At 49.6% G+C, this 72,089-nt stretch overlaps 2 protein-coding genes across 2 annotated transcripts; one reads left to right on the top strand and one right to left on the bottom strand.

Moving 5' to 3' along the window:
- The first annotated feature begins 84 nt into the window (after positions 1-84).
- LOC133362864 (gap junction gamma-1 protein-like) lies at positions 85-2,626 on the top strand. The gene is made up of 3 exons (XM_061581807.1): positions 85-386; positions 872-1,297; positions 2,197-2,626. Exons 1-3 carry the CDS (start codon positions 85-87, stop codon positions 2,624-2,626), a joined length of 1,158 nt encoding a protein of 385 aa, XP_061437791.1.
- Positions 2,627-33,027: 30,401 nt separating this feature from the next.
- On the bottom strand, positions 33,028-60,962 carry LOC133362863 (zinc finger E-box-binding homeobox 2-like). The gene is made up of 9 exons (XM_061581805.1): positions 60,905-60,962; positions 59,762-60,034; positions 54,664-54,845; positions 52,369-52,468; positions 50,339-51,681; positions 47,746-47,938; positions 46,114-46,412; positions 35,380-36,184; positions 33,028-33,041 (listed from the first exon to the last, which is right to left on the bottom strand). The coding sequence occupies exons 1-9, from the start codon at positions 60,960-60,962 to the stop codon at positions 33,028-33,030; spliced, it is 3,267 nt and encodes a 1,088-aa protein (XP_061437789.1).
- Positions 60,963-72,089: the final 11,127 nt, after the last annotated feature.

The raw sequence follows: 72,089 nt of genomic DNA, 5'->3' as shown, positions 1-72,089 counted from the left end.
GCGGCCAGCCGATGTGCCGTCTAAATCCGTGTCTCTCTTCTTGAATTCTCAGGTGGGCACGCTTCTGGCGAGCCGGTGGTCACAATGAGCTGGAACTTCCTGACGAGTTTGTTGGAGGAGATATCTCTGCACTCGACGTACCTGGGCAAGCTGTGGCTCACCACGTTCCTGATCTTGCGCATCATGCTGACGATCGTGGCGGGCGAGTCAATCTACCACGACGAGCAGAGCTCGTTCATGTGCAACTCCCAACAGCCGGGCTGCACGAACATGTGCTACGACACCTTTGCTCCCCTGTCCTACGTGCGCTTCTGGATCTTTCAGATTATCACCGTGGCGACGCCAAGCATTCTCTACCTCGCCTTCGCCATACACAGGATACAGAGGTCTAGTGAAGTTACACTATGGGACATCTCCTTTACCAGTGGCAAAATATAGTAGTAGGTTTTTACCCTTTCAACTGGTACAAAAACTGACGCAATTTTATACAAGGTATAATTTTGAGTTGTGCGCCTTTTTGGTGTCATCTGGTCCAACACCAATGGGGACTAGGCTCTAAAGAAAGCCGTCTCGGGTGTGGACCAATCAACTTCAAGGACAGTGCATATTATTATCATTATCAAAGTTGTTTATTTTTGTTTGCATTTTGACTGCTTGTGTTGTGGTTATTGCAAACATGATGCCTTGTATAAAGGTGTCAGTTTTTGTACCAGTTGAAAGGGTAAAAACCTACTACTAGGCCTAGTAAAGTTACTACGACGACGATAACCGTGATAATAACGGCGAAGTCCCCCAAAAAAAACCTTCATTCTACTCTTTGTTCTTGCGAGAAGGAGATTTTTAACTTTTACTCCCGCGTCGTTATCCGCAGGTCAGAAAGCTCGCGGGGCGACCAAGGAGGGGAGTTTGCCGACGAGGCCGGCGCCGGCAGCGGCGAGGTCAAGAAGAACGACTACAGACGGCACGACGGGCGTCGCGCTATCAGGGCCGACGGCCTCATGTGGGCCTACGCGCTGCAGCTCGTCCTGCGCACGGTGGCCGAAGCGGGCTTCCTTCTGGGCCAGTACGTGATGTACGGCTTGGAGGTGATCCCCCGCTTTGTGTGCCCCCGCCGCTACCCCTGCGTCCACTTCGTCGACTGCTTCGTGTCGAGGCCCACGGAGAAGACCGTCTTCCTGCACGTCATGTACGCCGTGGGCTGCCTCAGCCTGGCTCTCGATCTGGCCGAGATGTGGCACCTGGGGATGGGCGCTCTCAGGGACGTGCTGCCGGGCAGCCGAGCCAAGCGCCGGCAACGGTATTTACAGCGCTATGAGACGTCTCCTTTAGCAGTGGCAAAATATAGTAGTAGGTTTTTACCCTTTAAACTGGTACAAAAACTGACACCTTTATACAAGGCATCATGTTTGCAATAACCACAACACATGTAGTCAAAATGCAAACAAAAATAAACAACTCTGATGATAATAATATGCACTGTCCTTGAAGTTGTTTGGTCCACACCCGACATCTTTGATTTTGGGGGACAATTGTTCAGTTTCCGACACAGCGGGAACTTTGGGTTACGGCTCGCTCTCGGGAACCTAACCCTTCCATAACCCAGGAGACCGTCTGCATCAGAGGTCGCAACCGGGTACCCGATACTACCCGTACCCTACCCGATACCCGGCTACCCGTACCCGGCCGGGTACGGGTACGGGTACCCAGTTTGCGACCCTGGTGCGGCCGGGTACGGGTACGGGTAGGCCGTGAGTCACTGGTGAGTCACCGTTTGTCACTCATTTCGGGTAGGGTACGGGTACGGGTAGGCCGTGAGTCACTGGTGAGTCGCCGTTTGTCACTCATTTCGGGTAGGGTACGGGTACGGGTAGGCCGTGAGTCACTGGTGAGTCACCGTTTGTCACTCATTTCGGGTAGGGTACGGGTACGGGTAGGCCGTGAGTCACCGGTGAGTCGCCGTTTGTCACTCATTTCGGGTAGGGTACGGGTACGCTGTGAGTTCCTATGACCACGGGTAGGGAACGGCTACCCATACCCGGCTGGGTACGGGTACGGGTACCCATTTGCGACCCTGGTTTGGCCGGGTACGGGTACGGGTAAGGAATCAAAACCCGTTTGCGACCTCTGGCCTGCATACACTTTGCCAAGACTAACGGTGAGCATTTAAAAACGCGCTGTTGTTGTTGTCATCAACAGGATTGCGAAGGTCAATCCTCCTCCCCCTCCTCCTCCTCCCGACGCGGCCGAGACGGAGGAGGCCGCCCCCCGGCGGATGGCGATAGCGGCGGCGGATGCGTTGCAGCTGCAAGGCTACCTGCGCGCGATAGAGCGGCGGCTGGACCTGACGATTTCCCAATCGCCCCGACGGGCCAGGGCAGCCTGGGGACACGGGGAGAGCGGAACAGGGAGAGGTGGGGCAGGCGGAGAGGGAGCACGGCGGGGGTCTCCGGCCTCGCACTCGGCCGCGGTGGCCGTGAGCAGAAGCCCCCAAGTGCAGCCGGGAAAGAAACACGAAGCAGCAGCAGCAGAAGTGGAAGATTCCGGAGAAAAACAAGAAGAGGTCAAGGCCGCCTCTAGGAAGGGAAGGGCTGTCCGATCGGAGAAATATCTACCCATCTCAGTTTAAGTTTCATTACTCTTTGGTTCTTTCGGTAAAGTCCCGTAGGTGTGAATAACATTTTTATTTTTCTTGGTTCTTTCGGTAAAGTCACGTAGAAGGGAAGTAATAAAATAATAAAAATAAAACACAATAAAACACAATACAATATTGTGTTTTATTTTTATTATTTTATTACTTCCCTTCTACGTGACTTTACCGAAGGAACCAAGAAGATGAATCCCTGCAGTCACGAAAGCTTTAAATCGAATTTTTTATTTTTGTTTTATTTTATTTCTACCCACGTGACTTTACCAAAGGAACCAAAGAGGATGGATTCCTGCAGCCACGAAAGCTTCAAATCGCCTTTTAAGTTTCCTGTTGCGAGTTTGACGCCGAGTTATTCACAAATGAAGGTCTTCTCTTTGGGGGGTCAGATCTCGCGTGAGCTGTGGATGTGTCGTTGAGCCCCCCACCACCTGGCATCAGCCTCCCACCACTACACTACTATACACTACAATATTATACACTACACTATTATACACTACACTACTATACACTATACACTACACTATTATACACTACACTACTATACACTACACTATACACTACACTACTATACAGTACACTACTATACACTACACTATACTACACATGACACTATACACTACACTACACAACTATACACTACAGTACTAAACAATACATTACTATACACTACACTACTATACACTACACTATACACTACAGTAATATAGACTACACAGCTATACACTAATACTACCACACGTACCACTACTACCGCACGTACCACTACTACCGCACGTACCACTACTACCGCACGTACCACTACTACCGCACGTACCACTACTACCACACGTACCACTACCACTACTACACTACTACTACACTACTACTACTACCGCACATACCACTACTACCACACGTACCACTACTACCGCACGTACTACTACTACCGCACATACCACTACTACCACACGTACCACTACTACCGCACGTACCACTACTACCACACGTACCACTAGTACCACACGTACTACTAGTACCGCACGTACCACTACTACCACACGTACCACACGTACCACTAGTAGTACAACTACTACCACTACTACCATACGTACCGGCGACGGCCGCTGGAAAAGCCGGCGCCGCTGACAGGCGCAGAGCCCCCGGGCACAGCGATCGCCGGCGGCGGTGGTGGTGGTTCCGTTGAAGGCTCCGCGGTCGAGCTGACGGCAGCGCCGAACCCAGAGAGAGAGAGACGGCGAAGGGTCCCCCTCAGGGAGTGATGTAGGATCACCCTCAGCGGGGGCCGATACCGTTGGCTGCCATCGGAGCAGAAACCGCGCAAGAATCCCCTATCTTCTTGGTTCTTTCGGTAAAGTCACGTAGAAGGGAAGTAATAAAATAATAAAACAATTCTCACGACGTTTCGGCCACAACGCAAGCAGCTGTCCTCAGGTGAAAACCAGGTCTGTCGGGGAGACAGCGTCTGAATGAAACAGCACACGTGACGCTGTCGCCTCGACAGACCTGGTTTTCACCTGAGGACGGCTGCTTGCGTTGTGGCCGAAACGTCGTGAGAATTGTTTTAATGTTTTATTTTTATTATTTTATTATTTCCCTTCTACGTGGTGACTTTACCGAAAGAACCAAGATGAATCCCTGCAGTCACGAAAGCTTTAAATCGAAAAAAATCCCCTAGGCCCAGCGGTAAAATCCCCGAGGCTCTAAAATGGCTGTGCCTTTCAGACAATGGCCTGACTCCCGTGAGCTCTGAAATCTTATTTTCAGCCCTAAGGCTGTGACTCCCACATTTAAGCACGAGTGTGGAGATGATTGTGTTCTGTACGTAATAATTCTAAAGCAATTTTACTCAATTCCTAGTAATGTGTGTGCGTGGATTCCGTCGCGATATTAGAATGTTTCCTCTGAGACAAATTCGAACTGTAAAAACATGATTGAGTATTGAAATTACGTTTTCATTTTAAACAACTGTATCGTCTGTTAGCATGTGCATTGCAGTGTCACCTTGAAAGTATGCTTGAATTCCAACCCCTACACGTCACAAAGTTTTGAACATGTACTTGTTATCGCATATAAATGTACAATTTAATAATTCTGACAAGATTGTTGGCTTGTGTTGCCACTGCTCCTCTGACTGTCACCGTGTTTTTTCGCAGTAATTTGTACACTGACATCGCTGTGCGTGACAATAAATGTGCGGTCTCTGTTCAGGGCTTGGTGTTGCAATGCCACATTCCCCAAATTAGAAGTGGATAAACTCAACAATCCCCAAATGAAACGCGGGCAACCAGAGTTGACCCGTATTTAGTAGCCTAACACATGGCGATTAGCGTGGTTGACTACGTACGCTGTGAAAGACGTTCAGCATACAGAGAGACACGAAGCTATTGTGAAACCCAATGGTGTTATTCCTTTTCACTCACATCACGATGTGATGCATCAATGTTGTCAGACTTAAATCAAATTTCATTATTTGTAGAGGAGTAAAATGGGGACGTGACGTCAGGTGTGCCGTTCAGTGCGATGACGTCACGTCTCCTAGGAGCACACTCTTAAAGTGAGTGCTCCTAATCTCAGCTTGTTACCTGTATAAAAGACACCTGTTCACAGAAGCAATCAATCAGATTCCAAACTCTCCACCATGTCCAAGACCAAAGACGCTCAGCATACAGAGAGACACGAAGCTATTGTGAAACCCAATGGTGTTATTCCTTTTCACTCACATCACGATGTGATGCATCAATGTTGTCAGACTTAAATCAAATTTCATTATTTGTGTAGAGGAGTAAAATGGGGACGTGACGTCAGGTGTGCCGTTCAGTGCGATGACGTCACGTCTCCTAGGAGCACACTCTTAAAGGGAGTGCTCCTAATCTCAGCTTGTTACCTGTATAAAAGACACCTGTTCACAGAAGCAATCAATCAGATTCCAAACTCTCCACCATGTCCAAGACCAAAGACGCTCAGCATACAGAGAGACACGAAGCTATTGTGAAACCCAATGGTGTTATTCCTTTTCACTCACATCACGATGTGATGCATCAATGTTGTCAGACTTAAATCAAATTTCATTATATGTGTAGAGGAGTAAAATGGGGACGTGACGTCAGGTGTGCCGTTCAGTGCGATGACGTCACGTCTCCTAGGAGCACACTCTTAAAGGGAGTGCTCCTAATCTCAGCTTGTTACCTGTATAAAAGACACCTGTTCACAGAAGCAATCAATCAGATTCCAAACTCTCCACCATGTCCAAGACCAAAGACGCTCAGCATACAGAAAGACACAAAGCTATTGTGAAACCCAATGGTGTTATTTTCACTCACATCACGATGTGATACATCAATGTTGTCAGACTTAAATCAAATTTCATTATTGTGTAGAGGAGTAAAATGGGGACGTGACGTCAGGTGTGCCGTTCAGTGCGATGACGTCACGTCTCCTAGGAGCACACTCTTAAAGTGAGTGCTCCTAATCTCAGCTTGTTACCTGTATAAAAGACACCTGTTCACAGAAGCAATCAATCAGATTCCAAACTCTCCACCATGGCCAAGACCAAAGAGCTCTCCAAGGATGTCAGCGACAAGATTGTAGACCTACGTTTGAATGTTGAAGCGAGATTCATCGATGTCGTCACGATTAACAATACAAACCCCTAGACAACTAGAGAGCCAGTAACAAGTCGCGATACACTTTGTGCATAATCGCAAATAATCATAAACACAACAATACTCTTTGGTTCTTTCGGTAGTCACGTAGGTATGAAATAAAATGTGTTGCGCCCCAAACGTCGCGATTTATTTTATTTTATACCCCACGTGACTTTACCGAAAGAACCAAAGAGTATGGATTCTTGCAGTCACGAAAACTTCAAATCACAATAATAACACACAACACACATGAATGTGCTGTATCTCAATGGGGGCCTCATTGTTAAAGGTCATAAAGCAAGAAATAAATCGCAAAGATCCGTGATACATTCTAGATTTGAAGCTTTCGTGGCTGCAAGGATTCATATTCTTTTGTTTTTTCGGTAAAGTCACGTAGGTTAAGAATTAAAATTAATAAAAGTAAAATAAAAAATAAAATAAAAATCACAATGTTTCGGAGGCAACACAAGCTTCCGTCTTCAGGTGGAACCGTCGTGATTTTTATTTTATTTTTTATTTTTTTATTAATTTAAATTTTTTACCTACGTGACTTTACCGAAAAAACCCAAAGATTATGACTATCCGTGATACAGTTCAAATCAATTCCATTAACACTTATAATGAAACCCAGCGACCTCAGATGGTTGAACAAAAGGCAGAAATTATATTAAAGCTCGTTAATAAATAATGCAATGAAATGGGTGGGTGGGTGTGATGATTACATTAAACTCGCCAAACGCATTGCACAAACACCGCCCCGTGCGATGTAAAAGCACACACAGACTGGGGAGTGACATCCTCTTTTTATTACACGTTTTTATTTAACTCACTCAGTCTGTTGTATCCTCCAAAAAACATCTTCTCGAAACAGGTCCCTGCGGGGTGGGCTGGTAGGAACGAACAAATGAATGGCTATAATAAAATGAAATGGCGGGGGTACGATACGAAGGGAGAGTTTGAGGACCTAGTTCTAGGCTTTAGGCCTAGCTGTAAGGCTTTAGGCCGCTGTGAGTTAATTGTTAATTTAAATGTTTTAATTAAAAACTATCTCAGGGAATTATAATGGAATGTTACACTTGTTGAGCCAGGAAAGCCTCACTGAGTCTAAAGGTTTTTGTAGGGTCCTGCCAAGTGTTTGCAGTAGGGGGCGATGTTGCTACACCTAATCAGACATCGGACGGACGGACGATATAATCTATTGTAGGCTGGTTCACTTTGTTCCGACCAGTATAACTCAAATTTTACCCACTTCCCAAAGTGCTATCAACTGCAAACTTGAAATACCTACGTCATACTGATGACAACACGATATTCTATCATGAAACATCCAAAACATATTTTTAAACATTTTACACGCTTTTATGTAACTCACTCCCGTCTGTTGTTGTATCCTCAAATCTTGAAACTCACTTTTAACCGTCTTCACAATGTCGTATCGACTGCAAACTTGGCGTAGGTACGTCATACCGATGACAATACTATATTCTATCATTAAACATAACTTCAACATCTTGATTTAAAGCTTTCGTGACTGCAGCAGGAATTCATCTTCTTGGTTCTTTCGGTAAAGTCACCAAGTAGAAGGGAAGTAATAAAATAATAACAATAAAACATGTGTTATATAATAAAAATAAAACATGTTTTATATAATAACAATAAAACATGTTTTATATAATAAAAATAAAACATGTTTTATTTTTTATTATTTCATCTTCTTGGTTCTTTCGGTAAAGTCACGTAGAAGGAAAGTAATAAAATAATAACAATAAAACATAATAAAATATAAAATAATAAAATAAAACATGTTTTATATAATCAAAATAAAACATGTTTTATTTTTATTATTTTATTACTTCCCTTCTACGTGACTTTACCGAAAGAACCAAGATGATGAACTTCAACATCCGCGAAGCTCCATCTCAAGATGTGAAATATTCGGTGCCCTTGGCAGCTTTGCATCCCTGGTGAGCGCGCAATCTCCGTTTCGCCCGCCCCATCAGGCGAAGTTCCAGTTGATTTTGTCGAGTCGAGAAGTCGAGAGCCCACGAGGGAGTTGCGTTTGTCGGAGCGAGCGGCGGCCCCGATGTTCCCCAAAAATACGACAGCTTTATTGAGATACCCGATAAGCTCGTCCCTAGCTACCGACAGGCCATGTGACCATTCAGAAGAACTCGCAGAGCATTACAGGACTCTTCATTATCCACGAGATTATTACCACAGCCTCTGACCATCGAAGGGGAACCACAGTGGATAGATGTTGATTACCTCGCCTGGTGTACAGGAGGTCGTGGTTTGATCTCGACCCTGACGCATGCTGCTGTATGTTTGGAGTTTGAGTGTCTCTCATCAATCATCATGGTGGCTAGCAGATGTTGATTACCTCGCCTGGTGTACAGGAGGTCGAGGGTTTGATCTCGACCCTGACGCCTGTTGCTGTATGTTTGGAGTTTGAGTGTCTCTCATCATCATGGTGGCTAGCAGATTTGACTACCTCGCCTGGTCTACAGGAGGTCGTGGGTTCAATCCCAGACACTGAGAGATGTTGACTACCTCGCCTGGTCTACAGGAGGTCGTGGGTTCAATCCCAGACACTGAGAGATGTTGACTACCTCGCCTGGTCTACAGGAGGTCGTGGGTTCAATCCCAGACACTGAGAGATGTTGACTACCTCGCCTGGTCTACAGGAGGTCGTGGGTTCTATCCCAGACACCGAGAGATGTTGACTACCTCGCCTGGTCAACAGGAGGTCGTGGGTTCAATCCCAGACACTGAGAGATGTTGACTACCTCGCCTGGTCTACAGGAGGTCGTGGGTTCTATCCCAGACACTGAGAGATGTTGACTACCTCGCCTGGTATACATGAGGTCGTGGGTTCAATCCCAGACACTGAGAGATGTTGACTACCTCGCCTGGTCTACAGGAGGTCGTGGGTTCAATCCCAGACACTGAGAGATGTTGACTACCTCGCCTGGTCTACAGGAGGTCGTGGGTTCAATCCCAGACACTGAGAGATGTTGACTACCTCGCCTGGTCTACAGGAGGTCGTAGGTTCAATCCCAGACACTGAGAGATGTTGACTACCTCGCCTGGTCTACAGGAGGTCGTGGGTTCAATCCCAGACACTGAGAGATGTTGACTACCTCGCCTGGTCTACAGGAGGTCGTGGGTTCAATCCCAGACACTGAGAGATGTTGACTACCTCGCCTGGTCTACAGGAGGTCGTGGGTTCAATCCCAGACACTGAGAGATGTTGACTACCTCGCCTGGTCTACAGGAGGTCGTGGGTTCAATCCCAGACACTGAGAGATGTTGACTACCTCGCCTGGTCTACAGGAGGTCGTGGGTTCAATCCCAGACACTGAGAGATGTTGACTACCTCGCCTGGTCTACAGGAGGTCGTGGGTTCAATCCCAGACACTGAGAGATGTTGACTACCTCGCCTGGTCTACAGGAGGTCGTGGGTTCAATCCCAGACACTGAGAGATGTTGACTACCTCGCCTGGTCTACAGGAGGTCGTGGGTTCAATCCCAGACACTGAGAGATGTTGACTACCTCGCCTGGTCTACAGGAGGTCGTGGGTTCAATCCCAGACACTGAGAGATGTTGACTACCTCGCCTGGTCTACAGGAGGTCGTGGGTTCAATCCCAGACACTGAGAGATGTTGACTACCTCGCCTGGTCTACAGGAGGTCGTGGGTTCAATCCCAGACACTGAGAGATGTTGACTACCTCGCCTGGTCTACAGGAGGTCGTGGGTTCAATCCCAGACACTGAGAGATGTTGACTACCTCGCCTGGTCTACAGGAGGTCGTGGGTTCAATCCCAGACACTGAGAGATGTTGACTACCTCGCCTGGTACACAGGAGGTCGTGGGTTCAATCCCAGACACTGAGAGATGTTGACTACCTCGCCTGGTCTACAGGAGGTCGTGGGTTCAATCCCAGACACTGAGAGATGTTGACTACCTCGCCTGGTCTACAGGAGGTCGTGGGTTCAATCCCAGACACTGAGAGATGTTGACTACCTCGCCTGGTCTACAGGAGGTCGTGGGTTCAATCCCAGACACTGAGAGATGTTGACTACCTCGCCTGGTCTACAGGAGGTCGTGGGTTCAATCCCAGACACTGAGAGATGTTGACTACCTCGCCTGGTTACAGGAGGTTCGTGGGTTCAATCCCAGACACTGAGAGATGTTGACTACCTCGCCTGGTCTACAGGAGGTCGTGGGTTCAATCCCAGACACTGAGAGATGTTGACTACCTCGCCTGGTCTACAGGAGGTCGTGGGTTCAATCCCAGACACTGAGAGATGTTGACTACCTCGCCTGGTCTACAGGAGGTCGTGGGTTCAATCCCAGACACTGAGAGATGTTGACTACCTCGCCTGGTCTACAGGAGGTCGTGGGTTCAATCCCAGACACTGAGAGATGTTGACTACCTCGCCTGGTCTACAGGAGGTCGTGGGTTCAATCCCAGACACTGAGAGATGTTGAACTACCTCGCCTGGTCTACAGGAGGTCGTGGGTTCAATCCCAGACACTGAGAGATGTTGACTACCTCGCCTGGTACTACAGGAGGTCGTGGGTTCAATCCCAGACACTGAGAGATGTTGACTACCTCGCCTGGTCTACAGGAGGTCGTGGGTTCAATCCCAGACACTGAGAGATGTTGACTACCTCGCCTGGTCTACAGGAGGTCGTGGGTTCAATCCCAGACACTGAGAGATGTTGACTACCTCGCCTGGTCTACAGGAGGTCGTGGGTTCAATCCCAGACACTGAGAGATGTTGACTACCTCGCCTGGTCTACAGGAGGTCGTGGGTTCAATCCCAGACACTGAGAGATGTTGACTACCTCGCCTGGTCTACAGGAGGTCGTGGGTTCAATCCCAGACACTGAGAGATGTTGACTACCTCGCCTGGTCTACAGGAGGTCGTGGGATTCAATCCCAGACACTGAGAGATGTTGACTACCTCGCCTGGTCTACAGGAGGTCGTGGGTTCAATCCCAGACACTGAGAGATGTTGACTACCTCGCCTGGTCTACAGGAGGTCGTGGGTTCAATCCCAGACACTGAGAGATGTTGACTACCTCGCCTGGTCTACAGGAGGTCGTGGGTTCAATCCCAGACACTGAGAGATGTTGACTACCTCGCCTGGTCTACAGGAGGTCGTGGGTTCAATCCCAGACACTGAGAGATGTTGACTACCTCGCCTGGTCTACAGGAGGTCGTGGGTTCAATCCCAGACACTGAGAGATGTTGACTACCTCGCCTGGTACGACAGGAGGTCGTGGGTTCAATCCCAGACACTGAGAGATGTTGACTACCTCGCCTGGTCTACAGGAGGTCGTGGGTTCAATCCCAGACACTGAGAGATGTTGACTACCTCGCCTGGTCTACAGGAGGTCGTGGGTTCAATCCCAGACACTGAGAGATGTTGACTACCTCGCCTGGTCTACAGGAGGTCGTGGGTTCAATCCCAGACACTGAGAGATGTTGACTACCTCGCCTGGTCTACAGGAGGTCGTGGGTTCAATCCCAGACACTGAGAGATGTTGACTACCTCGCCTGGTCTACAGGAGGTCGTGGGTTCAATCCCAGACACTGAGAGATGTTGACTACCTCGCCTGGTCTACAGGAGGTCGTGGGTTCAATCCCAGACACTGAGAGATGTTGACTACCTCGCCTGGTCTACAGGAGGTCGTGGGTTCAATCCCAGACACTGAGAGATGTTGACTACCTCGCCTGGTCTACAGGAGGTCGTGGGTTCAATCCCAGACACTGAGAGATGTTGACTACCTCGCCTGGTCTACAGGAGGTCGTGGGTTCAATCCCAGACACTGAGAGATGTTGACTACCTCGCCTGGTACGCAGGAGGTCGTGGGTTCAATCCCAGACAATGAGAGATGTTGACTACCTCGCCTGGTCTACAGGAGGTCGTGGGTTCAATCCCAGACACTGAGAGATGTTGAACTACCTCGCCTGGTCTACAGGAGGTCGTGGGTTCAATCCCAGACACTGAGAGATGTTGACTACCTCGCCTGGTCTACAGGAGGTCGTGGGTTCAATCCCAGACACTGAGAGATGTTAACTACCTCGCCTGGTCTACAGGAGGTCGTGGGTTCAATCCCAGACACTGAGAGATGTTGACTACCTCGCCTGGTACACAGGAGGTCGTGGGTTCAATCCCAGACACTGAGAGATGTTGACTACCTCGCCTGGTACACAGGAGGTCGTGGGTTCAATCCAAACCGAGAATCGTTACTCCGGTCACAGTAGTAGTGGGTTCAATCTCCCGACACTAGAGTATGTTGACTACCTCGCCTGGTCTACAGGAGGTCGGTGGGTTCAATCCCAGACACTGAGAGATTGTTGACTACCTCGCCTGGTACTACAGGAGGTCGTGGGTTCAATCCCAGACCTGAGAGATGTTGACTACCTCGCCTGGTCTACAGGAGGTCGTGGGTTCAATCCCAGACACTGAGAGAATGTTGACTACCTCGCCTGTCTACAAGGAGGTCGTGGGTTCAATCCCAGACACTGAGAGATGTTGACTACCTCGCCTGGTCTACGGAGGTCGTGGGTTCAATCCCAGACACTGAGAGATGTTGACTACCTCGCCTGTCTACAGGAGGTCGTGGGTTCAATCCCAGACACTGAGAGATGTTGACTACCTCGCCTGGTCTACAGGAGGTCGTGGGTTCAATCCCAGACACTGAGAGATGTTGACTACCTCGCCTGGTCTACAGGAGGTCGTGGGTTCAATCCCAGACACTGAGAGATGTTGACTACCTCGCCTGGTCTACAGGAGGTCGTGGGTTCAATCCCAGACACTGAGAGATGTTGACTACCTCGCCTGGTCTACAGGAGGGTCGTGGGTTCAATCCCAGACACTGAGAGATGTTGACTACCTCGCCTGGTCTACAGGAGGTCGTGGGTTCAATCCCAGACACTGAGAGATGTTGACTACCTCGCCTGGTCTACAGGAGGTCGTGGGTTCAATCCCAGACACTGAGAGATGTTGACTACCTCGCCTGGTCTACAGGAGGTCGTGGGTTAATCCCAGACACTGAGAGATGTTGACTACCTCGCCTGGTCTACAGGAGGTCGTGGGTTCAATCCCAGACACTGAGAGATGTTGACTACCTCGCCTGGTCTACAGGAGGTCGTGGGTTCAATCCCAGACACTGAGAGATGTTGACTACCTCGCCTGGTCTACAGGAGGTCGTGGGTTCAATCCCAGACACTGAGAGATGTTGACTACCTCGCCTGGTCTACAGGAGGTCGTGGGTTCAATCCCAGACACTGAGAGATGTTGACTACCTCGCCTGGTCTACAGGAGGTCGTGGGTTCAATCCCAGACACTGAGAGATGTTGACTACCTCGCCTGGTCTACAGGAGGTCGTGGGTTCAATCCCAGACACTGAGAGATGTTGACTACCTCGCCTGGTCTACAGGAGGTCGTGGGTTCAATCCCAGACACTGAGAGATGTTGACTACCTCGCCTGGTCTACAGGAGGTCGTGGGTTCAATCCCAGACACTGAGAGATGTTGACTACCTCGCCTGGTCTACAGGAGGTCGTGGGTTCAATCCCAGACCCTGAGAGATGTTGACTACCTCGCCTGGTCTACAGGAGGTCGTGGGTTCGATCCCAGACAATTCTATGTTTGGAGTTTGAGTGTCTCTCATCATCATGGTGGCTAGCAGATGTTGATCACCTCGCCTGGTACACAGGAGGTCGTGGGTTCAATCCCAGACACTGAGAGATGTTGACTACCTCGCCTGGTCTACATGAGGTCGTGGGTTCAATCCCAGACACTGAGAGATGTTGACTACCTCGCCTGGTCTACAGGAGGTCGTGGGTTCAATCCCAGACACTGAGAGATGTTGACTACCTCGCCTGGTCTACAGGAGGTCGTGGGTTCAATCCCAGACACTGAGAGATGTTGACTACCTCGCCTGGTCTACAGGAGGTCGTGGGTTCAATCCCAGACACTGAGAGATGTTGACTACCTCGCCTGGTCTACAGGAGGTCGTGGGTTCAATCCCAGACACTGAGAGATGTTGACTACCTCGCCTGGTCTACAGGAGGTCGTGGGTTCAATCCCAGACACTGAGAGATGTTGACTACCTCGCCTGGTCTACAGGAGGTCGTGGGTTCAATCCCAGACACTGAGAGATGTTGACTACCTCGCCTGGTCTACAGGAGGTCGTGGGTTCAATCCCAGACACTGAGAGATGTTGACTACCTCGCCTGGTACACAGGAGGTCGTGGGTTCAATCCCAGACACTGAGAGATGTTGACTACCTCGCCTGGTCTACAGGAGGTCGTGGGTTCAATCCCAGACACTGAGAGATGTTGACTACCTCGCCTGGTCTACAGGAGGTCGTGGGTTCAATCCCAGACACCGAGAGATGTTGACTACCTCGCCTGGTCTACAGGAGGTCGTGGGTTCAATCCCAGACACTGAGAGATGTTGACTACCTCGCCTGGTCTACAGGAGGTCGTGGGTTCTATCCCAGACACTGAGAGATGTTGACTACCTCGCCTGGTCTACATGAGGTCGTGGGTTCAATCCCAGACACTGAGAGATGTTGACTACCTCGCCTGGTCTACAGGAGGTCGTGGGTTCAATCCCAGACACTGAGAGATGTTGACTACCTCGCCCTGGTCTACAGGAGGTCGTGGGTTCAATCCCAGACACTGAGAGATGTTGACTACCTCGCCTGGTCTACAGGAGGTCGTGGGTTCAATCCCAGACACTGAGAGATGTTGACTACCTCGCCTGGTCTACAGGAGGTCGTGGGTTCAATCCCAGACACTGAGAGATGTTGACTACCTCGCCTGGTCTACAGGAGGTCGTGGGTTCAATCCCAGACACTGAGAGATGTTGACTACCTCGCCTGGTCTACAGGAGGTCGTGGGATTCAATCCCAGACACTGAGAGATGTTGACTACCTCGCCTGGTCTACAGGAGGTCGTGGGTTCAATCCCAGACACTGAGAGATGTTGACTACCTCGCCTGGTCTACAGGAGGTCGTGGGTTCTATCCCAGACACTGAGAGATGTTGACTACCTCGCCTGGTACACAGGAGGTCGTGCGTTCAATCCCAGACTCTGAGAGATGTTGACTACCTCGCCTGGTCTACAGGAGGTCGTGGGTTTAATCCCAGACACTGAGAGATGTTGACTACCTCGCCTGGTCTACAGGAGGTCGTGGGTTCAATCCCAGACACTGAGAGATGTTGACTACCTCGCCTGGTCTACAGGAGGTCGTGGGTTCAATCCCAGACACTGAGAGATGTTGACTACCTCGCCTGGTCTACAGGAGGTCGTGGGTTCAATCCCAGACACTGAGAGATGTTGACTACCTCGCCTGGTCTACAGGAGGTCGTGGGTTCAATCCCAGACACTGAGAGATGTTGACTACCTCGCCTGGTCTACAGGAGGTCGTGGGTTCAATCCCAGACACTGAGAGATGTTGACTACCTCGCCTGGTCTACAGGAGGTCGTGGGTTCAATCCCAGACACTGAGAGATGTTGACTACCTCGCCTGGTCTACAGGAGGTCGTGGGTTCAATCCCAGACACTGAGAGATGTTGACTACCTCGCCTGGTACTACAGGAGGTCGTGGGTTCAATCCCAGACACTGAGAGATGTTGACTACCTCGCCTGGTCTACAGGAGGTCGTGGGTTCAATCCCAGACACTGAGAGATGTTGACTACCTCGCCTGGTCTACAGGAGGTCGTGGGTTCAATCCCAGACACTGAGAGATGTTGACTACCTCGCCTGGTCTACAGGAGTTCGTGGGTTCAATCCCAGACACTGAGAGATGTTGACTACCTCGCCTGGTCTACAGGAGGTCGTGGGTTCAATCCCAGACACTGAGAGATGTTGACTACCTCGCCTGGTCTACAGGAGGTCGTGGGTTCAATCCCAGACACTGAGAGATGTTGACTACCTCGCCTGGTCTACAGGAGGTCGTGGGTTCAATCCCAGACACTGAGAGATGTTGACTACCTCGCCTGGTCTACAGGAGGTAGTGGGTTCAATCCCAGACACTGAGAGATGTTGACTACCTCGCCTGGTACACAGGAGGTCGTGGGTTCAATCCCAGACACTGAGAGATGTTGACTACCTCGCCTGGTCTACAGGAGGTCGTGGGTTCAATCCCAGACACTGAGAGATGTTGACTACCTCGCCTGGTCTACAGGAGGTCGTGGGTTCAATCCCAGACACTGAGAGATGTTGACTACCTCGCCTGGTCTACAGGAGGTCGTGGGTTCAATCCCAGACACTGAGAGATGTTGACTACCTCGCCTGGTATACAGGAGGTCGTGGGTTCAATCCCAGACACTGCGAGATGTTGACTACCTCGCCTGGTCTACAGGAGGTCGTGGGTTCAATCCCAGACACTGAGAGATGTTGACTCCCTCGCCTGGTCTACAGGAGGTCGTGGGTTCAATCCCAGACACTGAGAGATGTTGACTACCTCGCCTGGTCTACAGGAGGTCGTGGGTTCAATCCCAGACACTGAGAGATGTTGACTACCTCGCCTGGTCTACAGGAGGTCGTGGGTTCAATCCCAGACACTGAGAGATGTTGACTACCTCGCCTGGTCTACAGGAGGTCGTGGGTTCAATCCCAGACACTGAGAGATGTTGACTACCTCGCCTGGTACGCAGGAGGTCGTGGGTTCAATCCCAGACAATGAGAGATGTTGACTACCTCGCCTGGTCTACAGGAGGTCGTGGGTTCAATCCCAGACACTGAGAGATGTTAACTACCTCGCCTGGTCTACACGAGGTCGTGGGTTCAATCCCAGACACTGAGAGATGTTGACTACCTCGCCTGGTACACAGGAGGTCGTGGGTTCAATCCCAGACAATGAGAGATGTTGTACAGGAAGTCGTGGGTTTGATCTCGACCCTGACGACGCCTGCTGCTGTATGTTTGGAGTTTGAGTGTCTCTCATCATCATGGTGGCTAGCAGATGTTGATCACCTCGCCTGGTACACAGGAGGTCGTGGGTTCAATCCCAGACACTGAGAGATGTTGACTACCTCGCCTGGTCTACATGAGGTCGTGGGTTCAATCCCAGACACTGAGAGATGTTAACTACCTCGCCTGGTCTACAGGAGGTCGTGGGTTCAATCCCAGACACTGAGAGATGTTGACTACCTCGCCTGGTCTACAGGAGGTCGTGGGTTCAATCCCAGACACTGAGAGATGTTGACTACCTCGCCTGGTCTACAGGAGGTCGTGGGTTCAATCCCAGACACTGAGAGATGTTGACTACCTCGCCTGGTCTACAGGAGGTCGTGGGTTCAATCCCAGACACTGAGAGATGTTGACTACCTCGCCTGGTCTACAGGAGGTCGTGGGTTCAATCCCAGACACTGAGAGATGTTGACTACCTCGCCTGGTCTACAGGAGGTCGTGGGTTCAATCCCAGACACTGAGAGATGTTGACTACCTCGCCTGGTCTACAGGAGGTCGTGGGTTCAATCCCAGACACTGAGAGATGTTGACTACCTCGCCTGGTCTACAGGAGGTCGTGGGTTCAATCCCAGACACTGAGAGATGTTGACTACCTCGCCTGGTCTACAGGAGGTCGTGGGTTCAATCCCAGACACTGAGAGATGTTGACTACCTCGCCTGGTCTACAGGAGGTCGTGGGTTCAATCCCAGACACTGAGAGATGTTGACTACCTCGCCTGGTCTACAGGAGGTCGTGGGTTCAATCCCAGACACTGAGAGATGTTGACTACCTCGCCTGGTACGCAGGAGGTCGTGGGTTCAATCCCAGACACTGAGAGATGTTGACTACCTCGCCTGGTCTACAGGAGGTCGTGGGTTCAATCCCAGACACTGAGAGATGTTGACTACCTCGCCTGGTCTACAGGAGGTCGTGGGTTCAATCCCAGACACTGAGAGATGTTGACTACCTCGCCTGGTCTACAGGAGGTCGTGGGTTCAATCCCAGACACTGAGAGATGTTGACTACCTCGCCTGGTCTACAGGAGGTCGTGGGTTCAATCCCAGACACTGAGAGATGTTGACTACCTCGCCTGGTATACAGGAGGTCGTGGGTTCAATCCCAGACACTGAGAGATGTTGACTACCTCGCCTGGTCTACAGGAGGTCGTGGGTTCAATCCCAGACACTGAGAGATGTTGACTACCTCGCCTGGTCTACAGGAGGTCGTGGGTTCAATCCCAGACACTGAGAGATGTTGACTACCTCGCCTGGTCTACAGGAGGTCGTGGGTTCAATCCCAGACACTGAGAGATGTTGACTACCTCGCCTGGTCTACAGGAGGTCGTGGGTTCAATCCCAGACACTGAGAGATGTTGACTACCTCGCCTGGTCTACAGGAGGTCGTGGGTTCAATCCCAGACACTGAGAGATGTTGACTACCTCGCCTGGTCTACAGGAGGTCGTGGGTTCAATCCCAGACACTGAGAGATGTTGACTACCTCGCCTGGTCTACAGGAGGTCGTGGGTTCAATCCCAGACACTGAGAGATGTTGACTACCTCGCCTGGTCTACAGGAGGTCGTGGGTTCAATCCCAGACACTGAGAGATGTTGACTACCTCGCCTGGTCTACAGGAGGTCGTGGGTTCAATCCCAGACACTGAGAGATGTTGACTACCTCGCCTGGTCTACAGGAGGTCGTGGGTTCAATCCCAGACACTGAGAGATGTTGACTACCTCGCCTGGTCTACAGGAGGTCGTGGGTTCAATCCCAGACACTGAGAGATGTTGACTACCTCGCCTGGTCTACAGGAGGTCGTGGGTTCAATCCCAGACACTGAGAGATGTTGACTACCTCGCCTGGTCTACAGGAGGTCGTGGGTTCAATCCCAGACACTGAGAGATGTTGACTACCTCGCCTGGTCTACAGGAGGTCGTGGGTTCAATCCCAGACACTGAGAGATGTTGACTACCTCGCCTGGTACCAGGAGGTCGTGGGTTCAATCCCAGACACTGAGAGATGTTGACTACCTCGCCTGGTCTACAGGAGGTCGTGGGTTCAATCCCAGACACTGAGAGATGTTGACTACCTCGCCTGGTCTACAGGAGGTCGTGGGTTCAATCCCAGACACTGAGAGATGTTGACTACCTCGCCTGGTCTACAGGAGGTCGTGGGTTCAATCCCAGACACTGAGAGATGTTGACTACCTCGCCTGGTCTACAGGAGGTCGTGGGTTCAATCCCAGACACTGAGAGATGTTGACTACCTCGCCTGGTCTACAGGAGGTCGTGGGTTCAATCCCAGACACTGAGAGATGTTGACTACCTCGCCTGGTCTACAGGAGGTCGTGGGTTCAATCCCAGACACTGAGAGATGTTGACTACCTCGCCTGGTCTACAGGAGGTCGTGGGTTCAATCCCAGACACTGAGAGATGTTGACTACCTCGCCTGGTCTACAGGAGGTCGTGGGTTCAATCCCAGACACTGAGAGATGTTGACTACCTCGCCTGGTCTACAGGAGGTCGTGGGTTCAATCCCAGACACTGAGAGATGTTGACTACCTCGCCTGGTCTACAGGAGGTCGTGGGTTCAATCCCAGACACTGAGAGATGTTGACTACCTCGCCTGGTCTACAGGAGGTCGTGGGTTCAATCCCAGACACTGAGAGATGTTGACTACCTCGCCTGGTCTACAGGAGGTCGTGGGTTCAATCCCAGACACTGAGAGATGTTGACTACCTCGCCTGGTCTACAGGAGGTCGTGGGTTCAATCCCAGACACTGAGAGATGTTGACTACCTCGCCTGGTCTACAGGAGGTCGTGGGTTCAATCCCAGACACTGAGAGATGTTGACTACCTCGCCTGGTCTACAGGAGGGCGTGGGTTCTATCCCAGAAACTGAGAGATGTTGACTACCTCGCCTGGTCTACAGGAGGTCGTGGGTTCAATCCCAGACACTGAGAGATGTTGACTACCTCGCCTGGTCTGCAGGAGGTCGTGGGTTCAATCCCAGACACTGAGAGATGTTGACTACATCGCCTGGTCTACAGGAGGTCGTGGGTTCAATCCCAGACACTGAAAGATGTTGACTACCTCGCCTGGTCTACAGGAGGTCGTGGGTTCAATCCCAGACACTGAGAGATGTTGACTACCTCGCCTGGTCTACAGGAGGTCGTGGGTTCAATCCCAGACACTGAGAGATGTTGACTACCTCGCCTGGTACGCAGGAGGTCGTGGGTTCAATCCCAGACAATGAGAGATGTTGACTACCTCGCCTGGTCTACAGGAGGTCGTGGGTTTCAATCCCAGACACTGAGAGATGTGTACTACCTCGCCTGGTACGCAGGAGGTCGTGGGTTCTCAATCCAGACACTGAGAGATGTTGACTAAATGCTGGTACGCAGGAGGTCGTGGGTTCAATCCCAGAACGAGAGATGTTGATACCTCTTGTCTACAGGAGTCGTGGGTAATCCAGACCCTGAGAGATGTGCGTATGCTTTAAGGAGGTTTTCAATCCCGACACTGAGAGATGTTGACTACCTCGCCTGGTGTACAGGAGGTCGTGGGTCAATCCCAGACACTGAGAGATGTTGGCTACCTCGCCTGGTTACAGGAGGTCGTGGTTTCAATCCCAGACACGAGAGATGTTGACTACCTCGCTGGTCTACAGGAGGTCGTGGGTTCAATCCCAGACACTGAGAGATGTTGACTACCTCGCCTGGTCTACAGGAGGTCGTGGGTTCAATCCCAGACACTGAGAGATGTTGACTACCTCGCCTGGTCTACAGGAGGTCGTGGGTTCAATCCCAGACACTGAGAGATGTTGACTACCTCGCCTGGTCTACAGGAGGTCGTGGGTTCAATCCCAGACACTGAGAGATGTTGACTACCTCGCCTGGTCTACAGGAGGTCGTGGGTTCAATCCCAGACACTGAGAGATGTTGACTACCTCGCCTGGTCTACAGGAGGTCGTGGGTTCAATCCCAGACACTGAGAGATGTTGACTACCTCGCCTGGTCTACAGGAGGTCGTGGGTTCAATCCCAGACACTGAGAGATGTTGACTACCTCGCCTGGTCTACAGGAGGTCGTGGGTTCAATCCCAGACACTGAGAGATGTTGACTACCTCGCCTGGTCTACAGGAGGTCGTGGGTTCAATCCCAGACACTGAGAGATGTTGACTACCTCGCCTGGTCTACAGGAGGTCGTGGGTTCAATCCCAGACACTGAGAGATGTTGACTACCTCGCCTGGTCTACAGGAGGTCGTGGGTTCAATCCCAGACACTGAGAGATGTTGACTACCTCGCCTGGTCTACAGGAGGTCGTGGGTTCAATCCCAGACACTGAGAGATGTTGACTACCTCGCCTGGTCTACAGGAGGTCGTGGGTTCAATCCCAGACACTGAGAGATGTTGACTACCTCGCCTGGTCTACAGGAGGTCGTGGGTTCAATCCCAGACACTGAGAGATGTTGACTACCTCGCCTGGTCTACAGGAGGTCGTGGGTTCAATCCCAGACACTGAGAGATGTTGACTACCTCGCCTGGTCTACAGGAGGTCGTGGGTTCAATCCCAGACACTGAGAGATGTTGACTACCTCGCCTGGTCTACAGGAGGTCGTGGGTTCAATCCCAGACACTGAGAGATGTTGACTACCTCGCCTGGTCTACAGGAGGTCGTGGGTTCAATCCCAGACACTGAGAGATGTTGACTACCTCGCCTGGTCTACAGGAGGTCGTGGGTTCAATCCCAGACACTGAGAGATGTTGACTACCTCGCCTGGTCTACAGGAGGTCGTGGGTTCAATCCCAGACACTGAGAGATGTTGACTACCTCGCCTGGTCTACAGGAGGTCGTGGGTTCAATCCCAGACACTGAGAGATGTTGACTACCTCGCCTGGTCTACAGGAGGTCGTGGGTTCAATCCCAGACACTGAGAGATGTTGACTACCTCGCCTGGTCTACAGGAGGTCGTGGGTTCAATCCCAGACACTGAGAGATGTTGACTACCTCGCCTGGTCTACAGGAGGTCGTGGGTTCAATCCCAGACACTGAGAGATGTTGACTACCTCGCCTGGTCTACAGGAGGTCGTGGGTTCAATCCCAGACACTGAGAGATGTTGACTACCTCGCCTGGTCTACAGGAGGTCGTGGGTTCAATCCCAGACACTGAGAGATGTTGACTACCTCGCCTGGTCTACAGGAGGTCGTGGGTTCAATCCCAGACACTGAGAGATGTTGACTACCTCGCCTGGTCTACAGGAGGTCGTGGGTTCAATCCCAGACACTGAGAGATGTTGACTACCTCGCCTGGTCTACAGGAGGTCGTGGGTTCAATCCCAGACACTGAGAGATGTTGACTACCTCGCCTGGTCTACAGGAGGTCGTGGGTTCAATCCCAGACACTGAGAGATGTTGACTACCTCGCCTGGTCTACAGGAGGTCGTGGGTTCAATCCCAGACACTGAGAGATGTTGACTACCTCGCCTGGTCTACAGGAGGTCGTGGGTTCAATCCCAGACACTGAGAGATGTTGACTACCTCGCCTGGTCTACAGGAGGTCGTGGGTTCAATCCCAGACACTGAGAGATGTTGACTACCTCGCCTGGTCTACAGGAGGTCGTGGGTTCAATCCCAGACACTGAGAGATGTTGACTACCTCGCCTGGTCTACAGGAGGTCGTGGGTTCAATCCCAGACACTGAGAGATGTTGACTACCTCGCCTGGTCTACAGGAGGTCGTGGGTTCAATCCCAGACACTGAGAGATGTTGACTACCTCGCCTGGTCTACAGGAGGTCGTGGGTTCAATCCCAGACACTGAGAGATGTTGACTACCTCGCCTGGTCTACAGGAGGTCGTGGGTTCAATCCCAGACACTGAGAGATGTTGACTACCTCGCCTGGTCTACAGGAGGTCGTGGGTTCAATCCCAGACACTGAGAGATGTTGACTACCTCGCCTGGTCTACAGGAGGTCGTGGGTTCAATCCCAGACACTGAGAGATGTTGACTACCTCGCCTGGTCTACAGGAGGTCGTGGGTTCAATCCCAGACACTGAGAGATGTTGACTACCTCGCCTGGTCTACAGGAGGTCGTGGGTTCAATCCCAGACACTGAGAGATGTTGACTACCTCGCCTGGTCTACAGGAGGTCGTGGGTTCAATCCCAGACACTGAGAGATGTTGACTACCTCGCCTGGTCTACAGGAGGTCGTGGGTTCAATCCCAGACACTGAGAGATGTTGACTACCTCGCCTGGTCTACAGGAGGTCGTGGGTTCAATCCCAGACACTGAGAGATGTTGACTACCTCGCCTGGTCTACAGGAGGTCGTGGGTTCAATCCCAGACACTGAGAGATGTTGACTACCTCGCCTGGTCTACAGGAGGTCGTGGGTTCAATCCCAGACACTGAGAGATGTTGACTACCTCGCCTGGTCTACAGGAGGTCGTGGGTTCAATCCCAGACACTGAGAGATGTTGACTACCTCGCCTGGTCTACAGGAGGTCGTGGGTTCAATCCCAGACACTGAGAGATGTTGACTACCTCGCCTGGTCTACAGGAGGTCGTGGGTTCAATCCCAGACACTGAGAGATGTTGACTACCTCGCCTGGTCTACAGGAGGTCGTGGGTTCAATCCCAGACACTGAGAGATGTTGACTACCTCGCCTGGTCTACAGGAGGTCGTGGGTTCAATCCCAGACACTGAGAGATGTTGACTACCTCGCCTGGTCTACAGGAGGTCGTGGGTTCAATCCCAGACACTGAGAGATGTTGACTACCTCGCCTGGTCTACAGGAGGTCGTGGGTTCAATCCCAGACACTGAGAGATGTTGACTACCTCGCCTGGTCTACAGGAGGTCGTGGGTTCAATCCCAGACACTGAGAGATGTTGACTACCTCGCCTGGTCTACAGGAGGTCGTGGGTTCAATCCCAGACACTGAGAGATGTTGACTACCTCGCCTGGTACTACAGGAGGTCGTGGGTTCAATCCCAGACACTGAGAGATGTTGACTACCTCGCCTGGTCTACAGGAGGTCGTGGGTTCAATCCCAGACACTGAGAGATGTTGACTACCTCGCCTGGTCTACAGGAGGTCGTGGGTTCAATCCCAGACACTGAGAGATGTTGACTACCTCGCCTGGTACTACAGGAGGTCGTGGGTTCAATCCCAGACAATGAGAGATGTTGTACAGGAAGTCGTGGGTTTGATCTCGACCCTGACGACGCCTGCTGCTGTATGTTTGGAGTTTGAGTATCTCTCATCATCATGGTGGCTAGCAGATGTTGATCACCTCGCCTGGTGTACAGGAGGTCGTGGGTTTGATCTCGACCCTGACGACGACTGCTGCTGTATGTTTGGAGTTTGAGTGTCTCTCATCATCATGGTGGCTAGCAGATGTTGATCACCTCGCCTGGTACACAGGAGGTCGTGGGTTCAATCCCAGACACTGAGAGATGTTGACTACCTCGCCTGGTCTACATGAGGTCGTGGGTTCAATCCCAGACACTGAGAGATATTGACTACCTCGCCTGGTCTACAGGAGGTCGTGGGTTCAATCCCAGACACTGAGAGATGTTGACTACCTCGCCTGGTCTACAGGAGGTCGTGGGTTCAATCCCAGACACTGAGAGATGTTGACTACCTCGCCTGGTCTACAGGAGGTCGTGGGTTCAATCCCAGACACTGAGAGATGTTGACTACCTCGCCTGGTCTACAGGAGGTCGTGGGTTCAATCCCAGACACTGAGAGATGTTGACTACCTCGCCTGGTCTACAGGAGGTCGTGGGTTCAATCCCAGACACTGAGAGATGTTGACTACCTCGCCTGGTCTACAGGAGGTCGTGGGTTCAATCCCAGACACTGAGAGATGTTGACTACCTCGCCTGGTCTACAGGAGGTCGTGGGTTCAATCCCAGACACTGAGAGATGTTGACTACCTCGCCTGGTCTACAGGAGGTCGTGGGTTCAATCCCAGACACTGAGAGATGTTGACTACCTCGCCTGGTCTACAGGAGGTCGTGGGTTCAATCCCAGACACTGAGAGATGTTGACTACCTCGCCTGGTCTACAGGAGGTCGTGGGTTCAATCCCAGACACTGAGAGATGTTGACTACCTCGCCTGGTCTACAGGAGGTCGTGGGTTCAATCCCAGACACTGAGAGATGTTGACTACCTCGCCTGGTACGCAGGAGGTCGTGGGTTCAATCCCAGACACTGAGAGATGTTGACTACCTCGCCTGGTCTACAGGAGGTCGTGGGTTCAATCCCAGACACTGAGAGATGTTACTACCTCGCCTGGTCTACAGGAGGTCGTGGGTTCAATCCCAGACACTGAGAGATGTTGACTACCTCGCCTGGTCTACAGGAGGTCGTGGGTTCAATCCCAGACACTGAGAGATGTTGACTACCTCGCCTGGTCTACAGGAGGTCGTGGGTTCAATCCCAGACACTGAGAGATGTTGACTACCTCGCCTGGTCTACAGGAGGTCGTGGGTTCAATCCCAGACACTGAGAGATGTTGACTACCTCGCCTGGTCTACAGGAGGTCGTGGGTTCAATCCCAGACACTGAGAGATGTTGACTACCTCGCCTGGTCTACAGGAGGTCGTGGGTTCAATCCCAGACACTGAGAGATGTTGACTACCTCGCCTGGTCTACAGGAGGTCGTGGGTTCAATCCCAGACACTGAGAGATGTTGACTACCTCGCCTGGTCTACAGGAGGTCGTGGGTTCAATCCCAGACACTGAGAGATGTTGACTACCTCGCCTGGTCTACAGGAGGTCGTGGGTTCAATCCCAGACACTGAGAGATGTTGACTACCTCGCCTGGTCTACAGGAGGTCGTGGGTTCAATCCCAGACACTGAGAGATGTTGACTACCTCGCCTGGTACGCAGGAGGTCGTGGGTTCAATCCCAGACAATGAGAGATGTTGACTACCTCGCCTGGTCTACAGGAGGTCGTGGGTTCAATCCCAGACACTGAGAGATGTTAACTACCTCGCCTGGTCTACAGGAGGTCGTGGGTTCAATCCCAGACACTGAGAGATGTTGACTACCTCGCCTGGTACACAGGAGGTCGTGGGTTCAATCCCAGACAATGAGAGATGTTGTACAGGAAGTCGTGGGTTTGATCTCGACCCTGACGACGCCTGCTGCTGTATGTTTGGAGTTTGAGTATCTCTCATCATCATGGTGGCTAGCAGATGTTGATCACCTCGCCTGGTGTACAGGAGGTCGTGGGTTTGATCTCGACCCTGACGACGCCTGCTGCTGTATGTTTGGAGTTTGAGTGTCTCTCATCATCATGGTGGCTAGCAGATGTTGATCACCTCGCCTGGTACACAGGAGGTCGTGGGTTCAATCCCAGACACTGCGAGATGTTGACTACCTCGCCTGGTCTACAGGAGGTCGTGGGTTCAATCCCAGACACTGAGAGATGTTGACTCCCTCGCCTGGTCTACAGGAGGTCGTGGGTTCAATCCCAGACACTGAGAGATGTTGACTACCTCGCCTGGTCTACAGGAGGTCGTGGGTTCAATCCCAGACACTGAGAGATGTTGACTACCTCGCCTGGTCTACAGGAGGTCGTGGGTTAAATCCCAGACACTGAGAGATGTTGACTACCTCGCCTGGTCTACAGGAGGTCGTGGGTTCAATCCCAGACACTGAGAGATGTTGACTACCTCGCCTGGTCTACAGGAGGTCGTGGGTTCAATCCCAGACACTGAGAGATGTTGACTACCTCGCCTGGTCTACAGGAGGTCGTGGGTTCAATCCCAGACACTGAGAGATGTTGACTACCTCGCCTGGTAGGCAGGAGGTCGTGGGTTCAATCCCAGACAATGAGAGATGTTGACTACCTCGCCTGGTCTACAGGAGGTCGTGGGTTCAATCCCAGACACTGAGAGATGTTAACTACCTCGCCTGGTCTACACGAGGTCGTGGGTTCAATCCCAGACACTGAGAGATGTTGACTACCTCGCCTGGTACACAGGAGGTCGTGGGTTCAATCCCAGACAATGAGAGATGTTGTACAGGAAGTCGTGGGTTTGATCTCGACCCTGACGACGCCTGCTGCTGTATGTTTGGAGTTTGAGTATCTCTCATCATCATGGTGGCTAGCAGTTGTTGATCACCTCGCCTGGTGTACAGGAGGTCGTGGGTTTGATCTCGACCCTGACGACGCCTGCTGCTGTATGTTTGGAGTTTGAGTGTCTCTCATCATCATGGTGGCTAGCAGATGTTGATCACCTCGCCTGGTACACAGGAGGTCGTGGGTTCAATCCCAGACACTGAGAGATGTTGACTACCTCGCCTGGTCTACATGAGGTCGTGGGTTCAATCCCAGACACTGAGAGATGTTGACTACCTCGCCTGGTCTACAGGAGGTCGTGGGTTCAATCCCAGACACTGAGAGATGTTGACTACCTCGCCTGGTCTACAGGAGGTCGTGGGTTCAATCCCAGACACTGAGAGATGTTGACTACCTCGCCTGGTCTACAGGAGGTCGTGGGTTCAATCCCAGACACTGAGAGATGTTGACTACCTCGCCTGGTCTACAGGAGGTCGTGGGTTCAATCCCAGACACTGAGAGATGTTGACTACCTCGCCTGGTCTACAGGAGGTCGTGGGTTCAATCCCAGACACTGAGAGATGTTGACTACCTCGCCTGGTCTACAGGAGGTCGTGGGTTCAATCCCAGACACTGAGAGATGTTGACTACCTCGCCTGGTCTACAGGAGGTCGTGGGTTCAATCCCAGACACTGAGAGATGTTGACTACCTCGCCTGGTACGCAGGAGGTCGTGGGTTCAATCCCAGACAATGAGAGATGTTGACTACCTCGCCTGGTCTACAGGAGGTCGTGGGTTCAATCCCAGACACTGAGAGATGTTAACTACCTCGCCTGGTCTACACGAGGTCGTGGGTTCAATCCCAGACACTGAGAGATGTTGACTACCTCGCCTGGTACACAGGAGGTCGTGGGTTCAATCCCAGACAATGAGAGATGTTGTACAGGAAGTCGTGGGTTTGATCTCGACCCTGACGACGCCTGCTGCTGTATGTTTGGAGTTTGAGTATCTCTCATCATCATGGTGGCTAGCAGATGTTGATCACCTCGCCTGGTGTACAGGAGGTCGTGGGTTTGATCTCGACCCTGACGACGCCTGCTGCTGTATGTTTGGAGTTTGAGTGTCTCTCATCATCATGGTGGCTAGCAGATGTTGATCACCTCGCCTGGTACACAGGAGGTCGTGGGTTCAATCCCAGACACTGAGAGATGTTGACTACCTCGCCTGGTCTACAGGAGGTCGTGGGTTCAATCCCAGACACTGAGAGATGTTGACTACCTCGCCTGGTCTACAGGAGGTCGTGGGTTCAATCCCAGACACTGAGAGATGTTGACTACCTCGCCTGGTCTACAGGAGGTCGTGGGTTCAATCCCAGACACTGAGAGATGTTGACTACCTCGCCTGGTCTACAGGAGGTCGTGGGTTCAATCCCAGACACTGAGAGATGTTGACTACCTCGCCTGGTCTACAGGAGGTCGTGGTTCAATCCCAGACACTGAGAGATGTTGACTACCTCGCCTGGTCTACAGGAGGTCGTGGGTTCAATCCCAGACACTGAGAGATGTTGACTACCTCGCCTGGTCTACAGGAGGTCGTGGGTTCAATCCCAGACACTGAGAGATGTTGACTACCTCGCCTGGTCTACAGGAGGTCGTGGGTTCAATCCCAGACACTGAGAGATGTTGACTACCTCGCCTGGTCTACAGGAGGTCGTGGGTTCAATCCCAGACACTGAGAGATGTTGACTACCTCGCCTGGTCTACAGGAGGTCGTGGGTTCAATCCCAGACACTGAGAGATGTTGACTACCTCGCCTGGTCTACAGGAGGTCGTGGGTTCAATCCCAGACACTGAGAGATGTTGACTACCTCGCCTGGTCTACAGGAGGTCGTGGGTTCAATCCCAGACACTGAGAGATGTTGACTACCTCGCCTGGTCTACAGGAGGTCGTGGGTTCAATCCCAGACACTGAGAGATGTTGACTACCTCGCCTGGTCTACAGGAGGTCGTGGGTTCAATCCCAGACACTGAGAGATGTTGACTACCTCGCCTGGTCTACAGGAGGTCGTGGGTTCAATCCCAGACACTGAGAGATGTTGACTACCTCGCCTGGTCTACAGGAGGTCGTGGGTTCAATCCCAGACACTGAGAGATGTTGACTACCTCGCCTGGTCTACAGGAGGTCGTGGGTTCAATCCCAGACACTGAGAGATGTTGACTACCTCGCCTGGTCTACAGGAGGTCGTGGGTTCAATCCCAGACACTGAGAGATGTTGACTACCTCGCCTGGTCTACAGGAGGTCGTGGGTTCAATCCCAGACACTGAGAGATGTTGACTACCTCGCCTGGTCTACAGGAGGTCGTGGGTTCAATCCCAGACACTGAGAGATGTTGACTACCTCGCCTGGTCTACAGGAGGTCGTGGGTTCAATCCCAGACACTGAGAGATGTTGACTACCTCGCCTGGTCTACAGGAGGTCGTGGGTTCAATCCCAGACACTGAGAGATGTTGACTACCTCGCCTGGTCTACAGGAGGTCGTGGGTTCAATCCCAGACACTGAGAGATGTTGACTACCTCGCCTGGTCTACAGGAGGTCGTGGGTTCAATCCCAGACACTGAGAGATGTTGACTACCTCGCCTGGTCTACAGGAGGTCGTGGGTTCAATCCCAGACACTGAGAGATGTTGACTACCTCGCCTGGTCTACAGGAGGTCGTGGGTTCAATCCCAGACACTGAGAGATGTTGACTACCTCGCCTGGTCTACAGGAGGTCGTGGGTTCAATCCCAGACACTGAGAGATGTTGACTACCTCGCCTGGTCTACAGGAGGTCGTGGGTTCAATCCCAGACACTGAGAGATGTTGACTACCTCGCCTGGTCTACAAGAGGTCGTGGGTTCAATCCCAGACACTGAGAGATGTTGACTACCTCGCCTGGTCTACAGGAGGTCGTGGGTTCAATCCCAGACACTGAGAGATGTTGACTACCTCGCCTGGTACGCAGGAGGTCGTGGGTTCAATCCCAGACAATGAGAGATGTTGACTACCTCGCCTGGTCTACAGGAGGTCGTGGGTTCAATCCCAGACACTGAGAGATGTTAACTACCTCGCCTGGTCTACAGGAGGTCGTGGGTTCAATCCCAGACACTGAGAGATGTTGACTACCTCGCCTGGTACACAGGAGGTCGTGGGTTCAATCCCAGACAATGAGAGATGTTGTACAGGAGGTCGTGGGTTTGATCTCGACCCTGACGACGCCTGCTGCTGTATGTTTGGAGTTTGAGTATCTCTCATCATCATGGTGGCTGGCAGATGTTGACTATCTCGCCTGGTGTACAGGAGGTCGTGGGTTTGATCTCGACCCAGACGACGCCTGCTGCTGTATGTTTGGAGTTTGAGTGTCTCTCATCATCATGGTGGCTGGCAGATGTTGATCACCTCGCCTGGTGTACAGGAGGTCGTGGGTTTGATCTCGACCCTGACGACGCCTGCTGCTGTATGTTTGGAGTTTGCATATTTCTCTCCCCATGGTTGTGTGGATTTTTTTCCCGGCACCCTCCGGCTTTTCCCCTCCATGTGCATTGGCCGCTGCTATAGAAGTCCACGTGACAAGCCACTTCATTCGGCGAGGTCGCTTTCGGAAAAAAGAGCTCTCTATCTCAGTGGGCCTTGCCTGGTGAAATATATAGTGAACAGTTAGTACGTCACATGACCAAGACGTACAATTCCGCAGGCTGCAATTGACAAGACCCAGGGGGTTGGCAGCCTGACGCGTCGGAGCCGCATGCGGCCCTTTAAGGACTGCTTTGTGACGTCATTCATCACGTGCATTGAGGCCCTTTAAGGGCTGCTTTGTGACAGTCATTCATCACGTGCATTGAGGCTCTTTAAGGACTGCTTTGTGACGTCATTCATCACGTGCATTGAGGCTCTTTAAGGACTGCTTTGTGACGTCATTCATCACGTGCATTGAGGCTCTTTAAGGGTTGCTTTGTGACGTCATTCATCACGTGCATTGAGGCTCTTTAAGGGCTGCTTTGTGACGTCATTCATCACGTGCATTGAGGCTCTTTAAGGGTTGCTTTGTGACGTCATTCATCACGTGCATTGAGGCTCTTTAAAGACTGCTTTGTGACGTCATTCACCACGTGCATTGAGGCTCTTTAAGGACTGTTTTGTGACGTCAATCATCACGTGCATTGAGGCTTTTTAAGGACTGCTTTGTGACGTCATTCACCACGTGCATTGAGGCTCTTTAAGGGTTGCTTTGTGACGTCATTCATCACGTGCATTGAGGCCCTTTAAGGGTTGCTTTGTGACGTCATTCATCACGTGCATTGAGGCTCTTTAAGGGTTGCTTTGTGACGTCATTCATCACGTGCATTGAGGCTCTTTAAGGACTGCTTTGTGACAGTCATTCACCACGTGCATTGAGGTTCTTTAAGGGTTGCTTTGTGACGTCATTCATCACGTGCATTGAGGTTCTTTAAGGGTTGCTTTGTGACGTCATTCATCACGTGCATTGAGGCTCTTTAAGGACTGCTTTGTGACAGTCATTCATCACGTGCATTGAGGTTCTTTAAGGGTTGCTTTGTGACGTCATTCATCACGTGCATTGAGGTTCTTTAAGGGTTGCTTTGTGACGTCATTCATCACGTGCATTGAGGCCCTTTAAGGGTTGCTTTGTGACGTCATTCATCACGTGCATTGAGGCTCTTTAAGGACTGCTTTGTGACAGTCATTCACCACGTGCATTGAGGCTCTTTAAGGACTGCTTTGTGACGTCATTCATCACGTGCATTGAGGCTCTTTAAGGGTTGCTTTGTGACAGTCATTCACCACGTGCATTGAGGCTCTTTAAGGACTGCTTTGTGACGTCATTCATCACGTGCATTGAGGCTCTTTAAGGGTTGCTTTGTGACAGTCATTCACCACGTGCATTGAGGCTCTTTAAGGACTGCTTTGTGACGTCATTCATCACGTGCATTGAGGCTCTTTAAGGGCTGCTTTGTGACAGTCATTCACCACGTGCATTGAGGCTCTTTAAGGACTGCTTTGTGACGTCATTCATCACGTGCATTGAGGCTCTTTAAGGGTTGCTTTGTGACAGTCATTCACCACGTGCATTGAGGCTCTTTAAGGACTGCTTTGTGACGTCATTCATCACGTGCATTGAGGCTCTTTAAGGGTTGCTTTGTGACAGTCATTCACCACGTGCATTGAGGCTCTTTAAGGACTGCTTTGTGACGTCATTCATCACGTGCATTGAGGCTCTTTAAGGGCTGCTTTGTGACAGTCATTCACCACGTGCATTGAGGCTATTTAAGGACTGCTTTGTGACAGTCATTCATCACGTGCATTGAGGTTCTTTAAGGACTGCTTTGTGACGTCATTCATCACGTGCATTGAGGTTCTTTAAGGACTGCTTTGTGACGTCATTCACCACGTGCATTGAGGCTCTTTAAAGACTGCTTTGTGACGTCATTCATCACGTGCATTGAGGTACAGTTCTCGCAATCATCCATAAGTTGAGCTTTGCCGGGAGAAAAGCGCCGAGTAGTTAAGATTTGAGTTCTTGCCGAGGCAGACTTAAGTATCGCTGAAAGTTTTCCTCGACGCTTTTTCATTTTCGAGTCACTGGCAGAGTGAAGGCCTTGGAGAAGTCGTACTGCACCCAGCTAAGAGTTGTGAGCTGAGACGTGGAACAGGTGGAGATTTGAGTGGCACACCGATAGAGTGCCCGAGCGACAGGCTGTAAAAGTTGTTGGTTAAGCCCAGTGACTTGACGTTGTATGTGGTGGAGAGGCCAGGGGAGAGGGGGGGGGTGTGGTCACGTGCTGGCTGCTGTCCGAGGCTGCTCTACAGGCAGCGTGCTGGGCCCGACACGCCGTGTTTGAATGTTGAAGCGAGATTCATCGATGTCGTCACGATTGACAATACAAAACCCTAGACAACGAGAGAGCCAGTAACAAGTCGCGATACACTTTGTGCACAATCGCAAATAATCATAAACATACATATTAGTCAAGAATATAAATCACAACAATAATACTCTTTGGTTCTTTCGGTAGTCACATAGGTATAAAATAAAATGTGTTGCGCCCGAAACAGGACTTTACTGAAAGAACCAAAGAGTATGGATTCTTGCAGTCACGAAAACTTCAAATAACAATAATAACACACACAACAAACACGTTTTTGTAATGACACATCTAACATTACATTGCACAATCAACATTTCTGAAAACTTTCGAATTTTCACAATGCAATTATTAAAATTACAATGGATCTCTGTGGGAGTCTATGGGTCTCTGTATGATGAGTCTACGGGTCTTTGTGAATATGTGGGTCTCTGTGTGACAAGTCGATGGTCTCTGTGGTGAGTCTATGGGTCTCTGTATGAGTCTATGGGTCTCTGTGGTGAGCCTATGGGTCTCTGTATGAGTCTATGGGTCTGTGAGTATATGGGTCTCTGTATGACGAGTCTATGGGTCTCTTTGTGAGTCTATGGGTCTCTAAATGATGAGTCTTTGTGTATGTGTGATTAGTCTATGGGTATCTGCGTGATGAATCTATTGGTCTGCGTGACGAGTCTATGGGTCTCTTTGTGAGTCTATGGGTCTCTGTATGACGACTCTATGGCTCTGTGAGTCTATGGGTCTCTAAATGATGAGTCTATGGGTATGTGTGATTAGTCTATGGGTATCTGCGTGATGAATCTATTGGTCTGCGTGACGAGTCCATGGGTCTCTTTGTGAGTCTATGGGTCTCTAAATGACGAATCTATGGGTCTCTGTGGTGAGCCTATGGGTCTCTGTATGAGTCTATGGGTCTGTGAGTATATGGGTCTCTGTATGACGAGTCTATGGCTCTGCGTGAGTCTATGGGTCTCTGTATGAGTCTATGGGTCTCTAAATGATGAGTCTATGGGTCTCTGTGGTGAGCCTATGGGTCTCTGTATGAGTCTATGGGTCTGTGAGTATATGGGTCTCTGTATGACGAGTCTATGGGTCTCTTTGTGAGTCTATGTGTCTCTAAATGATGAGTCTATGGGTATGTGTGATTAGTCTATGGGTATCTGCGTGATGAATCTATTGGTCTGCGTGACGAGTCTATGGGTCTCTGTGTGAGTCTATGGGTCTCTATGTTACATTATACACTAGTGAGTGGGTGGGTGGCCAGCAATACGGCTGAACGCATTTGTCTCCCTAGGGGGCGATGTTTACAAACCGCACCGGGTATACAGGATATATATTTACGTGATCTATAACTCCCCCTCCCCCCCAAAAAAGGCGCACAAATGGATCCCTGGAATGTGACCAAAGTCATTTTCCATTTAAAGCTTTCGTGACTGCAGGGATTCATCTTCTTGTTTTTTTCGGTAAAGTCGTCACGTAGAAGGGAAGTAATAAAATAATAAAAATGAAACATAATAAAATAATTCTCACGACGTTTCGGCCACAACGCAAGCAGCCGTCTTCAGCTGAAGACGGCTGCTTGCGTTGTAGCTACGTGACTTTACCGAAAAAACCAAGAAGATGAGTCGTTTTCCAGTTTACTAAACGAACACATTTTTTCCCCCGCTAATGCCGACCAAGCTAAATAACCCCTTTTTCAAAAGCAACGGGGTCATCACAAGTGACAATCTCGATGTTCATCATCCTGCTTCACGCCGACTCCATCCACCAGGAGGTCGCCACCTGGAGTCGAACGCTGACCTTCACGCTTCACCGTTGTCTCTTCTTCACACTTCACCATCACTCCTGGCCACGTAGCGAAGTTGTCATTTTCTTCCGGTTCTTGTTTTATGAGAGATGGACTCATGGGAGCAGTACTTTGACCATCGCAAGTAGATTTCACCCTCTCGTGGACCTTCTCATGCTTCTTTCGTTGTCCTGAATCAATAAACCCTTTTCCACACACGGTGCACTTGTAGAGCTTCTCGCCCGTGTGCGTTCTCTTGTGAATCCGAAGATAGTTTGAGTAGATAAATGCCTTCCCACAGACGGTGCACTTGTAGGGCTTCTCACCCGTGTGTGTTCTCTCGTGAACTCGAAGAGAACTTGATTGTACAAATGCCTTCCCACACATAGTGCACTTGAATGACTTCTCACCTGTGTGCGTTCTCCGATGAATCCGAAAATAGTTTGAGTAGGCAAATGCCTTCCCACAGACGGTGCACTTGTAGGGCTTCTCACCCGTGTGCGTTCTCTCGTGATTTTGAAGAGTTTCTGAACGACCAAAAGCCTTCATGCACACAGTGCACTTGTAGGGCTTCTCACCCGTGTGCGTTCTCTCGTGATTTTGAAGAGTTTCTGAACGACCAAAAGCCTTCATGCACACAGTGCACTTGTAGGGCTTCTCGCCCGTGTGCGTTCTCTCGTGATTTTGAAGAGTTTCTGAACGACCAAAAGCCTTCATGCACACAGTGCACTTGTAGGGCTTCTCACCCGTGTGCGTTCTCTCGTGATTTTGAAGAGTTTCTGAACGACCAAAAGCCTTCATGCACACAGTGCACTTGTAGGGCTTCTCACCCGTGTGTGTTCTCTCGTGATTTTGAAGAGTTTCTGAACGACCAAAAGCCTTCATGCACACAGTGCACTTGTAGGGCTTCTCGCCCGTGTGCGTTCTCTCGTGATTTTGAAGAGTTTCTGAACGACCAAAAGCCTTCATGCACACAGTGCACTTGTAGGGCTTCTCACCCGTGTGCGTTCTCTCGTGATTTTGAAGAGTTTCTGAACGACCAAAAGCCTTCATGCACACAGTGCACTTGTAGGGCTTCTCACCAGTGTGCGTTCTCTCGTGAACTCGACAATTTGATGAACATACAAAAGCCTTCCCACACACGGCGCACTTGAATGGCTTTTCGCCCGTGTGCGTTCTCTCATGCAGCTTCATGTGTCCAGGGCGATTCGTGCTGTAGGGACACCGGTCGCATTGATGCCTTTTAGCACGGCGCTCTGTCGAGGGCTTTCTCCATGCGATCGACTCTGCAAATATACCTGACATTTAATTTGGAGCTTTCGTGACTGCAGGGATTATTCTTTGGTTCTTTCGGTAAAGTCGCGTCTAAAGATAAAATAATTACTTAAATTAAATACTAGCATACAAAAGTTTTGATTGCAACAAAAGCAATCATCATCAGGAATAAATTAAATAGAAACACAAATCTAGTATACTTAGAAATGTAATGTAATACAACAGAGAGGCGGATAACATAACAGTCAACACCCTACCTATACACTACTACGCTACACTATACACTACACTATACACTACTATACACTACTACACTACACTATACACTACACTATACACTACTACACTATACTATACACTACTACACTACACTATACACTACACTATACACTACTACACTACACTATACACTACATTATACACTACTACACTATACACTACACTATACACTACTACACTACACTATACACTACACACTACACTACACTATACACTACTACAACAGAGAGTCGAGTAACATAACAGTCAACACCCTACCTGGTTGATTACGTTCTTCCTGAGAATGCTAAATTTGAGAGAGAGATTTAATCTCTCTCAACCAGATAGGGTGTTGACTGTTATGTTACCCGACTCTCTGTTATATTACATTACATTTCCAAGTATACTAGATTTGTTTTTCTATTTAATTTATACCTGATGATTGCTTGCTTGTGTTGCAATCGAAACGTCGTATGCTAGTATTTAATTCAATTTAATATTTTATCTTTATACGTGACTTTACCGAAAGAACCAAAGAATTATACCTTACACACATGAAATCGACTGCAGATATACGTTACACGTTACAACATGCACACACGCACTACAGAGACATCCCCCGTGTGCAGGGAGCCCCCCCCCCCCTGCATCCCTCCTCCCTGGCTCCTCCCCCTTCTCACCCTACTATATAAGAGCGTGTCACTCAGAGCTCTCTGCTCACGGCAGTGATTGTGCTCTGGTTGTCCCACCTGATGACGGACGCTTGTGTTGCCTCCGAAACGTCGCGACTTTATTATTTTCATATTCTTGGTTCTTTCGGTAAAGTCACGGAGAAGGGAAATAATAAAATAAAATTTTAAATATATGATAGCTTGTGTTGCAGTCGAAACGTCATGAGAATTTTAATTGTTTTATATTATTTTATTATTTCCCTTCTACGTGACTTTACCTAAAGAACCAAAGAGTATAAACCTCCAGATATTAAGAGAAAGGTATAAAAAACAGATTTTATTATAATTTGTAATAATTAAATAATAATGAAATTGTTATTATTTTTACTAATTAAAGAATTATAAAGTTATTAAGAGAAAAGTAAAAAATAAAAACATTTTATTATTTTTCTTTAATTTTGTTTTCCTTTTGTAAATATTACTGAGGGGGGGGGGGGAGGGCACAGAACATGTAGTCCAGGGGCCTACACAATCTTAATCCGGCCCTGCCCATGTGCAGCCTTCATTGTGTTGGGGCAGTGAGTGTGACATTGTCAGTGTGTGTGTGAGATGTCAGTGTGTGTGAGTGTGATTGTGAGATTGTGAGTGAGAGTGTGTCAGTGTGTGAGATTAGGAGTGTGAGATTGTCAGAGTGAGTGTGAGATTGTGAGTGTGTGAGAGTGAGTGAGATTGTGAGTCAGTGTGAGATTGTGAGGTAGTGTGAGTCAGTGTGAGTGAGTGTGAGATTGTGAGTGAGTGTGAGATTGTGAGTGTGTGAGAGTGAGTGAGATTGTGAGTCAGTGTGAGATTGTGAGGTAGTGTGAGTCAGTGTGAGTGAGTGTGAGATTGTGAGTGAGTGTGAGATTGTGAGTGTGTGAGAGTGAGTGAGATTGTGAGTCAGTGTGAGATTGTGAGGTAGTGTGAGTCAGTGTGAGTGAGTGTGAGATTGTGAGTGAGTGTGAGATTGTCAGTGTGTGTGAGAGTGAGTGAGAGTGTGTCAGTGTGAGTGTAAGATTGTGAGTGTGTGAGATTGTCAGAGTGAGTGTGTCAGTGTGTGAGATTGTCAGAGTGTGTGAGGGTGAGTGTGTAAGAGTGAGTGTGTAAGAGTGTGAGCGTGTGAGATAGTGAGTGAGAGTGTAAGTGTGTAAGAGTGTGTGAGCTAGTGAGTGAGCTAGTGAGTGAGATAGTGAGTGTGTGTGTGATAGTGAGTGTGTAGGAGTGAGCTAGTGATAGTGAGTGTAAGTGTGTAAGTGTGAGTAAGAGTAAGTGATAGTGAGTGTGAGTGAAAGTGGTGCCACGCACCGCTGGCGAATCGCCGAGCTGACATTTTGCACACAGACTCGTTGTGCGTGACAATTAATGTTCGTGAAAAAAATTCACAAATTTTACACTGTTTAGGGAAAACAAATTAAATATTTAATTACCAATTGCTTAATACTGGCAGACAATCATCTGACCCATAGGTGGCAGCCATCTCAAGCCAGAGGACGAGAGGACTCTAGCCGCCACGCATATAAAGGATTTATAGTGAAAAACTTTGTTTTTACGGGTTTACTTGTTAAATCCTTTATATTAAGTTCACTTGCTTGCATGCTTGCGTGCTTGCTTGCTTGCTTACGACCGTGCAAATCTTTCGGTCGTTTTTTAACCCACTTCCCGTGATCCAATCGAGCTGACATTTTGCACACAGACTCGTTGTGCGTGACAATTAATGTTCGTGAAAAAAAAATTCACAAATTTTACACTGTTTAGGGAGTTTTTAAAAAATATTTCATTACCAATTGCTTAATGGTGGCAATCATCTGACCCATAGGTGGCAGCCATCTCAAGCCAGAGGACGAGAGGACTCTAGTAGCCGCCACGCATATAAAGGATTTATAGTGAAAAACTTTGTTTTTACGGGTTAATTTTTTGGTGGTGAAGTCAGCAGCGGTTGTACTTGAGGAAGACTTAGCCCCTGCCGTGGGATGGCTGCGATGCTCACCGCTCGCTCAGTGCCATCAACACATCGGGGTGGGAAACCTTTTGTGACCGTTTGAAGGAAGTTTCAGGTCGTAGAATCGGACACAGCGCCCGGTGGCTGGGGCACAGATTGCCCATCAAAAAGTTGTAGTTTTAAAAATCATCTCTCGGGGGGTCGATAAAGCGAGTATTACTTTGTGGAAAGCAAACAGAGGTTGTCCTGTATCGGTGTTTTTCACTCATTCTCATAGCGGGGGACCACTTTGGCCATGAAGGCATCATCAGTGTGGTGAGGGCCACCACACGCTTGAAACCATTTGGGGTTTCGACAGCAGCATGATTGGGGGGGGGGTGTGTTTTCACATTTGCGTCATGTCGCTGGTGGCCTTGTGATGAAGAAGTCTGCGGCCTATACAATACACCCACCCTGCTGCTGCTGTGGCAATGTGCACATGTCCCACCACCGACTCACAGCTCGGCAGGCACATGATGTATCTATTGTTTTGAATTACTATTAGATGGGGCACTGCCCCAGAGGTCGCAGACGGGTTTTGTTTCCTTACCCGTACCTGGCCGCACCAGGGTCGCAAATGGATACCCGTACCCGGCCGGGTACGGGTACCCAGCCGGGTACGGGTAGCCATTCCCTACCCGTACCCTACCCGAAATGAGTGACAAATGGTTACTCACCAGTGACTCACGGCCTACCCGTACCTGGCCGCACCAGGGTCGCGAACGGCTACCCGTACTCGGTCGGGTACGGGTAGCCGTGTATCGGGTAGGGTACGGGTATCGGGTACCCGGTTGCGACCTCTGCACTGCCCCAACGCTCATTCGAGTGCAACAATCACACGCGCTTTGAACGTGGGCTGACTCACAGAGCCGCGCTGTGAGAACCCCACGGCCCCCAGTCAAAGTCGCTCCAACCACGACGCTTCGACGACGGCACGCCGAGCCGGCGAGCACCCGGGTGAGGGTTGACAATCAACACCTGGGGGTGGTGTGAAGAGAACGAGGTGGGTCCGTGCAGTGGCTCGTTCGTCGAGGGCGAGACTAAGCTGTCTCGGGTGTGGACCAATCAACTTCAAGGACAGTGCATACATTATCAGAGTTGTGTTTTTTGTTTGCATTATGGCTGCAGGTATTGTGGTCTATGCAAACATGGCTCCTTGTAAAAAAGGTGTGAGTTTTGTTGCCAGATAGAAGGGTACAAAAACCAATTATCATATTTTTTACTGGCAAATGAGGTTCCAATGGTGTAAATGTTTACCCCGAGCTCTCATACTCTGATGGTGCATTGTCTTTGAGTTGTGCGCCTTTTGGCATCATCTGGTCCAACCCAGGTGAGACTAGGCTCTAAGGAAAGCTGTCTCGGGTGTGGACCAATCAACTTCAAGGACAGTGCATACATTATCAGAGTTGTGTGTTTTGTTTGCATTACGACTGCAGGTATTGTGGTCAATGCAAACATGACTCCTTGTAAAAAAGGTGTCAGTTTTGTTGCCAGATAGAAGGGTACAAAAACAATTATCATGCTTCTGTTTACTTAATGGGAGAACGTTAACTTCAAACTCTGGATAAGCGCTAGAAATGGAAGTGTGCGTCTCTTGTCCTAAGAGAGGATCGCGCATACGGGAGTTGCACACCGACACCCCCCTCGCCAGCATTGCAGAACAATGCGATCATTACGATAAAGACGCTGAGATTTATTTCTGAGTTTTAATGTATAAATTCAAGTCTTGGCAACCTTGGCTGCGTCGGTAAACAAAATGTATTCAAATGAAAGCTCGTTAAAAACGGGGTTGTACATCCAGGAGAAATACACTGACGTTTGTCAAACAGCAACTTGCAAAGAGAACGCTAAAATGCACCGCTAAAATAGTACGCGCAGTACAACGCAGGCCAGTGAGTGGTCTGGACGAATTTGTTAAAATGTTACAAATATCTCGCTCAAACAGTATTAATACTGACTCATGTTCTGGCTGGCAATTGTAAACAACAACAACAACTTTAAATTTCGATTTAAAGCTTTCGTAGAAGGGAAATAATAAAATAATAAAAATAAAACATTTAAATAAATCTCACGACGTTTCGGCCACAACGCAAGCAGCCGTCCTCAGGTGAAGAACAGGTCTGTCGGAAAGACAGCGTCTAAATGAACAGGTCTGTCGGAAAGACAGTAGGAAAGACAGACCTGTTCATTCAGACGCTGTCTTTCCGACAGACCTGGTCTTCACCTGAGGACGGCTGCTTGCGTTGTGGCCGAAACGTCGTGAGAATTATGTTATTATGTTTTATTTTTATTATTTTATTATTTCCCTTCTACGTGACTTTACCGAAAGAACCAAGAAGAACAACAACAACAACGTCATTCTACTTGCATGTAAAACGGAATGAATAAACTACAAAGATGACAACGTGTAAACAAACAAACACCGCAGCTTCAGAGAGACGACAACAATCGAGGAGGAATTGCACAAACAGTGTAAACTACACAAGCTGCGTGCTATGTCAAATAACACTGCGTGAAAGTTTAGCAGAATACTTTTATCTTTTCAAGACTAGCGAAAGCAAAGCTTTAACATTTTAAACATTGAGTAACGCTGCTTTTGTAAAAGACGGCACTGGTATAAAAGACTTTTTTTCCAGATCGTTCTTGTATCTTCCATCTACAGATGTTCCTAATCATAGCATTATCTATCCACATTTAACATGCCCATTCCTAACTCCGTTTTCCCCCTCTTTGCAATCATTTTAATACGAAAAAACACCTCGCCCCTAGTACCCACTTTATTCCAACAGCACTTCAGTTAGTCCAGAAATACCTTTGCTCAAAAAACATCCTGCATTCACAAAACACATTTCAGGCACGGCAGTGGTCTGCTTGCGACACATTTGTTCTCAGAGCGACCGGCGAGTTATCACGAGTCAAAGCATCGTTAATTTTGGAGCTTTCGTGACTGCAGGAATGATTCTTTGGTTCTTTCGGTAAAGTCACGTCTAAAGATAAAATAATAAATTAAATAATAGCATACGACGTTTCGATTGCAACACAAGCAATCATCGTCAGGTATAAATGAAATAGCAACAAAAAATCTAACCAGAAAACTATAGACAGACAAATTAATTTAGTGTGTTCTTTCTCCCTCTCTCCTAATGTTCAAGCCTGCGTACATTACTACGCGTCTTCTTCGTACTCATTGACATGTACATTTTGTCTCTAACCCCTCCCTCTGTCTGCCTCCGCCCCCCTCTGTCTATATGAGGCCACCCCACAGAGACGATCTCCCCTCTCTGTGCCTGTGTTACTCTCTCTCTGTGTATCTTGGTGATGTCTGTCTGCTTACATGTCTGTCTATAGTTTTCTATTTAAGGCCACCCCACAGAGACGATCACCTCTCTCTGTACCTGTGTTACTCTCTCTCTGTGTATCTTGGTGATGTCTGTCTGCTTATATGTCTGTCTATAGTTTTCTATTTAAGGCCACCCCACAGAGACGATCACCCCTCTCTGTGCCTGTGTTACTCTCTCTCTGTGTATCTTGGTGATATCTGTCTGCTCATATGTCTGTCTATAGTTTTCTGGTTAGATTTGTTGTCGCTATTTCATTTATACCTGACGACGATTGCGTGTGTTGCAATCGAAACGTCGTAGTATGCTATTATTTAATTTATTATTTTATCTTTAGACGCGACTTTACCGAAAGAACCCAAGAACAAAGTATCGCCGTCACTCGCCCCGTCAGTGCCGCCATTTTGTTTTCTTGGCCTTCACCCATCGCAGGATCGTCTCCGTCGGCACGGCTCAACTCAACGGCGGGAACTCTCTCTTTGTTTCCCACGGCCCCCCCCCCCCCCGCGCATCCTCCCACTCTCCAACCTCACCACTCATCCACCCACTCACCAACCTCACCCAATCACCCACCCACTCACTCACCCACCCACTCATTCACTCACTCACCAACCCTCTCACTCACCCACCCACCCACTCACCCACCCACTCATCCACCCACTCACCAACCTCACCACTCATCCACCCACTCACCAACCTCACCCAATCACCCACCCACTCACTCACCCACCCACTCATTCACTCACTCACCAACCCTCTCACTCACCCACCCACCCACTCACCCACCCACTCATCCACCCACTCACCAACCTCACCACTCATCCACCCACTCACCAACCTCACCCAATCACCCACCCACTCACTCACCCACCCACTCATTCACTCACTCACCAACCCTCTCACTCACCCACCCACCCACCCACTCACCCACCCACTCACCAACCTAACCACTCATCCACCCACTCACCAACCTCACCCAATCACCCACCCACTCACTCACCCACCCACTCATTCACTCACTCACCAACCCTCTCACCCACCCACCCACTCACCCACCCACTCATCCACCCACTCACCAACCTCACCACTCATCCACCCACTCACCAACCTCACCCAATCACCCACCCACTCACTCACCCACCCACTCATTCACTCACTCACCAACCCTCTCACTCACCCACCCACCCACTCACCCACCCACTCATCCACCCACTCACCAACCTCACCACTCATCCACCCACTCACCAACCTCACCCAATCACCCACCCACTCACTCACCCACCCACTCATTCACTCACTCACCAACCCTCTCACTCACCCACCCACCCACTCACCCACCCACTCATCCACCCACTCACCAACCTCACCACTCATCCACCCACTCACCAACCTCACCCAATCACCCACCCACTCACTCACCCACCCACTCATTCACTCACTCACCAACCCTCTCACTCACCCACCCACCCACTCACCCACCCACTCATCCACCCACTCACCAACCTCACCACTCATCCACCCACTCACCAACCTCACCCAATCACCCACCCACTCACTCACCCACCCACTCATTCACTCACTCACCAACCCTCTCACTCACCCACCCACCCACTCACCAACCTCACCACTCATCCACCCACTCACCAACCTCACCCAATCACCCACCCACTCACTCACCCACCCACTCATTCACTCACTCACCAACCCTCTCACTCACCCACCCACCCACTCACCCACCCACTCACCAACCTCACCACTCATCCACCCACTCACCAACCTCACCCAATCACCCACCCACTCACTCACCCACCCACTCATTCACTCACTCACCAACCCTCTCACTCACCCACCCACTCACCAACCTCACCACTCACCCACCCACTCACCAACCTCACCACTCATCCACCCACTCACCCACCCACCCACTCATTCACTCACTCACCAACCCTCTCACTCACCCAACCACTCACTCACCCCCCCACTCATCGACCCACTCACCCACCTCACCACTCATCCACCCACTCACCAACCTCACCCAATCACCCACCCACTCACTCACCCACCCACTCATTCACTCACTCACCAACCCTCTCACTCATCCACCCACCCACTCACCCATCCACTCATCCACCCACTCACCAACCTCACCACTCATCCACCCACTCACCAACCTCACCCAATCACCCACCCACTCACTCACCCACCCACTCATTCACTCACTCACCAACCCTCTCACTCACCCACCCACCCACTCACCCACCCACTCATCCACCCACTCACCAACCTCACCACTCATCCACCCACTCACCAACCTCACCCAATCACCCACCCACCCACTCACCCACCCACTCATCCACCCACTCACCAACCCTCTCACTCACCCACCCACCCACTCACCCACCCACTCATCCACCCACTCACCAACCTCACCACTCATCCACCCACTCACCAACCTCACCCAATCACCTACCCACTCACTCACCCACCCACTCATTCACTCACTCACCAACCCTCTCACTCACCCACCCACCCACTCACCCACCCACCCACCCACCCACTCACCAACCTCACCACTCATCCACCCACTCACCAACCTCACCCAATCACCCACCCACTCACTCACCCACCCACTCATTCACTCACTCACCAACCCTCTCACTCACCCACCCACCCACTCACCCACCCACTCATCCACCCACTCACCAACCTCACCACTCATCCACCCACTCACCAACCTCACCCAATCACCCACCCACTCACTCACTCACCCACTCATTCACTCACTCACCAACCCTTCACTCACCCACCCACCCACTCACCCACCCACTCATCCACCCACTCACCAACCTCACCACTCATCCACCCACTCACCAACCTCACCCAATCACCCACCCACTCACTCACCCACCCACTCATTCACTCACTCACCAACCCTCTCACTCACCCACCCACCCACTCACCCACCCACTCATCCACCCACTCAGCAACCTCACCACTCATCCACCCACTCACCAACCTCACCCAATCACCCACCCACTCACTCACCCACCCACTCATTCACTCACTCACCAACCCTCTCACTCACCCACCCACCCACTCATCCACCCACTCACCAACCTCACCACTCATCCACCCACTCACCAACCTCACCCAATCACCCACCCACTCACTCACCCACCCACTCATTCACTCACTCACCAACCCTCTCACTCACCCACCCACCCACTCATCCACCCACTCACCAACCTCACCACTCATCCACCCACTCACCAACCTCACCCAATCACCCACCCACTCACTCACTCACCCACTCATTCACTCACTCACCAACCCTCTCACTCACCCACCCACCCACCCACTCACCCACCCACTCATCCACCCACTCACCAACCTCACCACTCATCCACCCACTCACCAACCTCACCTAATCACCCACCCACTCACTCACCCACCCACTCATTCACTCACTCACCAACCCTCTCACTCACCCACCCACCCACTCACCCACCCACCCCCCCGCGCATCCTCCCACTCCGCCCCGCATCCGTCATCCCCCTCGTCGAGCTCTTCCGTCGCTCCCGGCGCCCCCAAATCCGCTCCCGGCGCGCCCGGCTGCCCGGGGTCGCCGCAGCACAAGTAGCGGCGGTGCACGTGCTGCGAGTAGCCGCCCGAGTGCGAGAAGCGCCGGCCGCAGCGCCCGCAGCGGTACGGCTTCTCGCCCGAGTGCAGCCGCGAGTGCTCGATCAGGTGCTGCTTGTGCCTGAACGCCTTGCTGCACACCTCGCAGCGGTGGGGACGCCTGCCTGCGACGGACAGGGAACGGCGGGGCGGGGTTATCGCACTCGCACGGCATGCAGGCGCTCGTGGGTTCGAACCGGGCGCTGATAGCCCGCTGTATATTTGCATACTCTTAGTTTTTTCGGTAAAGTCACGTAGGTAAAAAACGAAATAAAAATTCATAAAAATAAAATAATAAAAATCACGACGTTTCGGAGGCAACACAAGTCTCCGTCATCAGGTGGGGACCGTCACAGCCGGATTTGTTGTATACAGCCTCCGAAACGTCGTGATTTTTATTATTTTATTTTTATAAATTTTAATTTTATTTTTTACCTACGTGACTGTACCAAAAAAACTAAGAGTATGAATCCTTGCAGTCACGAAAGCTTCAAATCTAGAAGTATATTTGCAGTTTGCGTGTTCTCTCTCCCCATGGTGGCGTGCGTTTTCCTCCAGGTGTGTTGGGTTTTTTTCACCCCCCCCCCCCCCACACATTTATAAACATGCATTTAGATTATTTGGCTGCTGTGAATTTCCACGCGAAAAGCCACTTAATTGGGCTACGATTCGTGATCGCAAGGTCGCGTCTGAAAAAGAGCTGCATAGCTCAGTGGGCCTTACCTGGTAAAAATAAGAGTTAGTCGGGTTTTTTAGTAAAATAAAACATCAGCGAGGCTAGGGAGGCTGCGAGATTCACTTCACGTGGCTGACGGTATGAAACCAGGGCGGTAAACACAGCGGTGCCCACTGGGGATACTCTTCACCGCCGACATGATAAGCCTCAACATGAAATCGGTTTTACAAATCAACACCAGAAACCAAAAATACCCATGCGGGCGCACGCACGCACACACACACACGCCCACACGCACACGCACACACACACGCACTCGCACACACGCACGCACACTCGCACACACGCACGCACACACGCACGCCCAACCGCGCACACACACACACGCACACACACGCACGCACGCACGCACACCCACACACGCACACACGCACGCACGCACACACGCACACACACACGCACGCACACACGCACACACACACGCACACACACACGCACGCACGCACGCACACACGCACACGCGCACACGCACGCCCAACCGCGCACACAATCGTGTTAGTGGCCGACGCCGGTTCATTACACGGCGTGTCCGTCACGCCGTTCATTCTTCCATTTCGTTCAAAAAATTCAGCGAGGATAACAAGTGCCGACGGTCGCGCGCCATCCGATTATTACAATTCATCACCTGCCTCCGCCTCCGGAGAAGACGCGCGAGAGCGGCGCACGACGGACGAAACCCGCCGCCCGTGAGCGCAAGCGCGCGGGGACGCGACGCCGCGTACCTGCGCGCTCGTACTTGTGCCGCAGCGGCAACAACGGGCCGCTCTCCTGGAAGGTTTCGTCGGACAGGTCGCGGGCGAACGAGCCTCCGGGCACGCGCTCCGCCCTCCTCTGCCGCTTGCGCGCGGGAGCTCCCGAGTCTGTCACCGCGACCGAGTCCACGGGGACTCCCTCTCCCCGCTCAGGAGACTCTCCCTGTGGAGCGCGATCGACGGTGAGACGCCGAGGTTAACCGACGGAATTTCGTCTCCTTTGCGTATTTGCCTCTCAGCTACCCACTCGGCCACCCACTCAGCCACCCACTCAGCTACCCATCCACTCAGCTACCCATCCGCTCGGCCACCCACTCAACCACCCACTCAGCTACCCATCTGCTCATCCAACCACTCGGCTACCCACTTAGCCACCCACTCAGCTACCCACTCAACTACCCACTCAACTACCCACTCAGCCACCCACTCAGCTACCCACCCACTCAGCCACCCACTCAGCTACCCACCCACTCAGCCACCCACTCAGCTACCCACTCAGCCACCCACTCAACTACCCACTCAGCTATCCACCCACTCAGCTATCCACCCACTCAGCTATCCACCCACTCAGCCACCCACTCAGCTACTCACTCACTCAGCCACTCACTCAACTACCCACTCAACTATCCACCCACTCAGCCACCCACTCAGCAACCCACTCAACCACCCACTCATCGAGCCACTCAGCTACCCACCTGCTCATCTACCCAACCACTCGGCTACCCACTCAGCCAACCTTTCAGCTACACACTTAGCCACCCACTCAGCTACTCACTCACTCAGCTACCCACCTACTCAACTACCCACTCAGCTATCCACCCACTCAGCTATCCACCCACTCAACCACCCGCTCAGCGAGCCACTCAGCGCCCATCCGCTCAGCTACCCACCTGCTCATCCAACCACTCGGCTACCCACTCAGCCAACCTTTCAGCTACACACTTAGCCACCCACTCAGCCACTCACCCAGCTACCCACCTACTCAACTACCCACTCAGCTATCCACCCACTCAGCTACTCACTCAGCTAATCACTCACTCAGCTACTCACTCACTCAGCTACTCACCCACTCAGCTATCCACTCACTCAGCTACTCACTCAGCTACTCACTCACTCAGCTACTTACTCACTCAGCTACCCACTCACTCAGCTACTCACTCACCCAGCTACAATCACTCAGCTACATCCTTATGGATGTGCACAATGTCAGCAGCGTTGATTCAGAACAAGCAGATTCTGGGATCGAAATTCGACATACAGTGTCTCATCAGCAGAGGCAGACTCGCCTGCATCAAGATTTTATCTGCAGGGACATTCTCTTTAATACGTGGATCCTAGTTCGACGCAACATCACGTAACACGAAGGATATCAGCAACGAAACATTCACGCATCTTCTTAGGTTTTTTCGGTAAAGTCACGTAGGTAAAACATCAAAATTAATGAAAATAAAATAAAAATAAAATAAAAATCACGACGTTTCGGAGGCAACACAAGTCTCCGTCATCAGGTGGGACCGTCACAGCCGGATTAGCTGCATCAAGTGAGGCAGTGATTCAAGACGTAATCCCTTATCATTGCCTCACTTGATGCAGCTAATCCGGCTGTGACGGTCCCACCTGATGACGGACACTTGTGTTGCCTCCGAAACGTCGTGATCTTTATTTTATTTTCATTAATTTTGATGTTTTACCTACACGGTGACTTTACCGAAAAAACCTAAGAATATGAATCCTTGCAGTCACGAAAGCTTCAAATCTAGAATTCACGCATCTATCTCTCCGCACAATGAACAAGGTTCAACACGTGAATTGTAAACACAAGGCGGCACCACCGGTGCGCGTGTGCTTCCGTGTTGGTTCAACAGCGCAACCTCCAAGCAGTTTATTCTTTGGTTCTTTCGATAAAGTCACGTATAAAGATAAAATAATAAATTAAATTAAATACTAGCGTACGACTTTTCGATTGCAACACAAGCAATCGTCATCAGGTATAAATTAAATAGAAACACAAATCTAGTAGACTTAGAAATGTAATGTAATACAACAGAGAGGCGGATAACATAACAGTCAACACCCTACCTATACACTACTACGCTACACTATACACTACACTATACACTACTACACTACACTATACACTACACTATACACTACTACACTACACTATACACTACACTATACACTACTACACTACACTATACACTACACTATACACTACTACACTACACTATACACTACTACACTACACTACACACTACACTATACACTACTACACTACACTATACACTACTACACTACACTATACACTACACTATACACTACACTATACACTACACTATACACTACTACACTACACTATACACTACTACACTACACTACACACTACACTATACACTACTACAACAGAGAGTCGGATAACATAACAGTCAACACCCTACCTGGTTGATTACGTTCTTCCTGAGAATGCTAAATTTGAGAGAGAGATAAAAACACAGAACCAGAAACATAGACAGACATATAAGCAGACAGATATCACAGAGATACTCCAAGCAGTTGCTCTTACCTGTGCAAAGTGGCGCATCTTGTCGTGGAAGTCGGCAAGAGCAGCCGCGTCCACAAGGCCTCTGTACGGTGACACGTGGGACAGCAAGGCTGCTTGGTCCAGGCCCGTGTAGGGCCTCAGGCCGGGGTCACCCATGTGGAGGGCCGCAATCAAACCGGGCAGCGGAAAGGCCGCGAGCACGGGACCGTTGCCGTAGCTGGAAGTGACCGTGTTCATTGTCGGCTTGTTCTCGTGTAAACGGTCAACGCCGTTGTTGCTCGACGAGCCGTCGGTCGCGCGAGAAGCACTCGAGTCCAGCTCGCCGTGCGATCTCTTCGCGCAAGTCAAGTCCAACGGCTCCTCTTGGCGCTCAACGCCGCTCGAATCGTGGAACTCGACAAAGCCCGTCTCTCCGAGGAGCCTCGCCGTGCTCAACTTTGGCAGCGACAAGTCGAGCGGCCGGGCCTGGTCTCGACCGCGGCGAGGACCGTCCGCCACGCCGGCGGGCTGCCCGCTCTCCGCGTGACCTGCCGCCGAGTCGGACCAGGCGCCCATCGGCGAGCCCGGCGGGTGCCGAGCCGGACTTCCCTCCGTGCCGTGGCCGGCGTGCCCAGCCGGTGCCGGTGACGGGCCGAGCTCGCGGGAGGGAGAGCCGGACGCACGGTGCTCCGGCGCTCTGCCCGCCGCGTTGAATTTCTCCTCCAGCCACTTGGAGAAAACGTCTCTGGGGAGGTTCATGGCCAACGACATCTTCATCGACTCCTCGGGACTCGCCTCGACACTTCCGGCAAGGCGGTACGACTTCAGGGAAGCCGACTGGTCTCCGAGTCCCGTAGCGCGGCTCCCTTTCAACCCCTTTCCGGCCGACGACTTCGACTTGTTTCGTTGAGCCGGAGACGAAGGTTGCGGCGCTGACGGTTGAGGCGACGCCTCGATCTCGTCGTTCACCTTGCAGAGGTAGCGCTCGTGTTGGCGCAGAGGTGCCGCGCTCGGAAACGGTTCGTGGCGATAGCGGCACGCGTGGCGAGCCGCCCCTTCCACGTGGGAAGAACGCTCGTGCAGATCCGGCTCTTCGGTCTCGATCTTGCCGGCGGGACGACCCGTGGCCTCCGGTCCGCTGATCCGCAGGAAGTCCTCGTTGTAGTCGTGACCTGAGCTCTGGGTGGATTTGGGAGACGTAGCAACGGCCCCTTCCATCTTGCCGGCGTCAGCCGTCGAGGCAGCGGCAACTGGAGATGTCGCCTCCCGCGCCGCGCCGTCCGCCGCGACGGAGCCCACGCACTTGTTGGCTCTCTTGTGCGAGCTGTACGAGCCCGAGTGGGAGAAGCGCTTCTTGCAAATTGGGCACCCGTACGGCTTCTCCCCTGGAAATTACAAACAAACACAGCGACGGCGGAGGTTTCCGGGTTACATCGCGTCAGTGTGAACGACGCGTCGTCAAAAAACCGACACGTCCGGTTCGTAAAGTTTGCGACGCGAAACACAACGTGCCGATTCGTTACACGAGCTCAGCACGCCGGCGTGCTGGAGAGTAAACCCACGATGTTAGCAATTCAAGTGCGGCGACGTTTCGCCAGTAACTACAACCAGCGTCATCAGGTGGGCAGCCAGAATTGTGGACGATATCGGTCGCGAAAGTCGCCGCGTCGAACCAAAACATTATAAACGCATCATCCAAAGTGCCGCGTGACGCGGCGAATGCGGCCTGCGCTGTAGACACACGCGCAGGAAGGAAATCACAGATTTGAAGCTTTCGTGACTGCAAGGATTCGTATTCTTAGGTTTTTTCTGTAAAGTCACCGTGTAGGTAAAACATCAAAATTAATGAAAATAAAATAAAAATCACGACGTTTCGGAGGCAACACAAGTCTCCGTCATCAGGTGGGACCGTCACAGCCGGATTAGCTGCATCAAGTCGTGATTTTTATTTTATTTTCATTAATTTTGATGTTTTACCTATACAGTGACTTTACCGAAGAAACCTAAGAATATGAAGGAAATCACGTCGGTGGGTGCGTTCTGCCAAACGTCGCAATGTGTTCCACACTCACCGCTGTGGATGCGGAAGTGTTCCTTGAGGTGGTGTTTGCTCTTGAAGTCTCTCCCACACTCTGCGCACTTGTGGCTCGTGGCAGCGGGACGCTGACCCTTCTGCGCAAAGATGGAACAGAGGTGCGAAGTGAAAATCACGAATCGGATGAGCTATGAAGCTCTTCAGCACAGGCGTTGCGTAGGGACGAGTAAGAGCGACTCCGCAAGCAGCTCAATGATGCGTCGCGACGACGCGTCGCGGTTCAAACTCCTTTCCCCCGCACACATTCAGACAGACACATTCAGACGGACGCATTCAGACGGACGCATTCAGACGGACGCATTCAAACGGACGCATTCAGACGGACGCATTCAGACAGACGCATTCAGACAGACGCATTCAGACAGACACATTCAGACGGACACATTCAGACAGACGCATTCAGACAGACGCATTCAGACGGACGCATTCAGACGGACACAGACGGACACATTCAGACGCACACAGACGGACACATTCAGACGGACGCATTCAGACGGACACATTCAGACAGACGCATTCAGACGCACACATTCAGACATACACATTCAGACAGACGCATTCAGACGGACACATTCAGACAGACGCATTCAGACAGACACATTCAGACGGACACATTCAGACAGACGCATTCAGACAGACGCATTCAGACGGACACATTCAGACAGACGCATTCAGACGGACGCATTCAGACATACACATTCAGACAGACGCATTCAGACGGACGCATTCAGACGGACGCATTCAGACGGACGCATTCAGACGGACGCATTCAGACAGACACATTCAGACAGACGCATTCAGACGGATGCATTCAGACGGACGCATTCAGACGGACACAGACGGACACATTCAGACGCACACAGACGGACACATTCAGACGGACGCATTCAGACGGACGCATTCAGACGGACACATTCAGACGGACACATTCAGACGGACACATTCAGACAGACACATTCAGACAGACGCATTCAGACAGATGCATTCAGACAGACACATTCAGACAGACACATTCAGACAGACGCATTCAGACAGACGCATTCAGACGGACGCATTCAGATGGACGCATTCAGACAGACACATTCAGACAGACGCATTCAGACGGACACATTCAGACGCACACATTCAGACATACACATTCAGACAGACGCATTCAGACGGACGCATTCAGATGGACGCATTCAGACAGACACATTCAGACAGACGCATTCAGACAGACGCATTCAGACGGACGCATTCAGACGGACACATTCAGACAGACACATTCAGACAGACGCATTCAGACAGACGCATTCAGACAGACGCATTCAGACGGACGCATTCAGACGGACACATTCAGACGGACGCATTCAGACAGACACATTCAGACAGACGCATTCAGACGGACGCATTCAGACGGACGCATTCAGACGGACGCATTCAGACGGACACATTCAGACGGACGCATTCAGACAGACGCATTCAGACGGACGCATTCAGACGGACACATTCAGACGGACACATTCAGACGGACGCATTCAGACAGACGCATTCAGACAGACGCATTCAGACGGACGCATTCAGATGGACACATTCAGACGGACGCATTCAGACAGACACATTCAGACAGACGCATTCAGACGGACGCATTCAGACGGACGCATTCAGACGGACGCATTCAGACGGACGCATTCAGACAGACACATTCAGACAGACGCATTCAGACGGATGCATTCAGACGGACGCATTCAGACGGACACAGACGGACACATTCAGACGCACACAGACGGACACATTCAGACGGACGCATTCAGACGGACGCATTCAGACGGACACATTCAGACGGACACATTCAGACGGACACATTCAGACAGACACATTCAGACAGACGCATTCAGACAGATGCATTCAGACAGACACATTCAGACAGACACATTCAGACAGACGCATTCAGACAGACGCATTCAGACAGACACATTCAGACACATTCAGACAGACACATTCAGACAGACACATTCAGACGGACACATTCAGACGGACGCATTCAGACGGACGCATTCAGACGGACGCATTCAGACGGACACATTCAGACAGACACATTCAGACAGACGCATTCAGACAGAGGCATTCAGACAGACGCATTCAGACAGACACATTCAGACACATTCAGACAGACACATTCAGACAGACACATTCAGACGGACACATTCAGACGGACGCATTCAGACGGACACATTCAGACGGACACATTCAGACGTGCGACGATGCCGGCAAACGGGGGTTAGTCAGTCACCTGGCCCGCCCGGGGAGGTCGCGGTGATTTGTGGAGATCCGCGAGGGCCCCCTCGTGCCGGCGGCGAACGTGCTTCCACAGCGAGCCCCGACGCTTGTAGCCGCGGCCGCAGTGAGGGCACGCCAGCGGCAGCAGCGGCGGCAGCGGCAGCGGCGCGGCAAATGAGACGGGAGTCCTCGGGCCTAGCGGGGAGGCACGGGGCGAGGGGGCCGCTGGTGGTGCGTGAAGAGACGACGCAATCCCACCGATGTGACGGACCGCTGTCGAGTTTGGTGGTCCGTGTTGTTCACGTCGTCTGTCGTGAACATTCGGTCACGGTTGCTACGATCGCTGTTTCATTGCTTTTATGGCCAAGCGTGGTGGTGTTTTCTTTTAGACGCTGTCGCCTCGACAGACCTGTTCTTCACCTGAGGACGGCTGCTTGCGTTGTGGCCGAAACGTCGTGAGAATTATTTTATTGTGTTTTATTTTTTTTATTTTATTACTTCCCTTCTACGTGGCGACTTTACCGAAAGAACCAAGAAGATTTTATGGCTTTGTTTTGGTGATTTTCGAAAAGTGTTTTTTGGTTTGGCCGTGTTTTGTTTGTTGTAGTACGGAGTAAGACTGACGGCCTCAATCTAAGTTGCACGCCTCCCTCTCATTCCGCTTCTCACTCTGCGAATGCGTCGCTTAACGGAGATGCCACCGCCTGCGTTGGCAAATACGGCATTGCCGGGCGTCTTGCGACGCCGCTGCCGCAAGCGTGGCACGCCCGGCTCTGGTTGGCCCACCCCGAAGCGCCGAACGTAACGATCGCTTGGTGAAGTTAGCCGCGATCCAGAATGGCGTGTGGACACGTGGCCCAGGGGTAGACAAAGTGGCTCGCAATCGGGAGGCTGCGAATTCAAATCGTCATTTGGGGATGGGAAGTCGATTCAGCCCGTCACGCTTTGGTCTCCCCCGCCATGGGAATGTGAAATTCCCACCAGTGGCAATGAATCGGTGTATAGTGTAGTGTATAGTAGTGTAGTGTATAGTGTAGTGTATAGTGTAGTGTATAGTGTAGTGTATAGTGTAGTGTATAGTGTAGTGTATAGTGTAGTGTATAGTAGTGTAGTGTATAGTGTAGTGTATAGTGTAGTGTGTAGTGTAGTGTATAGTAGTGTAGTGTATAGTGTAGTGTATAGTAGTGTAGTGTACAGTGCAGTGTATAGTGTAGGTGTTATAGTAGTTGTAGTGTATAGTTGTAGTGTTATTATAGTGTAGGTGTCTAGTTTGTAATGTACAGTGCAGTGTATAGTGTAGTGTATAGTGTATGTGCTATAGTGTAGTGTATAGTGTAGTGTTATAGGTAGTTGTATGTGTATAGTGTAGTGTATAGTGTAGTGTATAGTGTAGTGTATAGTGTAGTGTATAGTGTAGTGTATAGTGTAGTGTATAGTAGTGTAGTGTATAGTGTAGTGTATAGTGTCGTGTGTTGTAGTGTAAGTGTATTAGTAGTGTAGTGTATAGTGTAGTGTATAGTAGGTAGTGCTACAGTGCATGTATAGTGTAGTGTATAGTAGTGTAGTGTATAGTGTAGTGTATAGTGTAGTGTATAGTGTAATGTACAGTGCAGTGTATAGTGTAGTGTATATGTAGTGTATAGTGTAGTGTATAGTGTAGTGTATAGTAGTGTGTGTTATAGTGTAGTGATAGGTAGTGTAGTGTATAGTGTAGTGTATAGTAGTAGTGTATAGTGTATGTAGTAGGTAGTGTATAGTGTAGGGTATTAAGAGTGTTAGTGTATAGTGTAGGTACAGTGCAGGTCTAGTGTAGTGTATAGGGTAGTGTATAGTGTAGTGTATAGTTTAGTGTATAGTGTAGTGTGTAGTGTAGTGTACAGTGTAGTGTGTAGTGTATAGTGTAGTGTATAGTGTAGTGTATAGTGCAGTGTATAGTGTAGTGTATAGTGTAGTGTATAGTGTAGGTATAGTGAGTGTATAGTGTAGTGTAGTAGTGTATAGTGTAGTGTATAGTGTAGTGTATAGTGTAGTGTATCGTAGTGTATAGTGTAGTGTATAGTGTAGTGTATAGTGTAGTGTATAGTGTAGTGTATAGTGTAGTGTATAGTGTAGTGTATCGTGTAGTGTTAGTGTAGTGTACAGTGCAGTGTATAGTGTAGTGTATAGTGTAGTGTATAGTGTAGTGTATAGTAGTGTAGTGTATAGTGTAGTGTATAGTGTAGTGTTAAGTGTAGTGTACAGTGCAGTGTATAGTGTAGTGTATAGTGTAGTGTATAGTGTAGTGTATAGTGTAGTGTAGTAGTGTATAGTGTAGTGTATAGTGTAGTGTATAGTAGTGTAGTGTATAGTGTAGTGTTATGTAGTGTATAGTGTAGTGTACAGTGCAGTGTATAGTGTAGTGTATAGTGTAGTGTATAGTGTAGTGATAGTGTAGTGTAGTAGTGTATAGTGTGTATAGTGTAGTGTATAGTGTAGTGTATAGTGTAGTGTAGTGTAGTGTACAGTGTATAGTGTAGTGTATAGTGTAGTGTATAGTAGTGTAGTGTATAGTGTAGTGTATAGTGTAGTGTATAGTGGTGTAGTGTATAGTGTAGTGTATAGTGTAGGATAGTGTAGTGTACAGTGCAGTGTATAGTGTAGTGTATAGTGTAGTGTATAGTGTAGTGTATAGTGTAGTGTAGTAGTGTATAGTGTAGTGTATAGTGTAGTGTATAGTGTAGTGTATAGTGCAGTGTATAGTGTAGTGTATAGTGTAGTGTATAGTGTAGGTATAGTGTAGTGTAAGTAGTGTAGTGTATAGGTAGGTTTAGTGTAGTGTATAGTAGTGTAGTGTATAGTGTAGTGTATAGTGTAGTGTTAGGTGTAGTGTATAGTGTAGTGTATAGTGTAGTGTATAGTAGTGTAGTGTATAGTGTAGTGTATAGTGTAGTGTATAGTAGTGTAGTGTATAGTGTAGTGTATAGTGTAGTGTAGTAGTGTATAGTGTAGTGTATAGTGTAGTGTATAGTAGTGTAGTGTATAGTGTAGTGTATAGTGTAGTGTATAGTAGTGTAGTGTATAGTGTAGTGTATAGTGTAGTGTATAGTAGTGTAGTGTATAGTGTAGTGTATAGTGTGTGTAGTAGTGTATAGTGTAGTGTATAGTGTAGTGTATAGTAGTGTAGTGTAGTGTAGTGTATAGTGTAGTGTTATAGTAGTGTAGTGTATAGTGTGGTATAGTGTAGTGTATAGTAGTGTATAGTGTAGTGTATAGTGTAGTGTATAGTAGTGTAGTGTATAGTGTGTATAGTGTAGTGTATAGTAGTGTAGTGTATAGTGTAGTGTATAGTGTAGTGTATAGTAGTGTAGTGTATAGTGTAGGGTATAGTGTAGTGTAGTAGGTAGTGTATAGTGTAGTGTATAGTGTAGTGTATAGTAGTGTAGTGTATAGTGTAGTGTATAGTGTAGTGTATAGTAGTGTAGTGTATAGTGTAGTGTATAGTGTAGTGTAGTTAGTGTATAGTGTAGTGTATAGTGTAGTGTATAGTAGTGTAGTGTAAGTGTAGTGTATAGTGTAGTGTATAGTAGTGTAGTGTATAGTGTAGTGTATAGTGTAGTGTATAGTAGTGTAGTGTATAGTGTAGTGTATAGTGTAGTGTAGTAGTGTATAGTGTAGTGTATAGTGTAGTGTAGTAGTAGTGTGAGGTATAGTGTAGTGTATAGTGTAGTGTATAGTAGTGTAGTGTATAGTGTAGTGTATAGTGTAGTGTATAGTAGTGTAGTGTCTATAGTGTAGTGTTAGTGTAGTAGTAGTTAGTGTATATGTAGTGTATAGTGTAGTGGTTAGTGTATAGTGTAGTGTATAGTGTAGTGTATAGTAGTGCAGTGTATAGTGTAGTGTATAGTGTAGTGTATAGTGTAGTGTACAGTGTAGTGTATAGTGTAGTGTATAGTGTAGTGTATAGTGTAGTGTATAGTGTAGTGTAGTAGTGTAGTGTAGTAGTGTATAGTGTAGTGTATAGTGTAGTGTATAGTGTAGTGTATAGTGTAGTGTATAGTGTAGTGTGTAGTGTAGTGTATAGTGTAGTGTGTAGTGTATAGTGTAGTGTATAGTGTAGTGTATAGTGTAGTGTAGTAGTGTATAGTGTAGTGTATAGTGTAGTGTAGTAGTGTATAGTGTAGTGTATAGTGTAGTGTATAGTGTAGTGTATAGTGTAGTGTATAGTGTAGTGTATAGTGTAGTGTACAGTGTAGTGTGTAGTGTATAGTGTAGTGTATAGTGTAGTGAATCGGTACCCAGTGAGACGATCACAGCTGCCTCAATGCTCCCTGGGGCAGAACATAAACTCTGTGGATTTAGTTCTTGTTGTTAAGTCGACAAATGCTGCTACAAACGTGTTTTTTTCGATTTAAAGCTTTCGTGACTGCAGGGATTCATCTTCTTGGTTCATTCGGTAAAGTCACGTAGAAGGGAAATAATAAAATAATAAATATAAAACATAATAAAATAAAATAATTCTCACGACGTTTCGGCCACAACGCAAGCAGCCGTCCTCAGGTGGAGAACAGGTCTGTCGGGAAGACAGAAGACAGACCTGTTCTTCACCTGAGGACGGCTGCTTGCGTTGTGGCCGAAACGTCGTGAGAATTATTTTATTTTATGTTTAATTTTTATTATTTTATTACTTCCATTCTACGCGATTTTACCGACAGACCTGTTCTTCACCTGAGGATGGCTGCTTGCGTTGTGGCCGAAACGTCGTGAGAATTATTTTATTTTATGTTTAATTTTTATTATTTTATTACTTCCATTCTACGTGATTTTACCGACAGACCTGTTCTTCACCTGAGGATGGCTGCTTGCGTTGTGGCCGAAACGTCGTGAGAATAATTTAATTATGTTTTATTTTTATTATTTTATTATTTCCCTTCTACGTGACTTTACCGAAAGAACCAAGGTGTTTTTTTTCCTTTCATTTTAAACACAACGCTAACAACTACGCTGTGAAGTGTGAGCACGTGCGCTCTTACCGCCACCGCCACCACCACCACCACCACCGCCGCCACCACCGCCACCACCACCACCGCCACCACCACCGCCACCACCGTCACCACCACCACCGCCACCACCACCACGGCGAGTGGCCCCACTGCCCGGCACATCGCACTCCGCCAACGTCCCGTCCTGCGCACTGCCCAGCGGCTCGGCAGTCTTGTCCACGCCGGGATTGACGTCGCGATTTCCGCCGGTCCCCTCGAAATTCGTCTCGTCATCCTCCGCCGCCGCCGCCGCCTCCACCTCGTCTTTCTCCTCCTCTGCGTCCACCTCCTCGATGATCTGCAGCCTCTCCTCCTCGGCGTCGTCCGGGTCGCGGTCTCGCATCGCCGCGCTCGCGTAGCTCGCCACTGCGACCGAGCAGAGCGGCGCGTCAACGCGTTTTGCCGACGGTTTTACCTTCAAGGGTGTCACTCAAAGGAAACAACCAGGAGGGCAACTGTGGTGGACATTGCTTCACGCTCGCTTCTAAAGATCCATTGCTTTGTTATTTTGATGTAAAGCTGCTTTCGTGACTGCAGGGATTCATCTTCTTGGTTCTTTCGGTAAAGTCGCGTAGAAGGGAAGTAATAATAATATTATATTATTATATTATTTTATTATGTTTTATTTTTATTATTTTATTACTTCCCTTCTACGTGACTTTACCGAAAGAACCAAGAAGATGCTTTATTATTATTAATATATTCTCCCCCCTCCCGCCCCCCTCCCATTCCCAGCGTGTGGTCTAGCACATCCGACACAAACATAATTATTTTTCACCTACGTGACTTTACCGAAAAAACCTAAGAGTATGAATCCTTGCAGTCACGAAAGCTTCAATTCTAGAACATCATCACATCGGCAGCGAGGATGACCTGGCGAGACTGACGCCACGTGCTTTGCCAAGGCCAGTTTTGTTTTTCTCCCGCCCTCCCACCAATGGCTTAGGTCTGTGAATAAACTTTTACGTTGCGGGCAGAGGTCACAAACGGGTTTTGATTCCTTACCCGTACCCGGCCGCACCAGGTTCGCAAATGGGTACCCGTACCCAGCCGGGTACGGGTACCCGTTCCCTACCCGTACCCATACCCTACCCGAAATGAGTGAGAAACGGTTACTCACCAGTGACTCACGGCCTACCCGTACCCGTACCCGGCCGCACCAGGGTCGCAAACGGCTACCCGTACCCGGCTGGGTACGGGTAGCCGGGTATCGGGTAGGGTACGGGTATCGGGTACCCGGTTGCGTCCTGTGGTTGCGGGGGATCTGTGTGCCTATGAGGAAGTGTTCCTGCATGCGGCAAAGACTAATTCCATGCCGTAATGGCTGACCATTCACGGTTACAGCAACGCACGGCGTTGCCACGTCTTCCACGTTTTGTTTGGGGGGGTTTTCTTATCCCGAAAAAGTTCACTTAATTTTCCGAGCGTACGCGTATTTTTCACCGTTGCTGAAAAAATATCACTAAAAATGAACACCGCTTGTGCGGATTGAATGTAACAACAATTCACAGCGTAACCAGTGAGACGGTTCGATTGAAAAAAGAACGTATCCTTGACTGCATTCGCTCCCCACGTGTCACTGTCACGGACCGCAGGATTTCCACGCTCAACCCACGTTTTTGGGAAGTCAACAATTGTCGCCCGATGGATAGACTTGCTTGCGCCACTGAACTAAATGATAAAAAAATACTTTTATTTTACCAGCTAGGTCCCACTGAGCTATAAACAGCTCTTTGTCAGAAGCGACCTGGCCATAAATGACAACTCAATGAAGTGGCTTAATCATGTGGAAATGTACAGCAGACAAATACTCCAAACGCGTGACGTTGATTCTAAATGTGGAGGGAAAAACCCGAGGACCTGGAAAAAAATCCACGCAACCACGGGGCAGAACTTGCAAACTCCAAATATATTGAGCCCACGACCTCCTGTATACAGAGATGAACAGAGCCACAATGGCTCATGTGATCACAGAGACCACTCCACCAATTAACGTTACAAAAAATACAACTTTCAACACCCTGATAATTTTCAAATCTTTTTTTTAGCCAGGTAGGTGAGCGATGCGTTTCCTGAGCTACGAGCGTTTTTTATTTCTCTGCCGTGATAAAGAAAGCGCCTGGATCCGTTACGATGCCGGAAATGCGGTTCCCCACACTCACCTCAAACACAGTCGCAATACAGAAATGCGCAAAAGTTATCCGACGGTGGTTTCATTATCTACGTTAATGTCAAACGTATCTTCTGGCCACCTTCAGCCCCCAATACCTGGCAAAACCATCCGTGCAAGTACTGAGCACAGATTTTCAACGTTTGTACGGTATACGTGTCAATTCATGTACGCTTTATATGTGGCGACTGACACCCTGGACAACCTTGCAAATGAGATGTTCCATCTCGAGGGATTATCCACAGCTTTTGTGTACGTTTATAGCAGCCAAATACTCTGAACGGATGTTGATTCTAAACGTAGAGGTAAAAACCAGATGACCCGGAGACAAATCCACACGCCACCATGGGGAGAACACGCAAACTCCAAATATACAATAAGCGTCAGGGTCGGGATCGAACCCACGACCTCCTGTATACCAGGCGAGGTAGCTAACATCTCCTAGCCACCGTGATGATGATGAGAGACACGCAAACTCCAAATATACAGCAGCAGGCGTCAGGGTCGGGATCGAACCCACGACCTCCTGTATACCAGGCGAGGTAGCTAACATCTCCTAGCCACCGTGATGATGATGAGAGAGAGACACGCAGACTCCAAATACACAGCAGCAGACGTCAGGGTCGGGATCGAACCCACGACCTCCTGTATACCAGGCGAGGTAGTCAACATCTCCTAGCCACCGTGCTGATGATGATGATGATAAAGACACGCAAACTCCAAATATACAGCAGCAGGCATCAGGGTTGGTGATCGAACCCATGACCTCCTGCACACCAGGCGAGGTAGTCAACATCTCCTAGCGACCGTGATGATGATGATGATGATGATAAAGACACGCAAACTCCAAATAAACAGCAGCAGGCATCAGGGTTGGTGATCGAACCCATGACCTCCTGTATACCAGGCGAGGTAGTCAACATCTCCTAGCCACCGTGATGATGATGATGATGATGATAAAGACACGCAAACTCCAAATATACAGCAGCAGGCGTCAGGGTCGGGATCCAACCCACGACCTCCTGTACACCAGGCGAGGTAGTCAACATCTCCTAGACACCGTGATGATGATGATGATGATAAAGACACGCAAACTCCAAATATACAGCAGCAGGCGTCAGGGTCGGGATCCAACCCACGACCTCCTGCACACCAGGCGAGGTAGTCAACATCTCCTAGCGACCGTGATGATGATGATGATGATAAAAACACGCAAACTCCAAATAAACAGCAGCAGGCATCAGGGTTGGTGATCGAACCCATGACCTCCTGTATACCAGGCGAGGTAGTCAACATCTCCTAGCCACCGTGATGATGATGATGATGATAAAGACACGCAAACTCCAAATATACAGCAGCAGGCGTCAGGGTCGGGATCCAACCCACGACCTCCTGTACACCAGGCGAGGTAGTCAACATCTCCTAGACACCGTGATGATGATGATGATAAAGACACGCAAACTCCAAATATACAGCAGCAGGCGTCAGGGTCGGGATCCAACCCACGACCTCCTGCACACCAGGCGAGGTAGTCAACATCTCCTAGCGACCGTGATGATGATGATGATGATAAAGACACGCAAACTCCAAATAAACAGCAGCAGGCATCAGGGTTGGTGATCGAACCCATGACCTCCTGTATACCAGGCGAGGTAGTCAACATCTCCTAGCCACCGTGATGATGATGATGATGATAAAGACACGCAAACTCCAAATATACAGCAGCAGGCGTCAGGGTCGGGATCCAACCCACGACCTCCTGTACACCAGGCGAGGTAGTCAACATCTCCTAGACACCGTGATGATGATGATGATAAAGACACGCAAACTCCAAATATACAGCAGCAGGCGTCAGGGTCGGGATCCAACCCACGACCTCCTGTACACCAGGCGAGGTAGTCAACATCTCCTAGCCACCGTGATGATGATGATGATGATAAAGACACGCAAACTCCAAATAAACAGCAGCAGGCATCAGGGTTGGTGATCGAACCCATGACCTCCTGTATACCAGGCGAGGTAGTCAACATCTCCTAGCCACCGTGATGATGATGATGATGATAAAGACACGCAAACTCCAAATATACAGCAGCAGGCATCAGGGTTGGTGATCGAACCCATGACCTCCTGCACACCAGGCGAGGTAGTCAACATCTCCTAGCCACCGTGATGATGATGATGATGATAAAGACACGCAAACTCCAAATATACAGCAGCAGGCATCAGGGTTGGTGATCGAACCCATGACCTCCTGCACACCAGGCGAGGTAGTCAACATCTCCTAGCCACCGTGATGATGATGATGATAAAGACACGCAAACTCCAAATAAACAGCAGCAGGCATCAGGGTTGGTGATCGAACCCATGACCTCCTGCACACCAGGCGAGGTAGTCAACATCTCCTAGACACCGTGATGATGATGAGAGAGAGAGAGACACGCAAACTCCAAATATACAACAAGCGTCAGGGTTGGTGATCGAACCCACGACCTCCTGCGTACCAGGCGAGGTAGTCAACATCTCCTAGCCACTGCAGCAACCCAATCTCAATGTTCATCAAGGGCTCTTGTATGGTGCCATTAAAAAACAAAACAGCATTCGTATTCTTATTAACCAGCGCTTACAATAGAGTCAATAGTTAGTTGGCAAGGTTCAAGTTCAAGTTCATTGATTAGCTATAGCCCTGTGAGCCATTCGGCTCTTGAAGGTGGTGACTGTGTTATTGCTGTACGGTAGTGACACAGGAACAGAGCTGATCGACCCTCGGGGATCGATACACAAACGAGGGGTGGGATGGTGAGGCTGGTCAGCGACTTGTGGCTTCCTTGTGGCTAAACTCACGCCATGGGAATGTGGAATTTCCACGTGCTTCTCGACGCTTCTCTGAGGTTGAAATTTTATTGTTTTAAACCGATATTATTGGGACATTAGCGACTAAGTTTTTTTCAACAGAAACTTCTTATATTATTTCCCTTCTACGTGACTTTACCGAAAGAACCAAGAATGTGAATCCCTGCAGTCACGAAAGCTTTAAATCGAAACAACCACAACAACACAGCAAGATGGAAGATATTTAACACGATGTTATATTTAAATAATCTAACACCACCACACAACTACAACAACACAACAACAACACAACTACAACAACAACCACAACAACACAACAACGCAGCAAGATGATGGCAGATATTTAACACGTTTTATTTAAACAATCTAACAACTGCACCACAACACAACACAACAACATGGCAGATATTGAACACGATGTTATATTTAAACAATCTAACACAACCACCACAACAACAACACAACACAACAACAACAACACAAGATGGAAGATATTTAACACGATGTTATATTTAAACAATCTAACAACACAACCACCACCACCACAACAACAACAACCACAACACAACAACCACAACAACACAACAACCACAACAACACAACAACCACAACAACACAGCAATATGATGGCAGATATTTGTCACGATGTTATATTTAAACAATCTAACAACACAACCACCACCACCACAACAACAACAACCACAACAACAACACAACAACCACAACAACACAGCAATATGATGGCAGATATTTGTAACGATGTTCATATTTAAACAATCTAACACCACCACCACAACAACAACCACAACAAGATGGCAGATATTTGTCACGATGTTATATTTAAACAATCTAACACCACCACACCACCACAACAGCAAGATGGCAGATATTTGTCATACAAGTCTTTACTTACTTCGTGTTAAACTGCAGTGTTCGTTACTGGGCTGCAACGCCACCTACTCACAACAACAACACAACAACAACAACACAACAACAACAACACAACAACTACAACATGGACAAGCTCACACGAGAGTTGGGGAGAACTTAGCAGCAGCAGCAACAACAACAACACAACAACATGGACACTGGCGAATTGAATTGTCATTTGATATTTGAGCCCAGCCACTTACTGCCACCCAGTGGCTTCTGCTAAGCGCTGCTGTTGGAGTGCAAGATGACAAATCTGACCACAGCCTGGGGCACAATGGCCCATCATCATCATCATAAGCCCTTTAATAAGCATGGCCGTTGACCCTGCAGGCCACTGACCGAGCAACCCAACGTTCCTACCAGCTCCCTCCGGAAGGAATGTGTTCATACACTAAACCAGCGGTTGGGAACCCGTGGGTCGTGAGCCATACACACATGGCTCTTCCGGTGACGGCATATGGCTCCCAGACAATTTTGAGTTGAAAAAAATAAAAATAAAAAAATAAAATCAGTTTGGAACTGATTTTAAAATACTTGTGATATTTGCTTAATAATAGTGTGTCATTTTAAAGTGAATAGAAATTAATTTGAAGATAAAATGTATCGGGTCACGGGTCCCGTGACCAGAAGTCGCATTAAAATTAAGACATTTTTAATTTATTACACGTTAAAAATTACACTATATGGCTCTCAATGCAATATATTTAGAAATATTTGGCTTTTACGGCTCTCCCAGTCAAAAAGGTTCACGACCCCTGTCCTAAGCGCTGCTGTTGGAGTGCAAGATGACAAATCTGACCACAGCCTGGGGCACAATGGCCCATCATCATCATCATAAGCCCTTTAATAAGCATGGCCGTTGACCCTGCAGGCCATTGACCGAGTAACCCAACGTTCCTACCAGCTCCCTCCGCAGGACAATGTGTTCATACACTAAACCAGCGGTCGGGAACCTATGGCTCGCGAGCCATACACATGGCTCTTCCGGTGACGGCATATGGCTCCCAGACAATTTTGAGTTGAAAAATAAAAAATAAAAATAAAAATCAGTTTGGAACTGATTTTAAAATACTTGTGATATTTGCTTAATAATATTTGTGTCATTTTAAAGTGAACAGAAATTAGTTTTGAAGATAAAATGTATCGGGTCACGGGTCCCGTGACCAGAAGTCGCATTAAAAGTAAGACGTATTTAATTTATTACACGTCAAAAATTACACTATATGGCTCTCAATGAAATATATTTAGAAATATTTGGCTTTTACGGCTCTCCCAGTCAAAAAGGTTCACGACCCCTGGCCTAAGCGCTGCTGTTGGAGTGCAAGATGACAAATCTGACCACAGCCTGGGGCACAATGGCCCATCATCATCATCATAAGCCCTTTAATAAGCATGGCCGTTGACCCTGCAGGCCACTGACCGAGCAACCCGACGTTCCTACCAGCTCCCTCCGGAAGGAATGTGTTCATACACTAAACCAGCGGTCGGGAACCCGTGGGTCGTGAGCCATACACACATGGCTCTTCCGGTGACGGCATATGGCTCCCAGACAATTTTGAGTTGAAAAAAATAAAAATAAAAAAATAAAATCAGTTTGGAACTGATTTTAAAATACTTGTGATATTTGCTTAATAATATTTGTGTCATTTTAAAGTGAACAGAAATTAGTTTTGAAGATAAAATGTATCGGGTCACGGGTCCCGTGACCAGAAGTCGCATTAAAAGTAAGACGTATTTAATTTATTACACGTCAAAAATTACACTATATGGCTCTCAATGCAATATATTTAGAAATATTTGGCTTTTACGGCTCTCCCAGTCAAAAAGGTTCACGACCCCTGTCCTAAGCGCTGCTGTTGGAGTGCAAGATGACAAATCTGACCACAGCCTGGGGCACAATGGCCCATCATCATCATCATAAGCCCTTTAATAAGCATGGCCGTTGACCCTGCAGGTCATTGACCGAGCAACCCAACGTTCCTACCAGCTCCCTCCGCAGCAGGACGATGTGTTCATACACTAACATCTATACGCAAGACGACTTTTGGTGGTAACTAACAGCTATTGTTTTATTTTTCGATTTAAAGCTTTCGCGACTGCAGAGATTCATCTTCTTGGTTCTTTCGGTAAAGTCGTCACGTAGAAGGGAAGTAATAAAATAATAAAAGATTATAACATAATTCTCACGACGTTTCGGCCACAACGCAAGCAGCCGTCCTCAGGTGAAAAGCAGGTCTTAGAGTGTCCGTGTCTCCCTCGGACAACCGTGTCTCCCGTGGCCTACACAAAGAGCGGAGCAGCTGCACGGGAGAGACACGGGGAGAGAGAGACACACAGGAGAGAGACACGGGGAGAGAGACACGGGGAGAGAGAGACACGGGGAGAGAGACACGGGGAGAGAGACACGGGAAGTGAGAGACACGGGGGGAGAGAGACACGGGGCAAGAGACACACGGGGAGAGACACGGGGAGAGAGACACGGGGAGAGAGACACGGGAAGTGAGAGACACGGGGGGAGAGAGACACGGGGCAAGAGACACACGGGGAGAGACACGGGGAGAGAGACACGGGGAGAGAGACACACGGGGAGAGAGACACACGGGGAGAGAGAGACACGGGGAGAGAGACATGGGAAAGAGACGTGGAGAGAAACATGGGAGAGAGACAGAGACATGGGAGAAAGACACAAGGAGAGAGACATGGGGAGAGAGACACGGGGCGAGAGACACACGGGGAGAGAGAGACACGGGGAGAGAGAAATAAGGGGAGATAGACATGGGAAAGAGACGTGGGAGAGAGACATGGGAGATATATATATGAGAGAGAGTAAACTAAACTAAATATAAAAACTAAAACTCTAACTGTTTTCGTATTGACCAAGCCCCACTGACGCTCTTTGTCAGAAGTGATCAAAAATGAGATCAGCTCCACTGAGGAGGGGACATCTTGATCGTCATCAAAGAGACACCCACAGAGACCCACAGAGACCCACATACACCCATAGACACCCACAGAGACACAGAGAGACCCATAGACACTCACAGAGACCCACAGAGACCCATAGACTCCCACAGAGACCCACAGAGACCCATAGACCCACAGAGACGCATAGACCCCTACAGATACCCATAGAAACCCACAGAGACCCGTAGACACCAGCAGACACGCACAGAGACCTACAGAGACCCACAAAGACCCACAGAGAACCACAGACACCCATAGTGACCCACAGAGACCCACCCAACCATTAATTCACCCACTCACTCTCCTAGACGCTCACTCACCCACTCACTCTCCTACACACTCACTCACCCACTCACTCTCCTACACACTCACTCACCCACTCATCCTCCCAGTCACCCACCCACTCACTCTCCTACACACTCACTCACCTACTCACTCTCCTACACACTCACTCACCCACTCATCCTCCCAGTCACCCACCCACTCACTCTCCTACACACTCACTCACCCACTCACTCTCCTACACACTCACTCACCCACTCACTCTCCTACACACTCACTCACCCACTCACCCTCCCAGTCACCCACCCACTCACTCACCCCAACGTTGACTTATGGGGATGACTTCATACGCACAGAGGTAGTACACACAACAACGACCGCCATTCGTTACCACGATGCGTGTTGCCAGGCCACGTGCACGTTGAGGCCACAGGTACACACAAACACACAGGTACACACACAGGTACACACAAACACAGGTACACACACACACAGGTACAAACACACACACAGGTACACACACAGGTACACACACAGGTACACACACACACAGGTACACACAAACACAGGTACACACAAACACAGGTACACACAAACACAGGTACACACAAACAGGTACACACACACACAGGTACACACAAACACAGGTACACAAACACAGGTACACAGGTACACACACACAGGTACACAAACAGGTACACACACACACAGGTACACACACACACAGGTACACAAACACACAGGTACACACACAGGTACACACACGCAGGTACACACAAACAAGTACACACACACAGGTACACACATAGGTACACACACACAGGTACACACACACAGGTACACACACACAGGTACACACACACACAGGTACACACACACACACAGGTACACACACAGGTACACACACACACAGGTACACACACAGGTACACACACAGGTACACACAAACACAGGTACACACACACAGGTACACACACACACAGGTACACACACACAGGTACACACACACAGGTACACACACACAGGTACACACACACAGGTACACACACACCACAGGTATACACACACACAGGTACACACACACACAGGTACACACACACACAGGTACACACACAGGTACACACACAGGTACATACACAGGTACACACAAACACAGGTACACACAAACACAGGTACACACAAACACAGGTACACACAAACAGGTACACACACACAGGTACACACAAACACAGGTACACAAACACAGGTACACAGGTACACACACACAGGTACACAAACAGGTACACACACACACAGGTACACACACACACAGGTACACAAACACACAGGTACACACACAGGTACACACACGCAGGTACACACAAACAAGTACACACACACAGGTACACACATAGGTACACACACACAGGTACACACACACAGGTACACACACACAGGTACACACACACACAGGTACACACACACACACAGGTACACACACAGGTACACACACACACAGGTACACACACAGGTACACACACAGGTACACACAAACACAGGTACACACACACAGGTACACACACACACAGGTACACACACACACAGGTACACACACACACAGGTACACACACACAGGTACACACACACAGGTACACACACACCACAGGTATACACACACACAGGTACACACACACACAGGTACACACACACACAGGTACACACACAGGTACACAGACACACACAGGTACATACACAGGTACACACACACAGGTATGCACACACAGGTACACACACACACAGGTACACACACACAGGTACATACACAGGTACACACACACACAGGTACACACACACACAGGTACACACAAACACAGGTACACACACACACACAGGTACACACACACAGGTACACACACACACAGGTACACACACACACAGGTACACACAAACACAGGTACACACACACAGGTACACACACACAGGTACAAACACACAGGTACACACACACAGGTACACACACACACAGGTACACACACACACAGGTACACACACACAGGTACACACACACACAAGTACACACACACAGGTACACACACACAGGTACACACACACAGGTACACACACACACAGGTACATACACACAGGTACACACACACACAGGTACACATACACAGGTACACACACACACAGGTATGCACACACAGGTACACACACACACAGGTACACACACACACAGGTACACACACACAGGTACACACACAGGTACACACACACAGGTACACACACACACAGGTACACACACACACAGGTATGCACACACAGGTACGCACGGATACAGCCTATTGATGACAATGTTATCCCAATGGAAATCGACTCCATATGCCCATTCCTCTACAATCGATTCCTAATGTAATCCCAACACAGCCTTACCATCAACACCACCATCATCACTGCCATCACCACCATCACCACCACTTCACCATCACCACCACTATCACCACCATCAGCATCACCATCACCACCACCATCACTATCATCACCATCAATGCCATCACCACCATCACCACCACCATCACCATCACCACCACCATCACCATCAGCATCACCATCATCACTGCCATCACCACCATCACCACCACTTCACCATCACCACCACTATCACAATCACCACCACTATCACTATCACCACCATCACTGCCATCACCACCACCATCACCACCATCACCATCACCACCACCATCACCACCATCACCATCAGCATCACCATCATCACTGCCATCACCACCATCACCACCACTTCACCATCACCACCACTATCACAATCACCACCACTATCACTATCACCACCATCACTGCCATCACCACCACTATCACCACCAGCATCACCACCATCACCACCATCACCATCATCACTGCCATCACCACCATCACCACCATCAACACCACCATCATCACTGCCATCACCACCATCACCACCACTTCACCATCACCACCACTATCACAATCACCACCACTATCACTATCACCACCATCACTGCCATCACCACCACTATCACCACCAGCATCACCACCATCACCACCATCACCATCATCACCACCATCATCACCACCATCACCACCATCAACACCACCATCATCACTGCCATCACCACCATCACCACCACTTCACCATCACCACCACTATCACCATCACCACCATCACCACCATCACCACCACTATCACCATCACCACCATCACCACCA

The sequence above is a fragment of the Lethenteron reissneri genome, unplaced genomic scaffold, assembly GCF_015708825.2.
Source record: "Lethenteron reissneri isolate LAM-NWPU_2019-01 unplaced genomic scaffold, ASM1570882v1 scaffold_1630, whole genome shotgun sequence".
Lineage (NCBI taxonomy): Eukaryota > Metazoa > Chordata > Hyperoartia > Petromyzontiformes > Petromyzontidae > Lethenteron > Lethenteron reissneri.
The sequence above is the reverse complement of the archived record's forward strand: the minus strand, read 5'-3'. Positions and strand labels throughout refer to the sequence as shown.

Bases quoted from the DNA above. Each gene is read 5' to 3' on its own strand.
- LOC133362864 (XM_061581807.1), top strand. From the start codon at position 85: ATGAGCTGGAACTTCCTGACGAGTTTGTTGGAGGAGATATCTCTGCAC. The intron at 387-871 runs GTCTAGTGAAGT...CGTTATCCGCAG, and splicing joins GCCATACACAGGATACAGAG to GTCAGAAAGCTCGCGGGGCG. The intron at 1,298-2,196 runs GTATTTACAGCG...TGTCATCAACAG, and splicing joins CGAGCCAAGCGCCGGCAACG to GATTGCGAAGGTCAATCCTC.
- LOC133362863 (XM_061581805.1), bottom strand. From the start codon at position 60,962: ATGCAGGAACACTTCCTCATAGGCACACAGATCCCCCGCAACCACAGG. The intron at 54,846-59,761 runs GTGGTGGTGGCG...CCTCCCCGCTAG, and splicing joins CAGTGGGGCCACTCGCCGTG to GCCCGAGGACTCCCGTCTCA. The intron at 46,413-47,745 runs GTACGCGGCGTC...TGTCCGTCGCAG, and splicing joins GCACAAGTACGAGCGCGCAG to GCAGGCGTCCCCACCGCTGC.